General features: G+C 36.4%; 1 protein-coding gene and 1 long non-coding RNA gene across 7 annotated transcripts; one reads left to right on the forward strand and one right to left on the reverse strand.

Moving 5' to 3' along the window:
- Positions 1-9,634: 9,634 nt before the first annotated feature.
- On the reverse strand, positions 9,635-11,695 carry LOC130733694 (protein phosphatase 2C 37-like). Its single transcript, XM_057585932.1, has 4 exons — positions 11,118-11,695; positions 10,704-11,024; positions 10,451-10,556; positions 9,635-10,341 (listed from the first exon to the last, which is right to left on the reverse strand). The coding sequence occupies exons 1-4, from the start codon at positions 11,562-11,564 to the stop codon at positions 10,001-10,003; spliced, it is 1,215 nt and encodes a 404-aa protein (XP_057441915.1). The 5' UTR covers positions 11,565-11,695; the 3' UTR covers positions 9,635-10,000.
- Positions 11,696-12,027: 332 nt separating this feature from the next.
- LOC130733695 (uncharacterized) lies at positions 12,028-18,237 on the forward strand. Of its 6 annotated transcripts, XR_009017564.1 has the most exons (10): positions 12,029-12,869; positions 13,111-13,185; positions 13,293-13,499; positions 13,886-13,991; positions 14,227-14,359; positions 15,483-15,583; positions 16,844-17,054; positions 17,215-17,404; positions 17,498-17,675; positions 17,748-18,237. It is a non-coding gene; the product is annotated as an uncharacterized LOC130733695 (long non-coding RNA). The 6 variants fall into 6 exon arrangements; XR_009017562.1 differs by having other exon boundaries at positions 12,028-12,869; positions 13,293-13,675; positions 17,215-17,675; XR_009017563.1 differs by having other exon boundaries at positions 12,030-12,869; positions 17,199-17,675.
- Positions 18,238-57,141: the final 38,904 nt, after the last annotated feature.

Below are 57,141 nucleotides of genomic sequence, written 5' to 3' on the forward strand. Positions count from 1 at the left end.
ATTTTTCTTGTTCATTCAATCATTCAATGACATCTATCAATTTAGTTTTAATAAACAAAGACTTATGGAGTCTGCCAATTTTGCAAGATTGACATTCGATGATTAAATTGATAAGAACCTTTCAAAGTCCAAATTAATGGTTTAAACACATGACATGACAATGATTACAATATAAATTTAATTCACTACTAAAATTAAACTAAGCCCAAAAATTAATAAAATGTAGCTCAACTTTGACCTTTTTTTCAACGATCAAGCAGTAACAATTGGCTTTGTCATGTGTTATTATCAGAACCTGATGCTGCTAAATGAAAACAAAGTTCCTCAAGAAGTGCTTTTTTGTTTAGGAATTATCTCTAATTTTGGATGAATGGTACTTCAAGTATTATTCCTCCACTACCGCACTGCTTACAACATTATATTCCTTAAGGAAAGTATAATTAGGAAATTATCAAAAGTGGAACATTCACTCTCAATCTCTGCATAAAAGCCGTGGAAGTCTTAGGTATGTGGTTGAGTAGTTAACATGTCCAATGGTTGAGTTGTTCGCATGTCTCTTCTTTATTTTAATTTCAATGGAATCTTATGAATTATGTTATAGAAGCGTGTGGTACATGTTTCAAATTATACGTGATTGATTCCACAGTTTTCCAGCTCTATAATCGAGCATTATGTATAGAAAAAAATCTTTATTAGAGGAGATATATAGTTTTGTAAATGAGAATGTTTAGAGTTCAAACAAGATTATATATCACTGCGCATATGAGCATGCATGAGTTCGATAAAAAGAAAAAATGTTCAGTTCTCTGTAAATTAGAACATGTCTATTTTTTTAAAATCACCTATTATACGATGCTCATTATTTCAAATTAAAGATTCAGTTACACTATAAACTCTTCATTTTCCTCTAACATATTGTGCGGAATTCGAGAGTTCATCCCCAACACCTTTATTTGTGTTGTCAATTGAGTTGCTCTTAGTGTGTAGAAGATATCTATGCTGCTATTTTTATTTTTTTTCCTTCTCAAAACATTGCCTGAATTTTGTTAATTTCCTTCATAAAAATATCGTCACCTCCTCTGAGGTCATTTGATTGGGACATTCTTCCACTATGTTGGACAAAATTTGATATCATTATAATTGATTCTGTGCCAAAGTTTGGATGAGATATAACATTATTGTGGCTAATATCTTATCCGATTCTATACCAAACATGAAATGGAGAGTGTGGTTAATTCATGTCCCTAGCTTACCTGTGTTCTTGTTTCAACCTTATCCACACTGACCACACATATTTCATTCATACCCAAACGTCGTTTTAGGGGACATGAAACTAAAACTTTTATGCTGTGTCAAGCCAACAAACCAGTAGATAAATGTGAATTATTCAGGTAATAAGTCTTATGATTTGAGGTAAACCAAAAGTTTAGAAGTATGGACTATTTAGTTATATCTTAATTAATATGCGACCTTAACACCTTGTCACGTACGCCTAAGACCGACAATTAAAGCGTGGAATTTTACAGGAATGAATATCGTTAGGTGACTTATATATAATTAGTGCTCTCCAACAAACGGATCTAAGATAAACTCTGATATCAAGCTAGAATTTGGGTTAGGACTAACTCGATCAAAAAGTTAGCTGAGATACAAAATGTCAATATGAGAAAACTTGAGTGAGTTTACACTTGAGAGGATCCTGGTCCATTTTTGTTAGAAATATAATATAAAATCGTTCATGTGGGTTTTACCAACAGATTATGTTTTTTGGATAATTGGTTGTTTGACATGGTATTAGATGACCAAAACGTGAGAGGGGACATGTTAGAAATATAATATAAAACCATTCATGTGAATCTTACCCAATAGTTTAAACTTTTAGATCGAATAATTGGTTGTTTGATACATGGTCTCATGTTTTGGGGTCTTCCTATCTCCCCAACAAGTGGTATCGGAGCTGATGGTTGATGTAGTCATGGTGACAACTCATTGTATCGAAGTCTTCCTGACGGTGAGGTCAAGTGGCGTGTCCCGTTGACGTAGTGAAGCGAAAAATGGTGCAAGTGTGGATAAACTTCCGTGAAGGGGGAGCATGATAATATGGTGGCGACTCGCACTTGAGGGGGGAATGTTGAGAATTCAAGTGTGAGTTGGAGTGCAATATTGGTTAAGTATGGGTGAGATGAAGTCTTTATAAGAGATGTAACCCATAAACTCAATCCAATGCCTTAAGGTTTTTGGTGAAGTTATGGTGTAACATCTTTTGGTGGTCTTCGGTGTTGGCTCATTAATGCATGATCTCATTCTTTAAGTTCCCTCTATCTCCCCAACAAGATCTAAGTTCATGTTTTTGGTTGACATTAACGACAATTATGATTTCAGAAAGCTCCTGATGCAAAATAAAGCATACTAAACCTTTTTTCATGATCTTGAAATTAAAGTGGACTAATTACTTTTTTTTTAAAGTAACTTCATTAATCAAGAAGAAGTATAGGGATGGCAATTTTGCCCAAACCCATGGGTACCCGCCCGAACCCGATCCGATTTGACGGACAAAAACCGAGTTGACTGGATTTGGGTTTGGGTTTGGGTTTTGTCCTTTACTGTAGCAGTTTATGGGTTTGGGTTTGGTATTAGTTAAATCCATGTCCATACCCGCCCAAACCCGAACCCAAAGATACCCAAAACATAAAATTACAAAAAAATTCTCATACATGTATATATTTATAAACTTTGTTCTTAGTGTTTGATGATTAATTGTACTTTTGTATGTTTGAGAAAGTAAACTCTAAATTATTGTTGTCTCACTTTGGTGATAAATGAGGATGAAAGTAGGTTATGGATCGGGTTGCTATTTCACGTAAGGAATGGATTTGGGTTTGGGTTTCGGGTAAATCCGAAACCCAATGGGTTTGGGCATGGATTTCATTTTATCGCCCATAAGAGCTTGTGTTTGGGTTTGGGTTTGGGTTCTGAGATTTGGGTTTGGGTTTGGTAATTGTAAAACCCGTGCCCGATCCTACCCATTGCCATCCCTAAGAAGAACCCATGCCAAAGTCCATTACATCATTCTGAATAAAAGACAAAAGACTCGGATGAACTTATTCCACCCAAACCACATTAGGAGAGGAAAAGAACTTATGAGCTAAAGAGTCAGCGGTATAATTGTCACTCTCATGAAGTCTTCGATTTACCAAGAATAGTTGGTAGACCCAAATATTTTACATAGCTGTCAACCGTCTTAACCCCCAAAATTTGTTTTGAGCTCATCAAATTAGGTACGTAGCAAATTTCGGCTACAAGAGAGCATAGATTTGTCAAGGTTGATGCTCTACCCAGAAGCTCGCTCATCATATAATAAGGCCATGTTTGCAGGATTAGAATATCTCGATGAAGTTAGGTGCACTCGAACATATTTGAGCTTAAAAGAGAAAGGTGCAAAAGACTAACTTGTATATAGTGTACTCTACTTCACTCCTTCTTAAACAAATGAAGGGCACTTCTTGAGTCGCCGGTAGTTCGATGCCTAATCCCTCACATAAGAGTTAAGAATGTTTTTAATACACTTAGCTTCTTGAACCCTAGTCCGGGTAAATATAATATTGTCATTTACAAAAAGTAAATGTGAGATAATAGGCGCAGTACGGACAATTTATATTCTATAAATATTAATAGAACTAGATAAACTCTACCATGTGGACCAGTTATGTTAATATAATGCCTGTTTAGAAATTTTTTACAAATAATAAAATTAATTTAAAAAAGAAGTTTATGTAAATGCTTTCTGATTATCAAATTGATTATGGAAAAGAAATCCAAACATTCTAACATAAACTGCAGGTCCAAAAGCTGAATTGGCGTAGCAGTTAAACTATGAAAGTGGGAATTGGCTAATCAAATCCTAACTTCTAAAATATCTTTGATGATATTATGGGTGGCAACCTATACTTAATATCATGTATGATTTTTTTTGGCCTCAGATATTTATATTCCAAAGGTTGTATTTGTAGCCTCAGACTCAGGGGCACCATTTGAGGATGTCATGTGGTAGAGTAACACCTGTCCTTTGGTCAGTTGTAATTTACCATGTCAAGAAAAGCTTCAGAACAATCATAATCTTCAAAGTTAGGTTGGCTAATCGCGCTTAAATACGTATTATGTGTTGAATTAATTAACTTTATAAGGTCAAGATCAGTTTTCGACCAGAAATTGAAAAAACAAAAAGTTGAAAGATGAAAATGGATTTTCTAGATGGAAAAAGTCCTTGGCCAAAAGGGCATCAAATCGGAGCAAATCTAGTCCAGCTAAGAGATGTTGACACTTAAAAAAATGAGACGCTACGTGTCCTCCTACGATTTAAGTGAGCTAGTGGGGCCCATATGATTATTTAATCGAACTTGTGTGAAATTGCATGGGTGCAACAAGAACAGAATATATTTATTGATTTTGTTGACACTAAAGAATTATCGATTTTATTCCTCTAAAATATTTTCGTTGAAGTAGATCTCCAATTTTTTGAAATACATAAAACCAAATTTTAAGGACTATAAATTATTGAAATAGTGGTCCTTCAAAATTATTTTTTGTTTAGGTATTGGTTTTTTTAAGACTCAAACACGCATGTTTCTAACAATTAAGGATATACTTTAATGGAATTTTTTTAATTACCAAATTTTTTAATTCACTATTTTAAGGACTATAAAAACAATTAATGTTAATAACTATCAAGTAAATACTTAGTGGAAAAAAAAACTGGAGTGAATCACCATTTTTGTCCCTGAAAAAGAAGGTCCCGGTCATAATAGTCCCTAGGAATTATTAATGGCTAAAAAAATCCCTGTAAGTCTTAATGTCGGCCATAGTAGTCCCTATTTAAGGTGGGCCGTTAGTCCCTGGGACGGAAAATGCCTATGTGTCACGTTATGTACCACGTGGGTTTCAATTTGGTCCCCGATATTATCAATTTAGTCCCTGACAGGTTTTTTTGGTAAATTTAATTGAAGTTAAAAAAAATAAAAATAGAAAATTCTAATTAAATTTAATTATAATTATGAATTAAAATAATTTAACCACAATCTTGTTTTTCAATATTAATTATAGTAAAAAAAAACCACATCCTTTTTAATATTTATATCTTCAACGTTTTTTCATCATCTTCATCTTCCCACAACAACAAACCCAGAATATTAATTTTATTCACATTCATCATCATCATTCTTTTATCATCTTCATCTCCAACAACCACAAAAACCCAGAAAAATAAATTACTCACCCTCTCACTCACTCAAAACTCAAAAAAAATTACCTAGCCTCCACCGATTCACTCAAAAAACAGAGCATGAGGAATAAGAAACCGGGTAGAGAAACAGAGAAACAAAGCATGAGGAAAAAGGAAAGAAAACAAAGGGGATAAACAATGAAAATGCCACCTCCACCTAATACAACAAAAATTCAGATCTTTCTTCTTGAGCATGTAACCGTGACAGGACCACTGAGCCCCATCACCCTTCTTTCCGCGCCGTCATCAACCTCTCCAACGCTCGCCGTCATCAACCACCAACGCATCTTCTCCGGCGATGAAAAACTCAGATCTGAGAGAACGGAACCCAGATTGGAGATCTTGTGACAGTGGAGAGATGATGTTTCATCCGCAATGGCTGCTGCAGCCGTCCTTGCGGCTGTTGGAGAGCCTTGGGTTAGAGTTTTGGTGATTATCTCGTTCATGGCCTTGGCTATTTATCAGTATTCCAAAACCCTTTCAGCGGGGAAAGAAGTTGAAGAAGTTGGTACACAGGAGAGGAGGCTTCCAATTCCACTTCTTCTTGTTGCTTTAGCTATTGGCTTACGAGTTGCTGCTAAGTGGGCTGGGTATAGGCACTTGACATGGGATTTTGGAGATTCAGAGGATTTGGAGATTTTGATATGGTTCTAGGGTTCACTGATTTTGGAATTTTAAACCCAATTCGAAGGGACTAAAATGATCGATTTAACCCCCTTATAACTTTGTCCTACGTGGCTGAGTCTATGTGTCACTTAACGTTGGTTCCATCACAGGGACTAACGGCCCAAAGTGGTTAAGGACTACTATGACCGACGGAGACAAACTCAGGGATTTTTTTCACCATTAATGATTTCTAGGGACTAATATGACCGACGCTGACTTTCTCAGGGACCAAAGTGGTTAAGCCTCATAATTTTTTCTATTCAATGGATTTTCAATTTTAGGCTTGAATAAAAGTAGGACAATATACGAATTCAATAAATTATTATTCTATTCAACAATTAATGCCCATAAAAGATAATTATAAGATATAATATAAAAATAAAAACTATATACAAATGTTGAGATCAATTATGTTTTAGTTAAATCAACTCGACACAGTAGATATTTTGTTCATACTTCATTTCCACTCACACTAAGAGTGAGATAGGAAAAGAAAATAGAGAGATATAATTAGAGGATTTAGATCCTCTTATCATATGTTGATCTCGGATCTGGATCCTTTGCCGCAGTAAATCCCTCAATCTATATGATGCAGCGTCTCTTGTCAAAATCCTTCAAATTCATTACTTTCTTAACTGGGTTTTGTCTCCATCTAGTTTATTTTCACCAATTTAGGCAGAGTGCTTTGAATCTTGTGGATTTTTATGTAGGGTTAGAAAAGGAATTGAAGGGGCTCAGGAAGTAGTGGAGTTTCTTTCAGAGAAATTGGTTTCGCCGGAGACTGTGGTGACGAGCGGCGGCGGACCTTGACCAGCGGTACGACAGTAAAGAGGAGAAAAATGATGGTTACTGGGCTTCCTGCATTGCTTCACTTGTGTCACGTGCGTGTTTTAATTATTTTTTAATGCTTGCAAGATGTGGACTGTTTGATGAATCACAAGGCTAGAAATTCTGCAGCAGAGAGATTGAGAGAGTTTACTGCTGCAGAGGATCCATACACACGTTGATCTCACATGACATTGTGAAAGACCTAAATCTTTAATTATTTTTTTTAATGAAATTTGATGGTCATTATTATTTTTCTCACAATTTTAATTTTCTCTCTCCATATAGTCATTAATGACTCAAATTTTATTAAAATAGAATTAAAGGCTCAGTCGTCACATGACATAGACACATTAGAGGATCTAAATCTGATTTTAGATGGGTGATATGATAGGTGATGTGATAGGAAATGTAGAAAGATGGATGTAAATGAGATAGAAAAGAGAGTGAAGTGTGAATGAAATATTACTTGGTGGTAGAAGGTGATGAGCAACAATGGTGGCAGTGCAATGAAAGGTGTTGGTCGGCGATGGTCGATGGCAGTTATAGGGTAGAGTGTCGGTTAGCGGTGGTGGGTACCTAATGATGGTAGATTGAGTCCACAATAGTGGTGGCATTGTAGAGTGTTGGGCACCCTACAATTAGGAAGCGTTCGAGAATTCTTCAAGTGTAAATAAAAATAAAATAAGTCTCACGTTGATTTAAAGGGAAAGTGATGAATAACATACAAGTGAAAAGACTCATAACCTTAAGGTTTGTGGTGAAAGATGTAGTGTTCTTCACTAATGTGGTTTAGTCCTCATCCAATATAGTTATAAAAAGAGATATTTATTTCCCTTCTCATGCTATAACCGTGAAGTATACCCCTCAATCTTAACAGTTGGTATTAGATCCGATGGTCACGACCTTGATAGCCAATAATAACTCGCTGATGGGGAGTATGATAATATGATCGTAACTCACACTTGAGGGGAAAATTGTTGGGATTCTTCAAGTGTGAACGACAAAAAATGACGTCTCATATTGAGTAAAAACGAGTGTTAAATAACATTAAGTGAAAAGACTCAACACACTTACCCGTAAGGTTCTGGGTAAAAGGTGTGGTGTTCTTCACTAATGTGGTTTACTCATCATTCAATGTTGTTATATAAGGAGATATCAGTGTCCTACTGCCCCTTCTTGTTATAACCGTGAGGTATACCCACTCACATAACAAGAAGTTGCTCAATCCACCAAATGTACTTTCATTAGCTAAGGGAAATATGCTCTTGAAGTTTTTTCCTCTAAATGTTCATTTAAACTTTGATATATCTTTCATTTCAATTCCACAAACTTTTTCTTTCTATATATATCTCTTCTTTTCTTATTGTATTATCTATCATGTATCTTAATTCTCTTGCTCTTTTTTATCTCTCTCTTAGTGTATGTGGTGGAATGGTGTGAACAAAATAAATTTCCTATTCATTTTTTGTCTACGAAATATTATATCCTTCCCTTGAGACAATCATGTTTAAGTCGAGAATATTAACATCCTGCTAAGCCCAGTGAATATTTTTTCCGTACAATACTCAAACTTGAGACATTATTTAAAAAGAGTTAAACATGCACTACTAAACTTCTACTAATATGGTCATTTGAAAAAAAAAATCCATAGTTTTTAGTTTTAGTGACTAGTATATTTTTTTATTTAAAATAAAGAAAATACTTTTTTGGAATAAGGACGAGTGACATCCTAGTGTAGACGTGGTCTATTATTTACTAAGTCATCACCCCAAATGATCAATCTAGTCAACTCTCTTCACTAAAGCGAGTACATCAAGAATTTCCGCTTCACTTTTACACTGTGTTTGGTTGGGGAAGAAAGGAAAGGAAAGGAAAGTGGAAGGAAAGGAGGAGAAAAGAAAGGAAGAGAAAGCAAAAGTGAGAGAAATTTTTAAGTTGTTTGATTGGATGGAAATGGAAGAAAAGAATAGGAGGAAAGAAAACTGTAATTTTGTAAGATGACTTTTTTGCCCCTGCTTAAAAACTAATAATTCTTATAATTTTAAAACTTCTAGTGCCATATAAAAAAATTCCAGCACAAATTTGCAATGTTATTTTTAATTTTAATAAAAAAACTCAGATAATTTTACACAATGCTTTTCTACTATTAAGATTTTTATTATGAAATTAAAGTGGCTAAAAAATGAGCACATAACCTGTTGAAGTACTACACCAAATGTGGCTAAAAAATTGTTCTAAAAGTCTGCATATTATATTTATAAGTTAAATAAGGTCTGATATATTTTGTACATGCAATGGCCACATGTATCAAGCTGTAGAAGTAGAACCCATAAAATGGCTCCAACTTGAGGGTAGTTTGGTATTTTTTATGAAAATTGCTCCAACTTTCCACTTTTCTGCCCAAATCGGAAGGAAAGTTTTTTGCTATGGGACCCACAAAAAGTTTTCCTTTCTTTTCTTCTTGCAGTGATACCAAACAGTGGAAAACAGAATATTCTTGCTCTTTTCTTTCCTTCACTTTCTTTTCCTCTCAGATTCTTTTGAAACAAACAAAGCTCCTCTCCCCCTAATCTGCCCTAAACCTCTCCTCTCTGCCCTCCTCCCTCTCTCATCCAAATCATTTCACTAGGTGGAGCTATAATATATTCACTCTCCCTTTATTTCCAATTTAAATTTCTATCTATCTCTAATTCTTTTAATCATATAACTCATCACATTTCTTTTTTTTACTCTCTTTTATTCGTATATCTCTTCTCTCCACCTCTTTTCCACTCTTTACCATATCAAAAAATGTGAATGAAATTTAATTTTATTCAAAAGTAAAGAATGTAATATAATAAAAAAAGACATATGGAGACGTAATGAATGTGAATATGCACCCTTTGCAGATAATTTTACAACTTCAGGCAATTCACATCAAAATCCAATTACAGAATATATGGGCAACGAAAATTGCCTCAAGCATTTGGTTGAGATCAAATGTCCTCACTACTCTAAAAATTTCCTATGATTTGTTGACCATTCCCAACTGTTACAATTTCCACTACCTCTACTACAATCACATGGAATGAATCATCAATAGCCTATCATCCTCCACTTTCCCCAATCTTTTTCCCAATGATAAAATCCTTCAAAACGTAGGTGTCCCCAATTACTTAGGTTTAGGGCAATTGATTAATGAATTAGTAATTTTTTAATGCTCCCATTACATTAATTAATAATCCTTAATCATTGTTGTTGTTGTGGACGTTTTTCCCTCCTCAAATCAACAACCACCACGCTCACATTGTCCGAACTATGCCTCGCCATCGCCAACTTCGTCAGCAAAATGGACGCATCAAAGCACGCCTTGTCCGATCCATCAGCCGCCACATCTCTCCCCGGAGACCCCGGCGGCGACGGCAGCTTCTCCGCCTTCAGACACATCTGCACCACCCTGCACGCAGTCTCATTTTGCACCGTGTCCCACAACCCATCACTCGCCAAAATCAAACACTCATCCTCGTCACTCCGCTCCATCACCGTCACCTCGGGTTCCGAAATAACGTACGGCTTCAAATAATTGTCCCCTGAAAAAAAAACCTTAATAATTCAGAACCGAACATTACAATAATGCGCCGGGTGTGACAATTAATAAATAAAACAGAAAAAAGTGGCTTATCGTGCGCACTCACTCACCTATGGCTCTTGACATGGCCAACACCCCAAGCACTCTAGGACCATCCCAATAGATCACGCGCCCACCCGCGGATTCGATCCGGTTCAACTCGTCGGGTCGATCCGGCTGCACAAAACGGGTAACCCGAACCAAACTAGTTAGTACACATCACACAACTACAAATAATTCGCGCGTGTGAAAAACGCGCCAAATTCGGATCCTCGACCCGATCCAACGGGTCAAATTCTGAAAACGGGTACAATTTAAACTAACCTTGTGATCGGAGGAAAGGGGGATGGCGACGCCGTTACGGCAAAGGACGGCGCGTGAGTCGCCGCAGTTAGAGACTATGATCTTTTCCGGCGTGACGACGGCGACGACTGCGGTGGAGCCGACGGCGTCGCAGTGAGGAGTCTGGAGCTCGCAGCGGCAAGTGGATTTCTGGTTGTTGCTGTGGGTCCAGGTGAGAACCTCTTCGTCCATGCGAGTGAAACTCTGCTCCATGGTGGATTTCCAATCCAATTTGGATTCGGGTTTTTCTGCAATCTCTTCCTTCACAATCTCGTGCATCCTCTCCTTGCACATCGTCGCCACCTGAAGAAACAAAACAAAGCAATTAAGAATCGGATCCAATGAAGAAGAAGAAGAAGAAGAAGAAGAAAACGGGTCGGGTTGAGCGTTGTTTACATGTGAGCATCCATGGCCATCGTAGACACCGAAGAAGTGAACCCCTTTCTCTTCTGAGAACGAAGGACGCACTGAAACTGCGTCTTCCATGTCCCTCCTCCTCCCACAAACCGAGGTGACTCCATACTTGGGACTCTCGTCAACAACCACCACCTCATCTTCCAACCTCACCGGAATCACAGAACCCTCTGATTCCTCCTCCTGGGGCCCACCAACTCTGTCTTGGCAGGTTTCAACAGCGTTCTCAACCTCCCGCTCCGGCGGCGGAGAAACACACAGATCCAGCTTCTGCCTCTTCCGGCTGGCCTCCGGTGGCGGAATTGGCATGTTTGCCATGAATTTCAAGGGAAGCATGTCCAAGCTCCGGCGAGCTGAAGGCCTTGAGCTTGGTTCCATTGGAGTAGGCGTGTCACCTTCTCCAACAACACCACAACAAATCTCAGCCATTAAAAAAATCTCAGATCTCTTCAAACTCAATTAATTAGAAACCTCTGAAGAAGAAGAATAATTGAAAACTGTTAATATATATGAAGAATTGAAGCAAGTTTTTTGATGAGAGAAATGAAACGAAAGAAAATCGATTGAAATTAAGGGAAAATGAGAAGCTTTTGTAGTAATGGATGGGTGGGCACGTGGGGGCCACACTTGAAAGACGGGCAGGCTGCCCGTCACCGTCACGGGCAACACCCGACACGTACAGTTGGTATGACGTCGAACGATTGAAGAGCGAGATGCGATCGTGGCCGTTGAAGGCAGCACTAACTGGTTCATGATTCCACCACGTGGTTGTGTCTTTTTTGAGAGGCTTACGTGGCCCAATTAGAATCCACCACGGTAGGTTGAAACCTGTTACTTTTCTGACACGCATCTATACTAGATACAAAGCACAAGCCCTTTAGAACGACAAAATCCGACGTGTTGTTCTCTCAGCAACCTACCACGTGTCAGCTTCAAGCATTTCCTTCTCCACACCCTTTTCAGAGTTCAATTTAGCAGCTCACTTTCCTTCCCGTTTTCTCCCAGTTTGTCAGTAAAGTCAAGAATCATGAGTTCTACAAACTGGGGGAATCGAAACTCTTTCAAAATTCAAATTGAATCTATTCTCTCTCTCTCTATTTTTGTTTTCAAATTCTGGATCTCTCTCAAAATTCTTTTCCTCTTCTCTTTCTGCTCCGGAAACGAACCCAATTTCCTCTTCTCTTGGTGCTTTCTCTAATCTATCGGATTTGTGAATTTCCGTTTGGGTAGAAAACATGCATATCATCCGCACGCATCAACAAACACCCCGCTTTCGAGCGCTTCATTCTCCGTCCTCCCTTCAATATCGGCATTCACAGTCACTATTTTCACCTCCCTTATCACATCAGCGACGAGGCCGATTTGAGATCAGAACAAATTCAGCGAACTGATCCTCAAGTTGTAATGGGTCTCCCCCTTCTCGGAACTCTCTCTGACGCCGGCGTGCTGGTGCGAGACGTCGTCAACCTCCAAGACGGTGGCTTCCAGCGCCGACTGAAGCTTCGTCTTTATCCTATTGGCGTGCTGGTGTTGTTGACGATTTAGGGTTTTGGCAATTGGAAAAGGGGCACAATTTCCTCTTTCATCCCTTTTTGTTCTTCTTTTTACGAGATTAGAACAAGAGAGAGAAGAGCTTGAAGACGGAATTCGATGAACTGCGAAAGCGGAGAAACACTATCTTGCTCGCTTGGCTACTTCTTTGCGGTCCTCACTCGCAGTCTCTTCCATCCTCGAGTAAGTACTAGCTTCTTTCCCTTCCTTTCTTTCTGTCTTCCCTTCTCTATGTCGTTCACAGAGCTTTATCATTTTATTTGTAAGCCTTTTTATTCTCTTATGACTATGAATGACGTAGATTGTTATCTTAAAACCTTCCCATGATGAACTCCAATGTCCTCTTTATTCTTGAACAATGCATTTTTCTCATTTTTATGTTTTGTTCTCAAACTTGCTAATTTCTTTGTTCTCATTTTTGCAGGGTTTTACCATAGGAGATGGGAATTTAACATAAATTTTTGGAATAGGAGTAGATGAGAAATCAGAACAAGTTTTGGTATTGATATTGTTCATTCTTTCAATCATTTTTGTTGTTATTCTTCCTCTTTGTTTTCACAAATCAGAACAAGTTTTGGTATTGATATTGTTCATTCTTTTCACCAGAGACCTTCAATGTGTTACTTGGAGTAGGAGATTTGCAAGTTTTGTCTATCTCAGATTTGGGTTTATTCCTCCTCTCTTTTGCCCATTTATCTTTGCTCATTTACTTCTTTCAACCCTGTTTGTTCATATTTTTCAAAGATCAGAATGAGAGAGAAAAAAAGGGCTTCAAGATGGAAGATGGTGAATTGTGAAACCTTCCCATGAACTGTAATGTCCTCTTTGTTGTTGAACAATCCATTTTTCTCAACCTTTATGATTTCTTTCGTTATATTGTACTTGGATTTCAACTTTCTATACTCAAGATACTGGTTTAGTTTATCATCACATGATTCTCTGAACTGTAGACAGACAATGCTTATCATGGTACATTGAATTCCTCAATGGTGAGGTTTCTACATTCTATTTCTTTGACTGTCATCCATTCCATTTTGAAATTTTCATTATTTTTCATGGTTGAAAATGTCTTTACGAGAGTGTGTTTTTTATCTGTCATGGTCTGAATTGGGTGGCCTCAATAAACGATAATGGTTCCTTTTCTTTATTTTGATCTGTCATGGAAGAATTAATGTTAATATATGGGTTTTTTTTTGCAGAAAGTTTTGTTGGATCAAAGCACGGGGAAGATTTGTATGTGCTTATCATTCAAGGGACTTTGATCCAGGTGGGTCAGCTTCTTCACATCCATATTTATCTAATCAGGTACAATTCTAGAAGCTTAAATTTTTTGTATTTGATGCAATTTGTATTACACACCTTCATCTAGATTATTACCAAGCCAACAAGTATCATTATCTCAGATTAGGCCACCAAATCTTAGCTCAGATAGTGCTATCTTTATCTACCAAAAAAAAAAAAGAATCATTATGCTATGATTTTATTGAGCTTGCTTTTATTAGGTTATTTTGCTTTATGATAAAATGTTTTACATTGTTAGATCTATATCAGCAAGTGAACCTTCTAGCTTGCAAATTCCTGGGTTGGTAACATAATGGTGGTAATTGAAGATGACTGATGTTGTCCAATAGGATTGACTCCATTCCTGCAGAAGTCTCTTTATTCAAGTTCGGGTAAGCATTTCTGCATCTGTGATGAATTGATTATTTTATCAAATTCAATGACAACATCTAAAGAAGGCATTCTTTGCTGAACCAACCATCATAATTGACATGACAACATCAAAGGCTTTCTAAAGGGTGAAATGGTTCTTAAGCATGATAGTCAATTGTTTAATTAAAGCAAGAATCATGAGTTCTACAAACTGGGGGAATCGAAACTCTTTCAAAATTCAAATTGAATCTATTCTCTCTCTCTCTCTCTATTTTTGTTTTCAAATTCTGGATCTCTCTCAAAATTCTTTTCCTCTTCTCTTCCTGCTCCGGAAACGAACCCAATTTCCTCTTCTCTTGGTGCTTTCTCTAATCTATCGGATTTGTGAATTTCCGTTTGGGTAGAAAACATGCATATCATCCGCACGCATCAACAAACACCCCGCTTTCGAGCGCTTCATTCTTAAGCGCTTCATCAACAACCATCATAATTGACATGACAACATCAAAGGCTTTCTAAAGGGTGAAATGGTTCTTAAGCATGATAGTCAATTGTTTAATTAAAGCATTAGGCTGATTACTACTTTTGTGTCAGTTTTATAATTTTTTCCGATGTGATTTGTTGGTTGAATTGGGTTAATCTGAGTTGCTGGAGCTGGACTCTCATTGGTCAAAATATTCCTGTTATTTTTGCATCAAAAACTCACTTCATTTTCCTTACCTTGAAATGTAAGAAAACATAACATAATGTATTTTTCAAGGAAGCTTTTAGTGAATGAAGTACATGAATCATGAGGCATTAAAGCCAAGTAAGAGAAGAAAGAACTAAATTCTAAGTTAAACTTTTATATATGTGACCGGAACCAGAAAATCATTACTAATGTATGGTTTTTGTTAACTGTACAAAACATTATAATGCTTTGTTTAGTGTTCAAATGATGTTTTTTTGTTCATAATTATATATTTGCTTTCCTGGATATGAATAGGTGAGATTTTAAGATGTTTGTTTGAACTTTTTTAGTGCAAAATAGAATGAGAGATAATTATGCAACTGTTCCTACCTCATAACATGACCTTTCTAACCATTTTCCGTTTTAGTGAGTACTTGCATATGTTGGCCTTCTATGATGCATGTTTGATGCAGGTGACTTTGGTCCTGCTAGATAGTTGGGGCCCCAAGTTATAAGTGCTTGGAGCTGCTTGCTGATTTACCGTATGGCTTCAACTTAGATATTTGCTCTTTGGGTAAGAAAGGTCTCTTATATGTTTAAAGCTTCATTATGTTCAAACCTTTTATTAACTATTTTCTACTACTTATAATTGTAAAAGGTAGAGAAAAAATTATGACCTTTGTTGTTGGTTGGATTATCTAAATTTGAGAAATGCTTGCTGCAAGGCTATATATAAATTACAAAGCTTCATCCATGTTTTACTTATAACAAGAAGAAAGTCCCTTTTCTATTTTATTTGATGATGTTCGATTATTTGTTGGATAGTAATTTTAACTTTATATTTTCCTTTTCAATTTATATAACCTATAAATCTGTCATCTCAGAAATGTGGAGACAAGTGCTTGCTTTACTTGAAAAAGTCATAGAGAAATTGTGAAAGCCATAATTTTATGTAAATTATATGAACTGATAAGGATTCTTTAATTCCGCTATTTCTCTATTGAGAGTCCCACATTAACTAGAGATGTGACCAAATAATCATTATAAAGGCTAGAGCAATCCTCACTTTTAAGCTAGCTTTTGATGTATAGCTGCTACCACTACTAATCCTTCTGTCCCTTTGGCTTTTTTCAGAGGAATATAAAGTTTTGGTTAATTTCAAAGTGAGAGAGAATGAGAGAGGGAACTCAGTTTTTGGGGGGATGTGAAGAGTGAGCAGTGGATGAATGAGAAAATGCATTGACAATCTTTGTTACTTACTCACTACTCAACTGTGTTTGTTTCTATGTTCATTTCTTCACTCTTTCTCTCTCTTTAATCATTATCATCATCACCATCATATTCTTCTTCTTACCTTCAATCTTCTTGCCTTATTAGATTCTTCTTTCTCTTAGATTTTTTCCAACTCAAGTTATTCCCTTTCTTTTCTCTTCTTTCTTTCTCACTCACTTTGTTTCTAACATGACTTCCTAGAAAGTGGTTTCTCACTTTCTCTAAGTTTGTTTTAACTTTACCTTAAAATCGATTCTAAGTTACAACTTATAGTTTGTGAATTATCTCAAGATGTTTCTTGTGCATTTTGGCATTGAATGAGCATAAGGTTGCAAGGTGAATTTGGAACCTCTAAATGTGATAACATATTGATTAAGCATGAGTATAGATGTCCACCTTGTGACATATGTATATCGTTCCAAAAATAATTTAGCCACTAGATTTGCATTAAAATCTTATAATGGTAGACTATGACATATCTTTTTTGTACAATTTTATTGATTGGTAGCGGGACGCAGCTTCTTTAAAAAGAGTACTTTTAAGTTATAATTCTTATGTGCAGGTATATATGAGAATCCACACAAATAAAAATTGTTGTCATCATGGTTGATACACCATAATAAAAAATTTGTGGGATCTTGATACAAAGAGGTGGCTGTGATTTGGATATGCATTACTTTGTGTTTGGCTGCGAGGATTGAGTTGAACCTCTTGGCTTGTGGATTATAGACACCTTTTGGATGTGCTTTGTTGTGAATTGGATGTGCTTTGTGGTGAGCTATTGTCTGTGGTTTTCTGTGAACTGTTATGGGATGTAGTGTTATAGGTGTTATGTTCGTTATGCTTTTTATTCTACTCTGCGTTTTCTTTTTTCTTGACCATAAGTTTATATTTTTCTGCACTATTGGTTTCAATAGTTTTTTTTTATTTCAGAGTCAATGTATGAGGAAGAAGTTGATTGAAGAGTTAAGACCAGTAAAGGAATTGAGAGAGGGAGAGAAAAAATCGTAGGAATGAAACAAGGAATACAGTGTTGCGAGAATTGTAGATGTCAAGCTCCATGAATTGTAAAGGTTGTGCTCTCAACATTCGTCGCTCCCTCAAGTGATTCCTAGGTGACTAGGTGAGTGCTTCTTCAAGGATTGAATTCAATTTAATTTATTCATCTATAATGCAAGTATTGAGGAAGTATGTTACCTTCCTTATTTCAATCAAGAATGTTACCTTCCTGCACAATCTCCTCCGGCTATAATGCCCCCACCCCTGCTATAACTAATGTTGCCAGCCAGGTCCACTTCACACCCAAAACAATTCCCCAACAACCAAAGTGGATATTTTGTCCATGTTTTTTCACTTGCAAACTCTCACCAAACCAAGCTTCTGCAAGTGAGATGGTAAGGTTTATATTGTGCTTAAGTTCTTAGTTGTTATGTATTGATCTTATTAGACTGTTTTTTGCACTGCAGAACTTGCCGGTATATGTTTATGATTATATTCGCATTGGGGAAGTTTACAAGTGGCTTTTCAGAGGGCCCATTGACAAGGAAGTGGAATGTACCATTCTTGGTGTGCCTAATCGGAATTAGGCGAGGTTTGGTAGGGGTTGGAGGGCCTTCTGTTCGTCACATGGATTGAAGGCAGGGGATGTGTTGACCTTCTTCTTAACCAGTGAAATGTTTGTTGTTATTGATGTTTTATTCAACATTAAGCTGTGATAGAATGGCCTGTATGTTCTTACTTAACGAACTGGATTGTATTTGTTGTTCTCTATTATGTACCGGACAAGTGTTGTTATTTTACTTAGTTTACGATGGCATGGGTTGAACAAGTTGTTGTATCATCTGGTTTGTTGTCCACAATTTCCCAATCATGAGTTGTCATATTATATATATGTAAGGAACATTTTGTAGAAGAAAATATCTGGTTCTAATCACCGTGCAAAGCACGGGCTTAGATACTAGTGAACCAACAACACCTTGTTTTAATTATTTATTTTTCCTCTGTTTTTGTCATACTGTTTTTGAGGACACTCTTCCTGAGGATGATACCACGTGGCGGGAATACGAGATTCCTGCTTGATTCTGATCTCCACGTCTGCTCCATCAAACAGCTGATTTGGTGCGTTGTTTTGTCCTTCCTTCCTTCCATTTACGACTCATAACCAAAACACTCTTATTTCTATTTTTCCCTCGTATTTCTCATTCATCTACTTTAAATAATACTTGTTGGAGCACTTTGATAAGTTGATGAAGTTCATATTTTTTTTAAGTTTGGTTGATATAATTATTGTAGTTTGTATGTTATTAAAAACCTTAATGAGTTACAAAATGATAGTTAACATGATCTCATTAGATGAGCTCTTAAGATGGGAACATGTTTAAAACTAATGGTTACTTTAATACGTCCTTGTAAAATTAGGTGATGTTCACATTTTAAATTAATAACATGTATGATAAGCATGTTTAGTGTAACTATTTAGTGTTAAGACTTGTTTTAACACCTCTTGTTTCATCAATATATACAAAGTGGATGTTTTTCTACAATCAATTTTTTATTTATTTAAAAGAGGGTATGCCTAAAAAACAATAAAATAAATCATAACAAAAACACTACAATTTCATTAGAAAGAGATTCTCGTAGCATCCATAAACAGAAGATGTCTCATTCCATTCAATAGAAATTCCAAACGAAAGCTCACGAGACGCTCCAAAATTTGCCAAGAAATCAACACACATGTTTCCTTTCTTGAAGATATATATGGACTACCCCAAACCATGACCAAGAGACAAACCTCAGAAGCAAACCCATCCTCAATTCCTCCTCAAGCCCCCGAATAGATTCCAAATAATTGTCAAGCAAAATCCAAACCCACTATTTACCATCTTAAAAGGAGGTGTCATAATTCTTTTTTTTTATTTGGTTAATGAGGAGAGGAGATGTATCTCATCAAATTAAATTCACTTTAATTGTCCTTACTTTTAAAATATAGGTTTGAGTTTTAAAACATGAGAAAGTGTATTTTTGTTATACACAATATTTCCTTCTCTAAATCCCCCATTCTTTAGGAGAGATCACATTGAGTTTGAGGAGTTTCAGCTAAATATGATAAAAAAAAAATTTAAAATATCATTCTTCTACATTCTTCCTCAACCAAACATAGTTTGAATGTCAAAAGAGCACGTGAGATCCGTTAAAATTTCCTTAAATGCAATGCTAAGTTAAACATAGTTAAGAGTGTATTTTTACTAGGGGTGGAAATAGCCTAGGCTTTGCTTAAAGTGGCGGAACTAGAAAAACTAATGAGGGGACCAAAATAAAATTTTAAACCTACATTAAACTTTTTAATTAATAATAATAGATACATATATAGTTATATACAAACAAAATAATGATTAAACTAATTTATATACTCATTAAATTTTTATTATAAGTTATATCAGTGATGTTGGAAATTTGTATTTTCATTTTTTCAAATTTTTGTATTGTTGAGTTATTTTTTACATTTAATTATCCTTTTAATATTTGTCATTCTCAAAACTATTTCTGTTGAAGAAAAAAAAAAGAATAAAACAAATATTACTCAAAAAACAGGAAGGGGAGGGGTCGAACTCGTAACACAGGTGAAATTAGAGGAAACTCTACACTGAGCGATGACATTTCGTTTGATAAAATGTGAATTATTAAATATATATATATATATATATATATATATATATATAATATGTTGTGGAACCTTGTGAGGGCCAGGACCCTCCCTGCCCTAAGGTAGTTTCGCCACTGACTTAAATAGGCCTGACCTGTGACTTGTTTTAAAAATTCAAGGCCTGAGTTCGGCCTGTTATTTGTCATAAGTTTTTTTTTCCGACTTAAACTTGATCTGTTGAAAGTCTGGCATAACCTGGTAGCATATTTAAAAGGCCTGATTTATCATATGACATTTAAGTACACCAACAAATATGTGTAAACATGTCAACAAACTTATAGATAATGAGAAAAAAGATAATAATATCGTTATATCATCTAAGTCAAAGTCATCAATCTATATCTATAGAGTTTATATGGTTAAATAATTATATAGTCTAACATGCTTAAACATATACATAAGTCAATAAGTATATAACTTTGAAATATTATAATAGAGATTCAATGTAAAAATAATAAAATAAACTTACTCTTTTAAATAGGCCGGCCTGTTAGGCTTACAAGACTTTCTGAGTGGCTTAACCTAGCCTTTTAACTGAAAAACATTTCAGAAAGTCTTAACCTTGTCTATTTATTAATTTGGTACTCCCTCCGTTCCTTATTATAAATCAATTTTACCTAAATATCTAGGATTAAGAAAAGTGGTTAAAGTTAGTTAAGTACAATAAATTTGTAAGACTTTTTAATTAACTTTACTAAATTATTCTTACTTATAAACACTTCAATTACTAATTCTCAGTCCAAATTAATATATCACTATCTCTAGAATTGTACTCCATATAATGCATTTAATTAATACTCTTGTAGTCCACTAAGTAATCCAATAGATGAAAAGCTTGAATTTATAGAGTTAAGGTTAGTGAATGATAGTGGCATTGGAAATAGACTAAAATATGAAAAACTGAAATATTAAGTTTTAAATGTAAGGGTAAATTTGGAAAAAACTAATCAATGCTACTTAAATATTTGAAATGGACTTATATTTAGGAACAAAAAAAACTCTAAAAAATGGCATTATAATAAGGAACGGAGGGAGTGTTGCCTAACATGTTTTGATATAGGCTAGGCACAGACCCTTGTTAGCGGTCTGACCTACTTCATTTTCTAATTTTTACACGAGTTAAGTTCTTTTAAATCAATTCTAAAGCGTCACATTCACTTTTTTTTTAAATTATTTCCAAGTGATTGCAAACATGTTTCTACAATAGACCTAATGGATATTCAAATAAAGTCTACACAATTACCTTCACTGGTTTAATGCACCTCCTGTTTTTGAAACATCTCAATTCATGATATGATATCTAGCATAGTAGCATGTATGACAAGGCACTCTCAATTTTAAAATATTTCTAAAAAGATATTAAGTAAATTTTTTTTTATAGACAAATGTTAGTAGTTAGTTGTTAGTAAGTTAGAAAGTCACTTTAAATTTCCCTTCGAAGATTCGAACCCTGGACCTTCCCCTCTCCAACCCTTATGTTCCCTAACTCCTACCGGTTGAGCTAACCTTCGAGGAAAAGATACAAAATAATTAATATATGATAGTGTAAGCCTTCAATATTACACGAATACTAAAAAATTCAAGCCCTTGTGTTGTCCAATGAAAACACTTTAGAGTTTAGACTAACAATGATTTTCACGACACGTGTATTATGGCAATGTACGATGAACCGGATCTGCCTTTTTTTTTTCTTTCGGTTTTGAAAGTATTCTCCCACCCGATACGTGAAGAATTAAAATCCCGGAATACTATTCAACATTAAGGGGCGTTTGTTACAAATTATCAAAAAAACATGTCCGAGTCAGTAGATTTTTAGAAATATTATAATGAGAATGTTATTCCAGGACATCTTTTAAAAAAGAGTTTGATTGATAAATTCAATTCCTTGGTATGTTTTTAAATTTATTCAATTAAAATATTTAAAATATAAAATTTGAAGTAAAAGAAAAAGTTAGTGGGAAATAACTTTCATTCTCATGAGAATGCAAGGTACCCATCCTTAAACATGTGAATGAAGTTTAGAGAAAAACAATGTAAATTGCATGCTTGAGAATCCACAATTCTGGAAATTTTTTTTTCTAAAACTTGCACTAAACATGAAAATACTACATTTCCAACCTTTTTTTTGAACGTCACATTCCCGACCTAACTTATTCGAGAATGTTTAAAGATTCCTTCTACTAAACGTCCCCCAAAACTAAACTGCCGGACAATATATGTCCGGCATTGTCCGGCACCAGAGTGAAAATCACATCCAACAGTATTTTTCATTCACATATATTCAGGAATCGAACTCAGAACTACATATTTTAGGACAAGTGCCCCTTCATCAGAAAGTTCCCAAAGACATTGAGGCGACCCGTGGCCATTACTTACATGGATCCGATCCAAAAGTTCCCCTCTTAACTAACGCCACGTTCTCTTCCAACACTATTTTTAATTTTTTCAGTTACCAAATATCTCTATACAAGTTTTCTGCCGTCCACCTTGCATTAAAATTTGGTAACATATTATTAATTTAATGTTTATAATTTACTCGTCACATTTTAAAATCATATCGCTTTCAAAAAAAAAAACCCAAACTAGATTTATATTAATTATGCAGCATCGCGTACTCATACAAAATAGTGATATCAAAATTAAAACAACGTCTAAGATAATTAGTAGATAATTGAATTCTTTAAATATTTAATTCAGATTTGATTCCTAAAGCTAATGTGTGTGAAAAATGATTTGTTGAAAGAGATCTATCTTGGAGGAAAAAATTAAACAAATTTACAGTATCTTAGTTGTCTAGCTATTGTAAATTTGTAATTATTGTACATATAAATTTATATAAAAATCTAAGTTAGGAATACAAAATAAACATTAGTAATTAAGAGCTATTTTGAAAAATAAAGACCTTACATGGAATGTTTTAAATAATAAATTAAATATTATTTATTTTACGAGATTAACAAATTATTTTAATTTTCTCCAAAATTTAACCCTAATTATTATTATTTTCAATAAATTGATTTTTTGGGCTAAAATATTGAGTCTTGATTGACATGTGTCATAGTGTTGCTCTCTCCTCCAAAGGAACCGTAAGAAAAAGCGAAGAAATGTCTCTTAAAACCTTGTATAATGAATCATTTTAGATAAAAATTTAATGATTGATTGATACATTTATAATTTAATTAAAATAAATGCAATCCATCCACAAATTCAAGGTAGAAAGTATGAAGGTCGTAGCCTTATTTGCTTCAATTGCGGTTGTGTTTGCCACATACTGGAGGTCTGCCCTTTGAAGATGGTCTCAAATCATTAGGTGAAAGAGAGTGCTAAGGTGAGGGAGGAAAGAGCTTCTTCAAGTACTAAGGATGACTAATTCGTCCTCTGCATGCTAGCTCGCCACATTTAGAGAGGCAGTATACCGCTCATAGAAATTCACCTAAGGCAATGGTGGTGAGCCCGGGAAGCCTCTAATGGGTGGGTCCAGATACGAAGCGTTGGAGTCAACAAACATGGGGGGGGGGGATCTTTTGCAATGAAGTGCAGTTAATGCAACGTCAGTTACAAAAACCATGGCTTTAAAGTTATTTAATGCATAGGAGGTGAGTCGGGTGAATACTTCTCCAAATGATGAGAGTAGGATGGATCTAGGCGGTAACGATTTTCCATTGGCCAATAAAGGGGGAAATTACGAGACCACAATTTCCGTGAAAGTACGTAATAATGGCCCCTTTTGAATGCCCCTCAGTGACTAACGTTCCTGACCTTGAATCCAAACAAGGAGTTAGTGTGGTCCCACCATTTTTTACTCGAGATCCCTACTCTCTCATGGTTCTAGACAAGTTTGATGCTGATATGATTGGCCAAGCGTCCCCTAGAGACGTGTGGAGGCAAGTCTAAGGTTAACAACAAAACCCTAATGTCAAAAAAGAACAACATGGACAAGGGCCCACAGTCTTTAATGAACTTGAACAAACTGACAAGGGGAAAAAGTCAGCAAGCGCATGATTTAAAAAGGCCTTATTTTGATGCTTCATCGGTCAAAGAGGGGTTGTAACACCCCAATTTTCGGGGGTCACTTTAGTAACTCAAAAATAAAATAAAGCGGAAAAGCAGGTATTTTTTTTCGTTTTCTTTTTAAATAAAAAGACTTGTCGAAATAAAGACTCAACTCATTCGCGATTAACAGCGACTAATATACAATATAAGCACAGCCCTCGCTGCAACCAAAAACATCGTCACGAGCGTCCTCAAGTGACGGAAAGTAACATCAAGTAATTGAAAGTAGCGCCCACAGGAAAATAAGTGCAACTCATGGACAGAGTCATAAGTTTTATAAATACAGTCCTCTAAGAAAGTAAGTTAGCCCAGAACGGCTTCCAAAAGACCTCTTACGTCCGACAAACTCCATGTGATCCTCATGGAAGAGAACCACACAAAAAACTAATAGTCGGGGAGCTACCCTGCCCCAAAAAGAGAAATGACAATCAGAGCTATGACACTAACACCCAACCTTCGTAAGCTCTAAACACCCATACCCTATACTTCCATCCTCGACCCTCATCTGGTCAGGCATTCAGTCCGGGTCCTCGTCGAAACTTCAGTAATGGTCATTACGCTCCTGGTCCTCCCCGAGTGACAAATCATCACGAACCAGCTGTCGAACGTCTGGCAGTAGGCCGACCGCCCAAACACAGACATACAAACAAAGCCAAGGCGCTAGGGTCAACTTACAGATTACAATAGATATACAAGCAACATGTGATGAATAAGGGGGTGTATATGTATACATATAAGTTATGTATTGCCTACCCTAAGGTATATACATAACATGTTATTACATCTCTAATAATAATCCAATCGTCAACATCTCAGCAAATATAATTAAAGGGCATGATATGTCGTGCAACGTCAATCATAATAAGATGCATGGTGTGCCAATGCAGAATATGCTGACACAAATCCGAATAACGTCACTCTGCTCGGAGACGGGACAAACCAATGGTATTGCCACTTAAAGGCTGGGCACCTCGAGACGGTCGTAACACTGGCCTAGTGTTTAACCATTTCTGCTCGGGTGTCGCTTATCACCTTTGGCTATAGTCAAGACAGTGCAAACTCTACATGGTTTGACCATTTCTGCTTGCTATGCCGAACATCAACAGGGACGATACAACTCTACACGGATGATTGTCACTTCCTGTCGTGCCAGGTATAGTCAGGACCGATTCAACTCTACACGGCTGATCGTTGCTTCCTGCTATACCGAAGTACTCCGCTTGGCACTTCATCGCGTGTATGCATGAGTGCAATATGAGTAGCAAAACAACGATTCATCCTCACAGGTAAAAATTAGTTCATTGACCAAAGGCTTCTACAATGAGAAACCTAGGCTATAGTCAAGTCGGTTGTGACCCTACGGGTTTAACCATTCCTGCTTGTTATGCCAGACATCAACAGGAACGATACAACTCTATAAGTTCAAAGTTCCCATCAGACCCAAACAACTCCCCGAGAAAACACTCGATTCCCTAAAACAAACCGGTCATTGTCGTGACGAAGGTACTACACTCCGAAAGTCGCATCAAATGCACGAATAAAATCAGCACAACTTAATCATAAACGCAAATGCATCAAGCTCTATAGAGCGATGAATCAATAATGCAGTGTTGTAAAACATAACCATGTCCCATCCACTAGAAAGCGATAAGACAGAAACCAGTAAATGGCCGAAGCCTCTCAAAAAACGGAGACACACGTCTCATATAAATTCACTCGGCCGAAGCCTCCAGAAATCATTTTCTCAGTTCCAAGCAATAATCAAAATCAAAGAAATATTCAATATCAACACAATAACCAAGTCGAATTGATCGACGCCTAGTGGCATTAGCTAGCAAGTAAGTTGTCCTAACCTCGAGTTGTTCCAGTCTCGCGGTGCAGGTCTCACTCAAAAAGCTTGTTCAGTCAACCCCAAAGTTTCCACAATTGAACCTTTGAGCAAACAAAGCAATAATGAATCAAAACAAGTCGATACAGTCGAAACAATCCTAACTAATGTTCGACAACGCCCACGAAGCTTCTGTGTACAACATTCTAACGCGAATGGAAGAGTTTCCCCGAATGGGTGAGTTTTGACTCGTGAAACCAAACAGAAATTCTAATATTTACCTTTGCTCACTAAAATGCGCATAACTCGAGCTACAGAACTCGGAATGACACGAAACCAAAGCCAAAATTTCGGCGACTCGAAGGGCTACAGTAAGCATAAGGCCAACCTTGCCCATATTTGAGTTTCCTCACTGTCCTAACACAAATAGGTCTCGGCCACTCTCCAATTTTGCGTTTCGGCGCTTTTTCTTCGATCTAATTTAATTCCTAAGTAGTTTTAGGGTAAAACTAGGGCAAGGAAACTTTCGGAAAAATTTTAAAACGAGCTGGTCGATATACGACTAGTTAGGGGCACTTTGGTCCAAAATTAAAGCTCAAAAACTCAAAGTTGAAACTTTGAAAAACAAAATTGATGGGGTTGTTCACAACGACATTTATAACAACTAATCCTAAGGGCGCAAAGTCGGATTGTGGCTTTTTAATCAAAAAGTTTCAATATGTGAGTAAATGGGTTTTTATACCATTTTTCAGATCTACGGCGACTCGATCGAAATCGGCGCGCATCGGCGAGAGATTTAGCTTGTTGGGTAGTAGTAGAAGGTAGTTCAAAAGAAAAATCGAGAAAATCGGACAATTTTGGAAAAAGCTCGAAACTAGGAGCTCAGAAAGAGATAAAGAAACGCGATATAAAAGATGATCAGAGGTAAGAATAAGCAAGAGTACCTCGATGTCGCGAAGTAGCAACGAACAGTAGGGATGGCAATATGGGCTCAGCCCGTTGGGCCAGCCCGCCCCGCCACTTTTATGGGGCGGGTTGGGCTGAAAAATGTAGCCCAAAAAAAATGTTAGCCCGCCCCGTTTTGGCCCGTAATTTAACGGATTGAAGGTGGGCTGGCCCGCGAGCTTCGTTTGTTTTTTTTTGCTGGTGTGGTGAGGGGTATGGCTGCCGTTGTTGGGCTAAATTTTTTTTTTCCTTTTTCTTATAAAAATTCTTCTATGCCCATAGCCCACAACAAAGTGTTATTTGCACTTTGTTTCATCTTTTCAGTTGTATTTTCCTTTTATCTGCAATAATTCCTATGCTGCAGCGTGTCTCTTGCTAAGTGTTCTTGGCTCTTGTACTGTTTTGCATTTTTCATTTCTTCCTTCTTTTATGTCCCTGTACTGTTTGCTTCCCCCGTTTCTTTCTTCTTTCATTATTTTTTTTTTTATATAATATTTCTATTGTATGAGTTTTTCAACCTGCTACTTTTCTTATATATATATATATATAGGGAGCGTATCAAGTGAGAGGAGTAGTTTATGGTGAGACATGAGAGGAATAATTAATAGCCCTTGGATTAAAATAAATGGTTGAGATTAATTCTCACTCTTAAAAGACTCACGTGACCCTCGCTTTCCCTATTCTCTCTCATTTTGTTCAGTCCCCAGAAACACGATGATGTTCTTCCTCTTCAATACCCAGACCCAACCGGAAGGGGGTTCCCCGGCTACCGGAATCTGACAGGAGTGGTGTAGAGGGCCCTGCCGGCGGTGGAATTGGGGACGGCGGGGTCGCCGGTGAGGTGGGCATCGCCGAGGAGCCTGAGGGTGCTTACGGTTATGGTGGCGAAGTCGAATTGTGTGACTGCGTCGGCGAAGAAGAAGTTGAGAAAGCAGATGATCTGAAGATGGAGATCATGGGAAGTGGTGGCACTTCCGCCACCAAAAGCCTCCGATCTGGCGCACCCACCGACATGGCAAGCAATCGTAGGTTGAATTGATAATCGAAGGCTGGTTGTGGAGCTAGGCTGAGATTACGAATTTTCGGTGGAGGTGTCGTCGGAAAGAATGGTGACTGGATTTTTCCGATCGGGTAGTGGGTGGAGAAGAGCCTCTGTGTGCTTGAAAAAACTGGAAAAAGAGAGAAACAAACAAGGGATTTTATTAGGGCCAAAGTTTAAAAATTCCTTCTGTCAACAAATGAAAAAAATTGATGGCTTTGCAATCAAGATTTGGAATTGCTGGCTTAAGGCTTTCATTCTTGACAGAGGTTTTGTGCAGAGAAGAGAAACCGTGAAGAAGAAAGAGGAATGTGGCACGTGACAGTTTTAAATGAGATTAGATCTGGACCATATATTTTAAATCAATGGCTATCATTTAATGCTCTCATCTCTCACCATAAACCACTCCTCTCACCTGATATGCTCCCTATATATATATGGTTTGATTCTAAAAAAAAAGCTTTAAATTTCTATTTCTTGAGTTTGATAATTTATCAATTTGATATGAGTTGTTTCTTTCACTCTCAAATTCAAAACTTTATTCTCTCTTCCTACTTCACGTTTTTTTCTTTTTGGTATGTAACTATGTATTGTATAGTACACCCATATATTGTGTCCATAAAATAAGATATGCAGCTTCATAATTCTTAATTTTTTATTATTTGCATTCTTTGTTATATATTTATAGATGTATCTATGTCAATTGTCAAAAATATAAAATATTGTTTTTATTCTTTGTTACACTTTTATTATTTGCATTATCTCTTATTATTTAGAAAAAAATATAATACAAGAATTATTCTAAGTTTTTCTACTAAAATGAATGTTTTTTGTTTCCTTGATATATTGGCCCATGGGCTGGCCCGCTGGCCCACTAGCCCGCCCTTTGGCGGGGTGGGCTAGGATTTTGAGCCCACTTTTTTTCGCGGGCTAGCCCAACCCGTCCCGTTTGTGGCGGGTTATTGGCGGGGCGGGCTAGCCCGTTTTGCCATTCCTAACGAACAACACGAAGATCGGTCAAGAAACGGCGAAGATCTCCCTCTCCCTCTCCTTCCTCTAGCTCGCGGCCACACTATCGCAAATGGGAGATATTTTTTGTTTTTTTTTTCTATTTATAGGAGAGAGAAATCGCGAAAAAATGAATATTTCGCGATTTTGATTTTTGCAGTACGTTCATCTGTGAATTCTAAGAGAGATTCTGGCGACAGAATTCCATAACTCAAAACAAGTCTCTTGAATTTGAAGAAAACGATCCAAAAGCGGTGTGAAAAAAGGTTTGAAACGTTGAAAGAAATCTGATATCGCGGATGGAAACTTTGTTAGAAGCTCCGAATGGAAAAAATCTCCATTCAGTGTTGGAATTTAAAGTCTTGAGAGAATAGAATTTAGCGTCGTTGGACTTCTGAGAAGTGAAACCTATTGTGCGTACAGTCCAGAGTTCTGAAATGAAACGCTGGTCGAGGGAAAAATAAAGAGAACTTCTTATTTTTTTCCAAGGATTTTGATTTTCGATTAAACAGTGCTTTAAGAGCGGAAATAGCCTTTTACGGACACTCTCGACCTTAGTCGGGTGTGGAAATGACTCGTGCTAACTCTTATACTGGACACAGTACTATCCTCAAGCAATTTCCTGAACGTTATTCTTCATCAAGTCGTCCAAAACAACATTATCCTTTACAAGGTCCTTTTGCGGTTAAACCGGTTCTACTCTTAGGTTGGAAAGATAATTAAAAATAATTATTTAAATTCAAGTCTGAAATTTGGGTCTTACAAGGGTCTCGAACAAAGAGTAAGATGGGGTTAACTCTAGAGATGCGTGGAGGCCAGTCTAAGTGTCTCTAGATGCACAATGAGCTTAGAAGAGTGTGATACATATAAATTATATAATAATTGTCAGAGGTTTTCATCTATTTGAATAACAAGAGTCTCATCATTATTCTATTGTACTAAATATGATAAGAGCTCATGAATGTGTGAAACAGATTTTGTGTCTTTCAATTTCTAATATTTTTATAAATTTTGAGAGTGTCATTGCCCTCCTATGCCTCAATTGAGATTAGTCACTAGTTGTGGTGGTGGAGGCGGGGAGTGGTACAGGTGGCGGTGGCAGTGAAGGTGGAAGTTGTGCCGGTGGCAACAATGACGACAACCGTAAATATGAAAACCTAAAGTCAAAATAAGTATGTTTTCTAAATATGAAACTATTTTCAGAAAATGAAAAAGGAAAACGGAAAATGTTTTCCAAACCAACCATGCACTACATTTTTTGTGTTCAACTTCCGGAAGTGTACTTGTTTTACACTTTTGGAAGTTCACAAAAAACACAAATGTGAAATGTTTTTGGGATGTTCATCTCGATGAAGATTTGAGATACCGGAAAACAATGATAATAGTTTATAATGTTTGACTTAAGCATGTTGAGTTGTGAGTAAAAACCTGAATTATTATAACAATGAGTTCCCCTAATATGCACCACTTTTAGAGTGATGCAATTTTACACCACTTACTTTGACCGGTTATAATTGGTCAACATATTTTTTTAAAAAATATCATTAAAAATTTGTTATATATTAAGTTTGTTTAAAAAAAGATGTGTTGACCTGTTATAACAGGTTTAAAAAAATGGTGTACAATTACAACAATTTAAAAGTGGTGCATATTAGGGGGTCACCTATAAAAATACACTGAAAATCAATATCAATCAATCAATATATATTAGAAAAGAAGAACTCCTATCAGGCTGATTTGGTGACATGTCGTTCTCACGTTAATTCTTAGTGACGTGTCATTCCCACGTTAATTCTCATAAAAAAATTTCACGTGTCATTCTCATGTTAATTCAAATAAAAAAATACATTTTTAAATTTTAGATTTAATTAGGATTTAGGTTGTTTATTTCTTGATTTTATCTTAATTTATTTTTTATTTATTTTTAGAGTATTAATTAATTTTTATGGTATTTTTATTGAATTTTCGGATTTTTAATTAATTCCGGATTTTATGAGTTTTTATTGTGATTTTCTAGATTTTGATAGTTATTTATTAATTAATTTTATGGTATTTTTATTGAATTTTTTTAGATTTTTAATTAATTCATGATTTTATGAGTTTTTATTGTGATTTGCTATAATTTTTGTAGTTTTTATCTATCTTTATCTATTACCTTTTTAAATTTTTGATTTGATTAGGATTTAAATTGTTTATTTCTTGATTTTATCTTAATTTATCTTATTACTTATTTAATGTTAATTTCATGAAATATTTTATTTCATTTTAGAGTTATTTTTAGAGTATAAATTAATTAGGATTTAGGTTGTTTATATTTATCTTAAATTAATTAATACTCTAAAAAAAATCTCTCATGTCATTCTCAGGTTAACTCTCATAAAAAAAAAATTCACGTGTTATTCCATTTGATAGATTCTCTTATGTTGTGTTATTTTATCTTAAAACCGAATTTTAAAAGATTTGCCCTAATTATCTAAGATTTACCTAGATTACTCCTTACTAAATTTATTTCCAAAATCTATATACTTTAGAAAAGAGGAAGGTTGTGAGCCCCACCTCTATGATTTGGCACTCCAAGAATGACTCTCACCCACCCCTCTCTTTGCATGACAAGTGTCACCTTCTCATTGTTTTGGACCAAAATAGTATAAGCCCATTTTAATTTCAATTTTTTTATGGAGGTCCACTATTCAAATGATGATTTTATTTTTATTGTTTTATAACTCCTAATTAATTGTTAACATAAAAGTTGTATACATATACCATTATACCATTGATTATCATTTTTCAAAAAAATTCGAATTTTTGGTAGGCATGAAAAAGGTAATTTAGTAAGGTGAAAACATTCTCAAATTCAACGTTTAGTCTGCTGAAACTTTTTTGTTTCTGAATATGAATCTTCAAACTATTTTTAAAATGGATATTCACGGCCTTGAATTTGAGATTCAGCACCTGCACTAAATGAAACATTAATGGTGTTATTTCTATTAAGGAAAAGAAGTCAAGAATTAAAAGGGTGTTAATTCTGCTGAGCAAGTCACAGGTTAATTTCTTTCAAGCATTCACACCATGTTAATGCTGCTTTACCAATCAAACCTTAAAAATTTAATTTTGAGAACCATATTAATGACCCGTTCTTGGAAGAAATACGCATTGTTTGTTTTTTGTGCGAAAATAAAGAAATTAATTATTGAAAGAAATTATATGATTTGCCATAAAAGTCATTATAAATCATTTTTAAAATAAATAAATAAATACAAAATTATGGTAAAATTGGTTGCTTTAAATTGTTTATTACAAAATAGTTGTATAGTCTGTTTAGTAAATTGGACTATTTTTTTACTGTACTATTTTTCAGTACAACCAAACAAAAATTAAGAAAACCATATTAATTTGATGATTAATGTGCAACCAAATTTAAGGAGTCAATTTATTTTCACTTTATTATCATAAAATCATTCCATTTATTGTAATGTCAATATTAAGTGTTTGTCAAATGTAAATTCCTATTTTAAGAATGGAAACGAAAAGTATTGAAATTTTTGCATTCTTAGAAATATGTGTGGTTTGTTTTATAGCGCATAAAAAAAACTTATTTTAAAAATAAAAGGAACCCGTCAACTAAGGACTGAATATTTAAGTTCAAACGGTAAATTTTTTTAAAAATAAGTTCATTATTAGCAGGCACCTAAAATGCAGCTACCCTATAAGATGAGTTTATGATTAATATCATTTGAATTCTTTAACTCCTGAAATTAAATGCAGGTACCTTACTCCATGTGAAGCCGCATGGAGAACATTCAAATATGATATTCATGATAGATGGCCTCCAGTGTTGAGATTAGGATTTCATCTTACAAACCAACAAAGTGTTTTATTCAAAGAGAATGACGATTTGAAAGTTATGAAGGAAAAATCAACTAAAAAGAGCACTCAATTCTTGGCATGGATGGATGCCAACAAGAAGTACCATGAGGGGAGAAATCTTACATATGCAGAATTTCCTTCCAAGTTTGTGTACAACAAAAAATCAACAATATGGCTTCCTAGGAAAAGAGGCATTTCTCTTGGTCGATTGCAATTTATAGCTCCTGGAATAGGAGAAAATTACTACATGCGTGTTTTATTAACTAGACAAAAAGGTTGTGACAGTTTTAAAAGCATAGGAACTGTAAAGGGTGTTGTTTATCCCACATTCCGCGATGCATGCGAAGCGATGTGATTAATGGAGGATTACCGGGAGTATGTTGATGGAATTTCAATTGTCACCTTCTCATTGTTTTGGACCAAAATAGTATAAGCCCATTTTAATTTCAATTTTTTTATGGAGGTCCACTATTCAAATGATGATTTTATTTTTATTGTTTTATAACTCCTAATTAATTGTTAACATAAAAGTTGTATACATATACCATTATACCATTGATTATCATTTTTCAAAAAAATTCGAATTTTTGGTAGGCATGAAAAAGGTAATTTAGTAAGGTGAAAACATTCTCAAATTCAACGTTTAGTCTGCTGAAACTTTTTTGTTTCTGAATCTGAATCTTCAAACTATTTTTAAAATGGATATTCACGGCCTTGAATTTGAGATTCAGCACCTGCACTAAATGAAACATTAATGGTGTTATTTCTATTAAGGAAAAGAAGTCAAGAATTAAAAGGGTGTTAATTCTGCTGAGCAAGTCACAGGTTAATTTCTTTCAAGCATTCACACCATGTTAATGCTGCTTTACCAATCAAACCTTAAAAATTTAATTTTGAGAACCATATTAATGACCCGTTCTTGGAAGAAATACGCATTGTTTGTTTTTTGTGCGAAAATAAAGAAATTAATTATTGAAAGAAATTATATGATTTGCCATAAAAGTCATTATAAATCATTTTTAAAATAAATAAATAAATACAAAATTATGGTAAAATTGGTTGCTTTAAATTGTTTATTACAAAATAGTTGTATAGTCTGTTTAGTAAATTGGACTATTTTTTTACTGTACTATTTTTCAGTACAACCAAACAAAAATTAAGAAAACCATATTAATTTGATGATTAATGTGCAACCAAATTTAAGGAGTCAATTTATTTTCACTTTATTATCATAAAATCATTCCATTTATTGTAATGTCAATATTAAGTGTTTGTCAAATGTAAATTCCTATTTTAAGAATGGAAACGAAAAGTATTGAAATTTTTGCATTCTTAGAAATATGTGTGGTTTGTTTTATAGCGCATAAAAAAAACTTATTTTAAAAATAAAAGGAACCCGTCAACTAAGGACTGAATATTTAAGTTCAAACGGTAAATTTTTTTAAAAATAAGTTCATTATTAGCAGGCACCTAAAATGCAGCTACCCTATAAGATGAGTTTATGATTAATATCATTTGAATTCTTTAACTCCTGAAATTAAATGCAGGTACCTTACTCCATGTGAAGCCGCATGGAGAACATTCAAATATGATATTCATGATAGATGGCCTCCAGTGTTGAGATTAGGATTTCATCTTACAAACCAACAAAGTGTTTTATTCAAAGAGAATGACGATTTGAAAGTTATGAAGGAAAAATCAACTAAAAAGAGCACTCAATTCTTGGCATGGATGGATGCCAACAAGAAGTACCATGAGGGGAGAAATCTTACATATGCAGAATTTCCTTCCAAGTTTGTGTACAACAAAAAATCAACAATATGGCTTCCTAGGAAAAGAGGCATTTCTCTTGGTCGATTGCAATTTATAGCTCCTGGAATAGGAGAAAATTACTACATGCGTGTTTTATTAACTAGACAAAAAGGTTGTGACAGTTTTAAAAGCATAGGAACTGTAAAGGGTGTTGTTTATCCCACATTCCGCGATGCATGCGAAGCGATGTGATTAATGGAGGATTACCGGGAGTATGTTGATGGAATTTCAATTGCAAGTGAACTTGGTTCCGGACCTCAGCTAAGGAAATTATTTACCAGAATGCTGATAACAAACTTGATTTCCAGGCCACAATAAATTTGAAGAAAGTCTTGGACTCTTTTAAGTGATGAGATTTTATATGACAGAAGAAAAGCACTCAACATTTCAGGTATTTCATCAATTTTAATTTTTTGCCACAATTAGTAATATTTTCTTTTTTATCCCTTAAGAATTAGTATGCGTTTATTTTTTCACATATATAATTGTCAATGGCTATTATTATTTCTTTCCATATGTTAATTGAACCAAATAATATTTACCGTATTTTAAAAATTATGCAGCAACCTAAGCGATGTACTATCATAATTTTTTGGACAGCTACTATATCATAATTACATACCATATCTATTTTCTAATTTTTATGGAGATATTTTTTTCTTATACTCAAATTAACCTATAATTAGTTTTCCAAATAAAAAAAACAAAGATTCACCTACCAAACTCACTATTATTTGTTGCATGTTAAAAAAAATAAAAAAAAAATCAATATCAGAGCTTCTATTTTCTAAATAAATGTGTCAAGTTTTTTTAAAAAATACTTTTATACATGAGTATCACGTTAAAACTACTACCATTTTTTTAAAATATTCCTAATTTGACATTATCAAAATACGGTGAGTCAGATTAGAAGGAAAAATTTAAGTTGTGTAAATGCATTTTCTTTCTTAACATGAAAAAATAAAAACTCAATATTTCTCATTTAATTTAATTTTCTTATTTAATTTATTTGCCTTATTTCATTTAATTTCCTTCAGATCTTCGTATAGAGGATGAAGAATTATATAACTTATGTATGATTGAGATTGAAAAAATATTGTAAAGCAATGGAAGGTCACTCAAGGAATTTCCATGTTTACCATACCCTAAATTTTCAGAAATTCATAATTTTGAAAATATATTCGTTGCAGATGAGTTGAATTATAATAGGGATGAAATGGTAAATATCCATGATGAATTGGTCAGTTCTCTTACTTCAGAGCAAGAGATTGTTTATAAGAATGTTTTGGATGTTGTTTTGTCTGATAATGGTGGATTCTTTTTTCTATATGGTTTTGGAGGAACTGGAAAAACATTTGTTTGGAATACATTATCTGCTGCTTTGCGTTCAAGGGGCCTTATCGTCTTAAATGTCGCATTTAGCGGAATTGCATCGCTATTGTTACCTGGAGGTGGAACTGCTCATTCAAGATTTTCTATTCCTATTTCAATAAATGAGATATCAACCTGCAATCTTCGTCACGGTTTCCCAAAAGCTGAATTATTGAAAAAAAGCAAGCCTAATTATTTGGGATGAGACACCTATGTTAAACAAACATTGCTTTGAAGCTTTAGACAGATCTCTTAATGACATTATAAAGACTCAGTCTACCCATGGTTATGACATTCCATTCGGAGGTAAAGTTGTGGTACTAGGAGGCGACTTTAGACAAATACTTACAGTTATTTCCAAAGGAAGTCGTTCTGAAATTGTCGGTTCAGCTATCAATTCTTCATATTTGTGGAAGCATTGTAAGGTAATGAAGTTGACTGTTAATATGATATTGCAAAATGCTACATCGACTTCTTCACCAGCAGAAATAAAAGAATTTGCAGATTGGTTGCTTCAAGTGGGAGATGGTACAGTTAAAATGATGGATGAGGAAGAAACACTTATTGAGATTCCTCCGGATCTTCTTATTGAACAGTGTAAGGAACCGTTGCTTGAATTAGTTAATTTTGCATATCCGAAACTTGCGCATAATTTGCAAAAAAATTCATTCTTTCAAGAAAGAGCGATCCTTGCACCAACACTTGAAAGTGTAGAGGAAATCAACAACTTTATGTTAGCAATGATTCCTGGTGATGAAACAGAATATTTGAGTTATGATACTCTGTGCAAGTCAGACGAAGATTCGGGTGTCAATGCAGAATGGTTTACATCTGAATTCTTAAATGATTTCAAATGCTCTGGAATTCCAAACCATGCAATTAAACTGAAAGTTTGTGTCCCTATCATGCTCATTCGAATGACACTCGAATGAAACATAGACCAAGCTGCAGGGTTGTGGAATGACACTCGAATGACAGTCAATGCTTTGACTAAATATATAATTGTTGCTACTATTTTAAATGGAAACAAAATGGGTGAAACAACATTTATTCCAAGGATGAGCTTATCTTCATCTAATTATGACATTCCATTCAAATTCTAGCGCAGACAATTCCCTGTTACTTTATGTTTTGCAATGACTATAAATAAAAGTCAGGGGCAATCTTTATCTCATGTTGGACTGTATTTGCCAAGGCCTGTCTTTACTCACGGGCAGCTATATATAGCATTTTCTAGAGTTAAATCTAGAAAAGGGTTGAAGATGCTCATCATAGATGACGAAGGAGTTGTATCTAACACTACACGCAACGTAATGTATCAAGAAGTCTTCGATAATATTTGACATGTAAGTGTTTATTTATCTTCAATTTCAATTTTAAAAATAGGAAAAATGATATGGTTATTCTCTTTATTATTGATAACATAAAAAGATATCAAGCATTTTATTGATCATCTTTTTTTTTGATACGCAAATGTTAGTGGTTAGAAATGTTAGCAAATTAGTCCCTCCTCCGGGTTCGAACCCGGGACCCTTCGCCTTTCACCCCTCCCAACCCTTATGTCTCTAACTCTTACCACTTGAGCTATCATTCAGGGACATTTTATTGATCATCTAATTTGAAGGTGTATTGACGTTTCTATAAGGTTAGTTTAACACTTTCAAATTATACACAATTTATATTTGTATTGGTTACTGATTATTACACTGATAATTTTTTTTTTCCTTTCTAGGTTCTATAACTCAAATGTGCTTGATTGACAACAAGCTCGATTATGAAGTCTTTATCATTAATCATGGACTACAATTTCGAATAAGTGTTCATGTTGCTGTAATTGTTATGTTTATCTTATTTCAATTTCAATGTAATGCATTACTTAAAAACTTGATTTTTATTACTATTCAAGTGTTGGCACTGTATGGTATCTACAACCTCATCAAATTAATATATTTATTGTGGTTCATTCATTTACATGTTTGTAACATATGTTCGGTTCCATATCTTTTATACTTACTGAAAAGAGCCTAAACTAAGTTAAAACACATTACTACTGATTCATCTTTACAATAAATTTAATCGCCGTGCAACGCACGGGTAAAGAACACTAGTAAATCTTGAAACTTTTTTTATTATCTCTTTAAATTAGGAAAAGTCTCAAGCCTAATTTACTACATATTTATAGGAATCCTGTGATTTCTCCTTTTATTCTTTCTCATGATCCACAATATAAAAAAAAATATGTAATGCTGAGATTATAATCCATTAAAATTTAAAAGATTTTTCCTAATTATCTAAGATACTGTATCAGTCATCTCATCCTCTATATATTAATATATATTAGAAAAATTTTTAGATAACTTATCTTTTGTTGACACGTGTTTCTTAATTCCAAAACAGATCTTGAGACCGAATTTTAAAAGATTTGCCCTAATTATCTTAGATTTAAACAAACACGCATAATCACATTCATAATTAATTGATATATCAAATACAATACACATATTAGCCGTGCAACGCACGAAAAAAAACACTAGTAAATTAAAAGACAAGTTTTCTTTCTGTGCCGAGCCCAAGTCCATTGGGCCCCTACTAATGGGCTTGCATAATGACCGAAAACGAGAATGGGCCCGTACAAAAGCTTTTTTGTGATCGGAAAATGAATTAATTTTATTTTTGGAATCATCATATATACATAGTTACATACTATCACAATGACCGAATAAATCCTCATAAGACATTTTAATGTTTTTAAGGAACTAAAAGTCGGTTTCACAAAAAAAGATATTAAAAATCATTATACATTTTTTAGATATATCCAAAAATTGTCCAAGCAACTAAAGTAAATAAACAGATTTATAGAACCAACTTTTTAACGATGGAAACTCATAAAAACAATGAAACCTAAAAAAAAATCGATCCAGAACGAATTAATACATCAAAGTGTTCTTCAACAAACTTGAATAATATGAAGAACTTGTACTCACTGATAGCCAATTCATAGGTGTACGGATTGTCCAAAGTAATATAAAAAATTGTCGAACTGCAAAAACAAATTGTTTGTCGATTTATACTTAGAATTTAATCTTGGTATCAGAGCCTGATGGGGAAGTAGGAATATGATGAGTAACTTGGATATAAGTTGTTTATCTTCTTTGTTCTTACATGTTTAAGCTGGAATCTACCGGGATCCATACTATGAGTACACTTTGGGACTTAAGTACTGTTTCGATTTAGAATTTTTATCTATAGCGGAGGCATTTGTCTGTAAGCCCCGTTTGTTGTGGGCTTCTCTGTCTTTTGGCCATACTATAGATAAAGTTTGACAGATCTGAACAATATTTATTTCCTCCGTTTAAACACTTGTTTTTGAGTGGATTTAGTATGATCTTGTCTTTATTTCCAGCCTAAAAATTAAGAACAACCCAGAACATAACATATAATTCCAATTTAATTATCTATTTCTATGAAATCAAGTGATGGCGATGATATTAATGGGTAAGGAAGATTTGTCTTTCATTATGCTACGCTCCTTCTCCAAACTTTCTTTCAAATCTTCCCAACCCTCCTCATCTTCGCTCAACGAAAATGAATCTCATAATCATTCAAAGAAAATCTTCAAAGAAGAAATTCATTTTGAAGACATTAATCAGGATCTTGATAATTGGGAAATTCCAAGAATATCTCATAACGAGATCTACAAATCAAATGGATCCTTTTTCAAAAAATCAAATTATGTCATTAGAACTGTAGAACAAAAATACAAAATTCAAAAAGAAGATGAAGAAATTCACCTGCTCTCTGAGAAAAGCATCAGAGAACATATCCTCAAAGGTTTTAACTACCTGCACATAGGTAGTGTTCAAATTGGTATGAAACCTCCTACTAGAGGTTCACTAGACGTCGCCGTTCTTCTATGTCTAAGAGATACTAGACATAACAATTTTCACGACTCTCTCTTAGGAACTATTGAATCTAGCTTGAGTCATGGACCAATCTTCTTCAACTGTTATCCGGACTTAACAGTAAGCCTGGATGACAAGAACATTCTTGATGTTCTATTCCTTAACATCAAGCTTCATGGATATGATATGAAGGAAGGATCTATCCCAATCACCTTAATCTACAGAGTTCAGTATAAGGTTATGAACTCAATCAAATCTCATTTCCTTAAAACAGGTTGTGAAAAGTGTAAGACCCAGGATTTTAGAATTAAATAGATAATTAATTTCCAACTCACGCATAGGATTTTGCGTCAGCGTGAGGGGAACTTGACTTGTGTTTAATGTTTGGATTAGCGTTATGAAGAAGAAAGTTCAGGAAATGGTTAAGAATAGTTCTATAGTCGCTATAGGTTATAGCACGAGCTTTATTCACTTCCGCCTTATGGCGAAAGCGTTAGTAAAAGACTAATCCGCTCTTAAAGCACTGTAGAAGCGGAATTCAAAAATATTCTGAGGATTATAAGAATTTCTCTTATTCCTTTCCCTGACGAGTGTTTCGATACGAAACCCTGGAATGTACAAACGTCCGTTCTAGTTCTCGGAGGTTTGCCGAAACTAAAACCCTGATAGCTCAAGAAACCTAGAATAAACGGTTCATGAAGACTTTTTCTATTCAGAGCTTCAAACGAAGATTCCACACGTGTACACCTATTTCTCTTGATGTTTCCAATCTTTCTTCAGAAAGAAGTTTTCTCATCCGACATTCACTGCAAAAAGTAGTTTTTTCGGGTAAAATAGATTTACACTGACTTTGGATTGTCTACCTTAATTCCAAGAAACCTCTTTTGAGTTTTGGAATTCTGCCGCCAGAACCTATCTTAGGATTCACGGAGGAATGTGCAGGAAAGATCGGAATCGCGAAATTTTCATTTCCCATAGATTGTACTTAGCTCAGTTTCTACTCATTTCTTGGTTCATAGATCATTTTATTTTGCTCTAAGTGATTCAAATTTATATTTTATCATTTCATAGAGTTCCCCATAATTTTTGATATAATATATTACTCTTATATTTTTTATCTTAACTCTATGAGTTAAATCCTCCGATATCTAAACAAATCTGTACCGGTTTACAAAATATCTTCTCAAAATATCTTTACAAAATATCTTCTCAAAATATCTATCCATCCTTATCCCTCCATCAATCCATCCTTATCCGATCTTTGATAAATATCTTTCTATTTCATTCACTATATATAGGTTATAACTTGACAACACAAAACAAAAAAATCTCACCAACACACACACCCAAACCCGCGGCCAAGGAGGAGGGAGGAGGAGAAGAGTTTTTCGCCGATTCTTGCCTGATCGTCCCACAGTTCGTTGCTACGCGTAGGCCTCAAGGTACTGATGATTTTCCTTACTTCTGATAGTCAATTCTGTCGTTTTTCTCTATGCTTTTCTGTGCTCTAAGTTTTGAGCTTTTTGCAAAAATATCCAAATAACTTCATCTTTCTATCTAAACTTATTCCCTGCGTGCCCATGAGCATGTTTAGCGGATTACATTTCGCCGATTCTCGCCGAATTGCCGCCGAGTTTCAATTCTGCTCATAATACCCATTTTTGGCTAAAGTTCCAACCTTTGGGCTTAAAACCCTCGACTGAGCTTAGCGTTAGTAAGATTAGTCGTCATAATTGTCGTTGGTATCAACCCCATCTAATTTGTTTTTCGAAATTCTGATTTTAAGTTTCCGAGCTAAAAATATTGACCAAAATACCCATGCGACAGTTTTCGATTCAATAATTTTTCTGAGAGTTTCCCTGGCCTAGATACCGCCTAAGAATACCTAGGAATCGATTTAGATCGAAGAAAAAGTTCGGAAACCCTATTTTACATAGTGGCCGAAACCTATTGCTTAGGGTAACGTGTCCAAAAATAATTTTTGGGTCTCTATGACCTGAGCCATTGCGTAGCTCTTTCGATTTTCGAAATTTTGGCGCTGGTTTCGTGTCATTCCGAGTTCTGTAGCTCGAGTTATGCTCGTTTTAGCGAACGAAGTTCTGTTGTCAATTCGTGCCTAAAGAGGAACTCTGAAGCTTTAAAAGCTTTCTTTCCGGTTTCGATTAGCGTTAGTAGATAGTGTTACTTCTAGTAGGGCTTGTGTTGATGATTGTGTTTCCTTGTTCTAGGTTCACAACTCTCATGCCCAACTTCTACTCCCGAAGGTAAGGGTAACTCAGTTTTAGAGTGTCTTTGAGTCTTGCATGCTTTTATTGCACTGCATGCGTTTGAGATGAAGATGTTTAACTTGATTGGCATTGGATTATGATTATTATGCTTGTTTATGTTGACTGTTTCTGAGGCTTGTGCCAAATGTTTTCTGAAGGCTTCGGCCGAGTAAACTTATTGAGACGTGTGTCTCCGTTTTCTGAGAGGCTTCGGCCGTTTACTGGTTTCTGTCATTATTGCTTTCTAGTGAATATGACATGATTGTTGCTGATACTTGACATGGTCATTGTGGTTATTGGATTTGGGAGTTGTTGATTATTTTGGCATATAGGGCTGAAACTTAAATGGTAGTGGAGTGGATATTTTCACATGACTATCCCGACCTTCGAGGCGTTACTTAGTGACAGTGGAGTGAATATTTTCACAGGACTGTCCCGTCCTTTGAGACGTTATCAAGTGGTAGTGGAGTGGATATTTTCACATGACTATCCTGTCCTTTGAGAAGTTATCAAGTGGTAGTGGAGTGGATATTTTCGCATGACTATCCCGTCCTTTGAGACGTTATCAAGTGGTAGTGGAGTGGATATTTTCACATGACTATCCCGTCCTTCGAGGCGTTACTTAGTGACAGTGGAGTGGATATTTTCACAGGACTGTCCCGTCCTGCGAGACAATATTGTTCGATTGATATTGTTGATGATTGTCGATACCTGATTTAATGTTATATTGTTGAAGTTTTTGATAACTGATTTGATGTTATATGTTAAATTGTTGATATATGGGTTTAGTTATGTTGCTAGTTTATTTACCATGATAGGTAATTAAATTTGAATCACATGATTTTCTCTTTTATACATGGTAATTGCATGGAGTTAACCCTTTCTATTTGCTACTTGTTGTTTTGGGCGCTTAACGCTATTAGGCGATGGAGAGCCTTCCGCTGAAGCTTAGCTGTTCGAGTTGGAGATCGTGACCGTGGGCGGTCGAGTAAAGGTGGATGAAGCAGTTGCTTCTCCCTTTTTGGAGGACTATGTCTGAGTTTCTTTCTCCATCTGAAAACTCTGTTGTTTAAACCTTATCTTCGCCACTTGTCTAAGTGAGCGTACTTATTTGGAAACTTGCTTATAATATTGTAAGACACTATTATTATATGTCGGGAACGGGTTGTTTAATTAAGACTATGTTATGTATTCAACTATGTTTAGTTGTTTGAAAAGAAAAAAAAATATCGTGTTTTCTTAGGATTACGAAATAGTCCTTAGACTTTGTTAGGTTACTAATGTGACTCCTCAGTTGAGAAATCGGGGCGTTACAAAAAGTCTGGAGAAACCACTTTGTTTCTCACTGATAATAAAAAAGCTAATATTATCGTCCCAAAAACTATTCAATGAAATGATATCACTCTACCAGAGAAATGGTCAATAGAAAGAGCTACACCGGCTCAACCTATTGTCACCCCTGACTTCCGTGATGTTATCCAACACCAAACTGGGCAGGTTGATTTAGTCTTTGATAGGAGAAACTCCTTTTCCCTACCTAGATCGATCAGAACTAAAGAAGACTTTAGATCTACTATGTCTAGAAGATCTTTTTCCATGACTCGGACCAATTCCATCAGTAGAGCTCAACCTGAACCCTCCCATGATGGATCTACAATCCACCTTATTGGTTTTGAGACTACAACACCGGTAAAAACAACATATCAAATGGATAATGATGACCAGAGATCTACTTTATCCCCAACTTACTCCTCCATTGAAACCCCAAATTTCATTGGAGCAATCAACATAGAGTTCACTATTGATAAAGAATCTCTTAGAAAAGATTTCTATTCCGAGGAATGGACTCCTCAAAGAGAATGGTTCTTCAAAAACTAACAAGGCCAAAATAGAAAAAATATCCAAGAGCGATTCTATAGGTTTCTTGAACTCGTCCAACAAAATATCCATTTTTTCAATTGGTTCCATGCTCATACCATCAAAAAAGGGATTAATTACCCTTATCAAGTCGATGTCATAACCTGGCAACTAAGCGATGGAAAAACAATACAATCAGATGTACCTCCCAAGGCACCTTTTGTGGTTAAAAATGCCCAAAACCTTCGTGTCCTAGCATCCCCGTTTAAAACGAAAAGTGAGGAAGCATTTACATGGAAGGATATCAAAGATATCATGGAACAAGCCAACTACACAAACAAATACCTTCAACAATTAGGTGATGAGGCTTATTTCCAACTTTTGAACAGAGGAAAGGTTAAGATGGAAACTCCCTCTACCTCAGGAATTCAAAAAGAAAATCACAAAGAAAAACCCTTGTTTAGACCTTACCAATTAACGAAAGGTTCTAAACTAAATCTCCAAAATACCAAAGCCGGAAAAGATGCAGATAACAAGCTTCTTCGCAAGGTAGTTGAACAACTCAAACTTCTCAATACTGTTGCTCAAGATACACCACTAACACCAGAAGCATCTGTAAATAACATTGAGGAAGTAAATTCAACAGGATCTGTTGAAGATTCACCTAAAATCAGTCCTGTCATGCACAATCCAGGAAACAATTGGAGAAAAGGAACCAAACTCTATTACAATAGGGCTACTGCTCCTGACTTATTATTAGAAGAAAATGATTCTTCTAATTTCAAGAGCTTCAGTGCCAACAATATCTATGAATGGAACATATACGGTGATAATGAATATGGGATCACCAAAATCCTCCAAAATATGACAATGGTTGCTACAGCATACTCCACTTCAAACAACTGTCCAGAAACCTTAATTGTAGAAATCCTGTAGCAGGATTCTGCGGTCAACTCAAAGGATGGTGGGATAATTATCTCACTGACGATGAAAGACTCCAAATTCTGACAGCCATCAAACATGATGATGAGGATAACCCCATCAGGGGAGAAGGTGGAGAATATACATCTGATGCTGTCAATACTCTCATCTTCACTATAGCCCAAAACTTCATAGGAGACTTTAGATGGTATAAAGACACCTTCCTGACTAGGGTTTACACTAGAGAAGACAGTCAGCAAGCCTTCTGGAAAGAAAAATTCCTTGCAGGTTTTCCCAAATCCTTAGGCGACAAGGTTAGGGAAAACTTAGGAGTCAACATCCAGGCGAAGAAATCCCTTACCAAACCTTAAGTTATGGTCAGCTTATAGCTATAATCCAAAAAGTTGCTCTAAAAATTTGCCAAGATGACAAAATCCAGCACAAGGCCCAAAATAGAAGGGATTTAGGAACCTTTTGTGAACAATTTGGATTTGGAGTTCGTTGTGAAAATAAAGACAAACCTAAACCTAGGCATGATCTTCCCTAACCTCAGCATAGAAGAAGACCTAGACAAACCTACAACAATAGGAAGCCTAAACCTAATTCTAAAACTACTCAACCTAGTGAAAAGCCTTATGCGAATAATAACAATTCTCGCAATAAAACCATTACCTGTTATAACTGTGGCAAGCCTGGTCATTATAGCAAGTATTGTAGGCTCAAAGGAAAGATTTCTGAACTTAAACTTGACCCTGAATTAGAAGACAAACTCAACAATCTCCTTTTTCAATCTTCCGATGAAGAAGAATCACATTCTCCTAATTCGGACAAATCTGAAGACCTTAATCACATCCAGGATGATGATTGGTCCCAATCTTCCTCTTCTATTAATGTCCTAACCAATGAGCAAGATTTTCTCTTTACAGCAATTAATGCCATTCCTGACCCAGAAGAGAAAAGGAAATATCTTGAGAAACTTAAATCTACCTTAGAAAGCAAACCTCCAAAGGGTCCTCTCACCACCAATAAATTTAATCTTAGAGAAACTTTTAAGAGGCTTGAGAAATCCAGTATTAAGCCTGTTACCATCCAAGATCTCCAATCGGAGGTCAACAACTTAAAAATTGAAGTCAAAAGTCTGAAGCAACAACAGGCTAATCAGCAACTCATCTTAGATAGTTGGATTGAAGAAAAATCGTATGAAGATGATTCTTTAAACCACAAACCTTCAACATCTAAATTACCTAACGATGATGATAACAATTCTCCTGAAAATGATATTGAAGATTTCCTGCAAATAATTAATACTGTTACAATCCAAAAGTTCTATATTGATGTCAAAATCATCATAGGAGATTTTAGCTTTAAAACTGCAGCTCTTTTTGACACTGGAGCTGATTCCAGCTGCATTTTAGAAGGACTTGTCCCCACTAAATATTTTGAGAAAACTACTGAAAAGCTCAGTGCTGCTGAAGGTTCTAAGCTTATTATCAAATATAAAATCTCTTCGGCTATCATTCAAAATGAAAACCTTGAAATAGAGACATCTTTCTTGCTTGTCAAAAATCTGAGTAGCAGGGTAATTATTGGAACACCCTTCATAAAAAACTCTTCCCTTATATGACAACTAAAGATGGCATTACTGTCCAACATCTAGGACAACCTATTACTTTCAAATTCTCCAAACCTCCGATTATCAAGAATTTTAGGGACAAAAATGTTGAAACCCAATTACAATATTCTTCGATCCAAGCTAGGATTGAAAACCTTCTTAAAGAAATCCAATCTTCCATTTGTTCGGATCTACCAAGCGCTTTTTGGGAAAGGAAATGCCATATGGTTGACCTCCCTTATGAAAAAGATTTCAATGATAGAAAAATTCCCACCAAGGCTAGGCCAATCCAAATGAACGAAGAACTTCTTCAGTTTGTCAAAAAGAAATCAATGATCTATTAAGCAAAAAATTAATCCGCAAAAGTAAGAGTCCATGGTCTTGTTCAGCTTTTTATGTTAACAAGCAAGCTGAAATAGAAAGAGGAACTCCCAGACTTGTCATTAATTACAAACCTCTTAATCAAGCCCTCGGTTGGAATAGGTACCCTATCCCTAACAAAAAGGATCTTCTTGCAAGACTACATGATGCTAAAATCTTTTCTAAGTTTGACATGAAATCCGGATTTTGGCAAATTCAAATCAAAGAAGAAGATAGGTATAAAACCGCTTTTACTGTCCCTTTTGGACAATATGAGTGGAATGTTATGCCATTCGGATTAAAAAACGCCCCTTCCGAATTTCAGAAGATCATGAATGATATTTTTAATCCTTATTCAAAATTTACAATTGTCTACATTGATGATGTTCTAGTCTTCTCCCAATCCATTGATCAACATTTCAAATATATCAGCATTTTCATTTCCATTATCAAGAAAAATGGTCTTGCTGTTTCCAGATCAAAGATTAGTCTCTTCCAAACCAGAATCAGATTCCTTGGACACAATATCCACCAAGGAACTACAATTCCTATCAATCGTGCCATTGAATTTACAGACAAATTCCCTGATCAAATTATTGATAAAACTCAATTACAAAGGTTTTTGGGTTGCCTCAATTACGTTGCTGATTTCTGCCCACAGATCAGCAACCTCATAAAGCCCCTTCATGATAGACTCAAGAAGGATCCTCCTCCATGGTCGGATATCCATACCAATGTTGTCAAACAAATAAAGGCTCAAGTCAAAAGTCTTCCTTGTCTTTATTTACCCAATCCCCAAGCTTTTAAAATTGTTGAAACTGATGCTTCTGATATTGGCTTTGGAGGTATCTTGAAACAAAGAATTTTAGACAAAGAACAAATTATTACTTTTACTTCAAAACACTGGAACCCTGCTCAGCAGAATTATTCTACTGTCAAAAAAGAAGTTTTAGCAATTGTTTTATCCATTTCAAAATTTCAATCGGATTTGATAAATCAAAAGTTTCTAGTCCGCGTAGATTGTAAATCTGCCAAGGATATATTACAAAAAGATGTTAAAAATTTAGCTTCAAAACAAATTTTTGCTAGATGACAAGCTATTTTAAGTGTTTTCGATTTTGACATAGAATATATCAAAGGCTCAGCAAACTCTCTCCCTGACTATCTCACCCGTGAATATCTACAGGGAAGAGGCTAAAATGGCCTCCAGAACCTCTTCCTCCAGAGGAAGGGGAAGCAGCAAATCCAGAGGTAAGAATATTTCTTTACATCAAAATGGGTCATCCACCCTAAACCAATCTGGGTTATCCACCCAAAGCTTTGTCCAATCCAAACAAACTAAGGAAGACTATGCCTTCCCAATCCAAACCCTTCAGGCCTTCCAAGAACAAGGTCTAACCTCACTTCCAAAAAAGACTTGGGCTAGCATTGCAGATGATGATAGTTACCAAGACCTACCATCACTCCAAACAATAATCAAAACCCAGAAATCCCAAGTCAATCAAGCCAATCCCAAACCAATCCAATCAACCCTTCCCAGACAAGAATATCTCAAAAAACCAATTTCCAAATTTGTCATGTTGATCGAACCAGAGTATTGGGACCAAACTAGTGGTGAACTCGTAGCCGATAAAACAGCTTCAAAAGTTTTTCCGACATCAAGCCACCTTGAACCAATCAGCCACAACAAAACCCAAAAATTCTATGAGTTTATTCTTGTAGATACAGATAGTGTGGCAATCAAACACTTTAGGGACAAAAATGATGAATCCCTAATAACCCATTCAACTTTTCAAATCATGAGAGTTCTTAAACCTTCAGACTTTGGTAGCAATCCCAACAAAACCAAGAAATTCTCCAAGAACTTTGACCCAATAGGTTTTAATTATTGGGACTATGTCAGAGCCTGGGAAAATACCATCCTCGACTTCCAAAATAAGAATCTCAAACATTCTTGACTTATCTATTTCAAGAAAGCCACCAATTACTCTTTTCCAAATTGGTTCCACTCTTGGTGGGATTTCTTTGGACCTACAAAAGATATTTTTCCCCCCGAAGTACTGGAGGGATTCAAACTTTTTTTAAAAAATTGGAATAAAGATTTAAACAACTATCCGGTTAGTTTAATTTTTTATACAATCTTTTCGCTGTCTTGGATTTTTGCATGGCAGTACTTCATTAAAACAAAAAATATTCCTGAGCTCCACAAGCAAACCTCAATCAAATGGTGGAAAACCTTTCATGCTTCGATGGTTTCAAAAGAAAATATTGATCTTTGGTTTAGAACAAATCAGAAATATCTGAATCATGCAAGTCCTCAATCTTGCCTCCTGCTCAACCAGAAGGCTCACATCACTGCAGCACTCGCAGGTGCCTCTTCAGAGGAAGGTTTATTGAAAAGCCTCCAAGTTGCCCTTCAAATACTACAAAATAAAGACAATCAAGCATCTTCTTCAAAAGATCCTTTGCAGAAAAAAGAAAAGCATCGGATACCCTCTCAATCAGAATCTGACGCCAGTTTTGTCCCAGACAGCTTGGAAGGCACTGGTTTGAGGTTTAAAGGTTCAACCGAGGTCGAACCGGGGTTGAACCGTATTAATTTAAATAATATAATTTTATATACATATAAAAAAATATAGATAATATATGACATCTCTTTGAATTACTAAATACCAAATACAAAATACCAAGTGTGATAAATTTTTTTAAACAAAAAATAATCTTTGTTAAAATGATCCTTTCTTCATTGAATTATATTTATAAAATTTTAATAATTTCTCTCATCCAAATCATCTAATTGTTTTTTTTAACGTAAATCATCAAATTGTTGTAAACTTTACTAGAGCCAAAATATAGGTCAACAACGCAACTTCAAATTTTACTTTTTTTTGGATAACCCTTGAATATATTAAAATTAAATGCACAAGATGTGCCATTCGACAGATACAAATACAGTGCAAGGAAAGCAAAAGGGGGGGAGTTGGGTTTGGGGCCCCCCTATGGGGCTCCGCGCCCCACTTAAAGTGGGGAAATTACGGAAAAACCCCCTTTACAAGAATACGGAATATTAAATTTCGTATTCAATACGGAATATAAAGTTCCGTATTATATTACTATGTAAATGACAGGGGTTTTTCCAAAACCCATTTCAGCGCTCCAAAACATTTCAAACCCTTGCTCTCCAATCTTCGAGACCGACGATCTCCTTGCCTCAATCATCATCTGGAAAGTGTACCATCGTCTCCATCATCAAACCCATTCTCCCCATTCATTGCATTGAACCTAGAGGTAAGTAAGTTTGGATTTCAACTTGAATTCACCATTTAACTTGGAATTATGGAATCTTGCAACCCTAGGGTAGTCGATTTATGCTTAAGTAGATGTTATGTTGGCTGAAATTGTGTATAAATTGGCCTTTGGGGCGAGTTCCATTCATGCAATGTCGTTAATGGATCTCTGGTTCGATACGGAACATAATGTTCCGTATTCAATATGAAACTTAATGTTCCGTATTGGATACGAAACTTAATGTTCCGTATTGGATATGAAACTTAATGTTCCGTATTTGGTGTCTGTTTAGAGTTATAAACTTAATTTATAAAATGTTTTTATAAAACTTAATATAATTAGCTTAGTTTATTTATAAAACCTAATCTAATTAGCTTAGTTAATTTATAAAATGTTTTTAATTTAGTTATAAACATCGTGAATTATTTAGTGATTTTATTTAGAGATTTAATTGAGAAATTTAGTAATTGAGCGAGTATAATTTATTCAGTGAATTTATTTAGAAAATGTTTGCTCTGAATATATAGTGAGAATGAAGAACAGAAAGAGGTCTCGAGCTAGTGAGGATGCGGGGCCTACAGAGGATAGACACCGGCGATTACATGCTTCTAGCCGGCGCGGCGATCAAGCTGCGACCTCTCACGCGGTTGAGGCTTCAGCTCCAGCTCCAGTTGATTCTATGCAGTCGCCCATGGTAGAGGCTTCAGCTCCAGCTCCAGTTGAGCCTACTGATCGAGTTCCTACTCCGCCGTCTCCCATGGTTGAGGTACCTCGCCATGAGTCAGCAGGCGAGGAGTCATCAGGCGAGTCGTCATCCGGCGATGAGTCATCCGGCGATGAGTCATCCGACGAGGAGTCATCCGGCGAGGAGGGGTCATATGACGAGGATAGTATTCCTCCTCCTGATGTTGATGCTGATGTCGTGCCAGAGGCACAGGGTGGCGAGGAGGACCTGATCCAGAGGTTGCCGCCGTTTCCGGGGGGGCCTGTTGATCTGTCGCTTCTCACGCATTATGCTGATCACAAGGCTCCCTGGACGTGGCATGCACTCCTACGCACAGACGAGCGGTATGTGGACCGTCGACACTTGAGGGTGGCCACAGCTGGGGGGAAGGTTTGGAACCTTGCTTGTGATGGTGATTCAGACAGTCACAGGAGGGTTCGAGAGTTGATTGAGCAGACGGGTCTTCATCAGCTACCCTGGTGCAGCTACTCGGAGACAGATGCAGGCCTCATTTTGGCCCTTGTGGAGCGATGGCATGAGGAGACTAGTAGCTTCCACATGCCGTTTGGGGAGATGACCATCACCCTGGACGACGTGTCGGCTCTTCTCCATCTCCCAATGGGGTCGAGGTTCTATACGCCTGGGAGGGGGGAGAGGGACGAGTGTGCAGCGCTATGTGCTGAGTTGATGGGAGGATCTGTTGCTCGTTATCATGCTGAGTTTGATAAGAACAGGAGCCAGACTATTCGCTTTGGGGTCTTGCAGACCCTGTATGATGCTGCGTTGGAGGGTATGTCTTAATTATTACTTGATTAAATAGTATCTATTATTATTGTATTGTTATTAACTGTTAACTGAATTCATTTCATTGTAGAGCACCGATATGAGGACGCTGCACGGATTTGGCTGGTGAACCAGCTAGGCGCGACGCTCTTTGCTAGCAAGAGCGGTGGATACCACACGACCGTCTACTGGATAGGTATGTTGCAGGATCTCGGTCGAGTGTCCGAGTACGCGTGGGGCGCAATTGCGCTCGCTACGTTGTACGACCAGCTTGATCGAGCGTCCAGGAGGGGGACGGCCCAGATGGGAGGTTTCAGCTCACTCTTGCTAGGATGGGCCTACGAGTACCTTTCTGATCGCGTCATTATCCGGAGGGCGGATCCGGAGTACTCACAGGACCAGCCTAGGGCGCGGCGGTGGGTTATGTCCCGGGTCGGGCATGCAGGCCTCGATGAGAGGCGAGTCATGCTCGATGAGCTGACGGTGGATGACATTATATGGACCCCATTTGAGGACCATCGGGCTCATCGACCACGGGATCAGAGGGCCATGTATTCTGGCTACATCCGGACGCCATTTGGCCGTGTTGTTCGACGACATCTACCAGAGAGGGTTCTGCGCCAGTTTGGCTACATCCAGGATGTCCCTCGACACCCCTCCGAGATCCAGACGACTGGGTCCCTTGCTGAGACCGCAGATGCTGCCTATGCTGATTTTGTGCCGCACCTGCGCCCTCAGGGGATCCCTGTTACTCATTCGGGAGAGGCTGTGGAGGAGTACATGAGGTGGTATGGCGGTGTGTCCCATCGGTTCATCATCCCTGATGATAGGAGGGAGGAGTTCAGTGCTGTGGTAAGTTTGAATTTTATTTTTCATGCAATTGTGATTTTTTGTTCATGATATTTTATTTGTACACTCACATTTATGTACATTATTTTTGCAGACGGTTGTGCGTCGGGTCGTGGACTTGTTGGAGCAGTCACTGGAGGTGCCAGATGCTCTTGCAGTTGGCACGCATGCCCGATCCCTCACTGAGAGGGCGCTGGATCTTATTAGATCCAGCGCATTCATCGGTACCCAGGGAGTAGCCTTTGCTGCTGTCCGAGGAGCTGGAGCTGCAGGAGGCAGAGGTCGTGGAGGTAGAGCCCGTGGAGGCAGAGCCCGTGGAGGCAGAGCCCGTGGAGAGGGTGCACCTGCAGAGGGCGCTCGTGGAGGCAGAGCTCGTGGACCTAGAGGTCGGAGGGGTGGCGGTAGGGGTCGGGGCGAGTGACTGTATATTTGTATATATAAAATTAGATAACTTACAAATACAACAAATTAATTCACAAACTGGATATTAGTGTACGCAATAAAAAAATACCTGTACAAAGTGATTTATCACATGACCAACAGCTATAACACGATGTACAGGAGGTGGACCTTCTCCTCTTAGTGGAAGGTATGACCAACAACCCTGAGAAGAGATGGATATGAAAACCACTTGGAACCTGGTTGCTACAAGGTATCCCAATTCTGTGAATACTGCGCTCAAACGATGCTAATATTTCAGTATGTCGATTACATGTCAAACTATGCGACGCATCCCAAGAAGTGGCTAGGTCACCCTTGCAATCCCGCAACATCTTCTTCAAACTGGCATGTGCACCCTCAGCCCTGCAAACAACAAACAGATATCTTATTAACTCTCCAATGTAAACAATCTATCAAATGAAAAACATATAACAAGGCATAAATTAAGCTCATATAATTTTTGTACCTGTTACTTGTTGTTGTTCCAAAGTGCATCACATGATTTGTCCATGCCTTGGCAAATTTTTCCTTGTGGACCAACCATGTTGTAGAACAATAGGAGGTAAAGTTGCTGTATTTGTCCTTGCACATATTAAACAATTGCATCCATTGAACTTCAAATTCTTCAACTGTTGCAGCATCCACCACCTCTCCCCACTTCCCCATAACCAATTCAGCAAAATCATCTGTACCAACATAGAGTTTGCACTTTGCCAAAACACACTTGTTGATGTGCCACAAGCATAATAAATGGCTGGTGTTGGGAAGGCTTTGCTTAGCAGCACTCAATAAGGCAAGATCCCTGTCAGTAACAATCACCTTAGGCAACATGGCTTGATCAGCTAATAGAGACTTCATACACTCCAGTGCCCAAACGTAGTCATCTGTGCCCTCATTAACAATGTAGCAAAAGGCTATGGAGTATGTCTTATCTGTGGAAGTCAGTCCAACAATCTCAAGCAATGGAATTTTATATTTGTTTGTCTTGTATGTGCAATCCATAATCACTACATATGGAAATGTGTTGAACAATTTGATAGCATTTGGATGAGCCCAAAATACATCCCTAATGACTTCCGATCCAGGCTCATGTCTTTCAAAGTGGACGTACTTGTCACCGTCCAACTTCTTCAACAAGTGTTGCATTTCTGTCAATGACCCGCGGAGGGATTTTCTTAACCTCTTGCAAGCACCATAAATCTGAGATATGGTAGTCAAGTTTAAAGGATTGTTTTCCTTCAAAGTCAACAGCATCTTTCTCGGTGGAACCCAACTCTTTGACATTTTTTCCACTTGCTCCTTCTCTTCGGAATTTAGACGACCAACAAAATTGTGGCCAAGTAGTGACCTAGCTGGTTCATGGTTGTGTGTACCTTCCATCACCTTTAGCCGCCAATCTCTATCTATGCCATTTTTCATAGGTCGTCCTTTTAGTCTAAAAGGACATTCTGTCTTTTGTGTTCTCGTTCCTTCAACAAGGTCAGGGTCTCTGTAGGGAACATACTTACCATGCTTCTCGCACCCCAACATGACATAAGCTTTTCTGCTTCCATTCCCACCGCTATCTGACTTTGTGATCAACACAACATATCCATTTTCAATCGCAATTCCATGAACCCAATTGATAAGATCATCACGGGTAGGGAAAATCTGTTCAATGATGCATACCCAACACACAAACAAGGCATAAACAAGGGTGATCAAGACATAATAAGAATTGATATATTACACTTTCAAAACAATGCAAAAATCTGTTCAAAGAATACCTGATCAGTTGTAAATAAATGCGAGACATCTATACTTATACACGGGGGTACAAATGCTGGTGGTGGCACCTCTTCAGGTTGAGCATTGTTCAATCCAACTTCAATCAATTGGGATTCATGAAATAAAAATGATTCTGTCATCCCTGGAAGAGAATACGGAACTTTATTATCCATATTGAATACGGAACTTTATAATTCGTATTTAATACGGAAATTTATAATTCGTATTGAATACGGTATATGAATTTCCGTATAGACTCCGAAACTTTATATTCCGTATTTTAACACATCTCAGAATTCAGAAAATCATCATTCTAACTACTTAATCTACTTAATCTAACTACTTAATCTAACAACTTCAACTACTTAAACTAACAACATACAACAAACAACTAACAACACTTACCTCAAATGCTATCTTTTTGCATCCAATGGTGGAGAGCTTGCCAATGAAGGAGTTGGTGGTGGTGGTAGGAAGAATGGAAGTGAGGATGAAAGTGAGGTAGGAGAGGGTGAGAGAGAGGGTGGTCTGGAGGCATTGAGGGGGTTAAGGGGGCTGGTGAGGGGTTGGTGACGGAGGAGTAATGGTGGAGGGGTTGGTGGAGGGAGGAGTAATGGTGGAAAAGGTGATGACTGTCAGAGTTATAATACGGAATTTTAACTTCCGTATTCTATTTTATAGAATACGGAAGTTTAAGTTCCGTAGGGCATTTATGGGTTAAAAAAAAAGAGGTGGGGCGCGGAGCCCCATAGGGGGGCCCCAAACCCAACTCCCCTTAAGGGGATAAGGGACATAACCAAAGGGAAAACAAAGAAAACAGGGGCCACAAGGCCAAGAAATAACAGGGGAGCAAATAAAAAGAAAAGGGAACAGAGACATCCAGAGCAAAATACGATCAGCCAAGGCACACTCCAAATTGTACTTGGCTTCTAAAACGATGTCGTTCTATCCCTTTCAAATTAGAACGCACCAGATCCTCTGTTCTACACTTCTTCTGTTCGAACCGCTTGTTGGGCTCGCTGGAAAACGCCGCCGCAGAGGCCGCCACGGTCGCCGGAAACCGCCGTCGCAGGGAGACTGGAGGCCGGCGCTCAAGGCAAGGGTTTCTGTTGCAGTTATGTCGTTCACGTTGTTGTTCCCTCGTTCAACCTTTCTAATTTTTTCACTTTTTTTTCAAAAAACAAACAAGATCTAAAACGATGTTGTTGCATTGGTGATCCTAAATCAGTAAATCTTGATCCTGATACATGATTTTGGGTATCTGATTCAGGAATTCACCACTAATCAGGAATTCTGGTTTGCTTTTTCTGCACCAAAAAAGGTTTTGCAATTTTTTTCCCAAAACGCTGTCGTTTTGGCGTGGTTCAACAGAACCGGAAAAACCGAGCGACCGGCGGTTTTGACCGGTTTGGCCGGTTCAGATCCGGTTTTTCCGGTTCAACTCCGGTCTCATGGGTAGCCGGTTTTTACAGTGTCCCGGACCGGCACTGTGCCCGGTTCCCGGTCGAACCGGTCGGACCGGCCGGTCCGGTTTTCAGAACATTGCTTTTTACTGTAGCAAAGTTGACTTTTTTTTACTGTAGCAAAGTTGACTTTTCACTGTAGTTAGTACCGAACAGTTCCAGTCGTTAACCGGAACTATTCAAACAGTGTTTGTATTTTTCCTATAAGTAGAGAGCCCCTCTTATGTTAGAGGGCACACTTTAGACGCAGAGAGATAGTCAGATCCTAGAGAGATAAACTGTAAGTCTTATCTCTTCCTGCTTTCTCTTTTTTCAATCTGTTTCAGTTTTTCAATCTGTTTCTGTAATTTCAATCCTTTTCAGTTTTCAATAATATCAATCTTCTGCAATCTTGTTTAATGGACGGCTAAGCCTCCTGCTTTATTTTATTCTGTCAATAGAAGACTGAGCCTCCTTTTAATTTATTTACTTACTGCGCATTTATTATTCCAGTCAATCTTTATATTCTGCAGACTGGCTGCATCCTACTTCTCTTACCAGCTTTAATTCTAACCCCTTAAATCTGCTTCCGAACCCCTCTTGGTATAAGTTGAAGTTTGGTTGTGATTGAAACAAAAGACAAAAGCAAGAGAAAAGATATTTAAACACTTGCATGCATTCTATGTAATCTAAGTCTTATAATCCTTACCAACTACCGTTGTGTAAGAAGAAAGCCAAGCACTTACATGTATTCAAGAGAGTATTGAAAAAGTGAAAAGATACATGAGATCGAAAAAGACTTAATTCATATAGGAAATTGGAAATCAAAACATAATAAAGACTAAGATCCACAAAACCCAAAGTACTAAAAGGAACTAGCCAAGCATGGCCATAAAAACAATTAAGAAGACAAGAAAAAATAAATTTAGAATGCTCCAAGAGTAGTTCCAATCTAAGGTGTATGTCTAACAAGTCTCGGCTAAATATCTGAAAACAAAAAATGAAAGCCTATTTATAACTA

This window comes from Lotus japonicus, chromosome 1, assembly GCF_012489685.1.
Source record: "Lotus japonicus ecotype B-129 chromosome 1, LjGifu_v1.2".
NCBI lineage: Eukaryota > Viridiplantae > Streptophyta > Magnoliopsida > Fabales > Fabaceae > Lotus > Lotus japonicus.

Excerpts from the sequence above, each read along its gene's own strand:
- LOC130733694 (XM_057585932.1), bottom strand. The coding sequence starts at position 11,564 with ATGGCTGAGATTTGTTGTGGTGTTGTTGGAGAAGGTGACACGCCTACT. Across the intron at positions 11,025-11,117 it reads ATGGCCATGGATGCTCACAT|GTGGCGACGATGTGCAAGGA; the intron begins GTAAACAACGCT and ends TTGTTTCTTCAG. Across the intron at positions 10,557-10,703 it reads CCCTTTCCTCCGATCACAAG|CCGGATCGACCCGACGAGTT; the intron begins GTTAGTTTAAAT and ends CGTTTTGTGCAG.